This window comes from Microtus oregoni, unplaced genomic scaffold, assembly GCF_018167655.1.
Source record: "Microtus oregoni isolate MIOR12 unplaced genomic scaffold, Mior012 000051F_ref0000332, whole genome shotgun sequence".
Taxonomy (NCBI): Eukaryota; Metazoa; Chordata; class Mammalia; order Rodentia; family Cricetidae; genus Microtus; species Microtus oregoni.
The window spans coordinates 12,242,823-12,308,615 of NW_024543811.1; positions in this window are offsets into that span (position 1 = coordinate 12,242,823).

Here is a 65,793-nt window from a genome sequence, read left to right on the forward strand (position 1 = left end):
GGTGCTGGGTGCTCATTCTCGGGGTACTGGGTGCTCAGTACTCAGGTTGCTCAGTACTCTGGGTGCTCGTGGCTCAGTACTCATGGTGCTGGGTGCTCAGTACTCAGGGTGCTGGGTGCTCAGAACTCAGGATGCTGGGTGCTCAGTACTCAGGGTGCTGGGTGCTCAGTGCTCAGGGTGCTCGGTGCTCAGTACTCAGGGTTCTGGGTGCTCAGAACTCAGGGTGCTTGGTGCTCAGTACTCAGGGTGCTGGGTGCTCAGTGCTCAGGGTGCTCGGTGCTCAGTACTCATGGTGCTGGGTGCTCATTCTCGGTGTACTGGGTGCTCAGTACTCAGGTTCCTCAGTACTCTGGGTGCTCGGGGCTCAGTACTCATGGTGCTGGGTGCTCAGTTCTCAGGGTGCTCGGTGCTCAGTGTTTGGGGTGCTGGGTGCTCAGTACTCAGGGTGCTTGGTGCTCAGTGCTCAGGGTGCTGGCTGCTCAGTGCTCAGGGTGCTGGGTGCTCAGTACTTAGTGCTCAGGATGCTGGGTGCTCAGTGCTCAGGGTGGTCAGTGCTCAGTGCTCAGTACTCAGGGTGCTTGGTGCTCAGTACTCAGGGTGCTGGGTGCTCAGTGCTCGGGTTACCCGGTGCTCAGTGCTCGGGTTGCTCGGTGCTCAGTACTCAAGGTGCTGAGTGCTCAGTGCTCAGGGTGCTGGGTGCTCAGTGCTCAGTGTGCTGGGTGCTCAGTGCTCAGCGTGCTTGATGCTCAGTACTCAGGGTGTTGGGTGCTCAGTGCTCAGGGTGCTGGGTGCTCAGTGCTCGGGGTGCTGGGTGCTCATTACTCAGGGTGCTGGGTGCTCAGTACTCAAGGTGCAGGGTGCTTAGTACTAGGGGTGCTGGGTGCTCAGTGCCCAGTGCTCAGGATGCTGGGTGCTCAGTGCTCGGGCTGCTGGGTGCTCAGTGCTCAGGGTGCTGGGTGCTCAGTACTCAGGGTGCTGGGTTCTCAGTACTCAGGGTGCTGGGTGCACAGTGCTAGGGGTGCTGGGTCCTCAGTGCTCGGGGTCTGGGTGCTCAGTACTCAGGGTGCTGGGTGCTCAGTACTCAGGGTGCTGGGTGCTCAGTGCTCAGGGTGCTGGGTGCTCAGTGCTCTGGGTGCTGGGTGCTCAGTGCTCAGGTGCTGGGTGCTCAGTGCTCAGGGTGCTGGGTGCTCAGTGATCGGGGTGTTGGGTGCTGAGTGCTCAGGGTGCTTGGTGCTCAGTGCTCGGGGTGCTCGGTGCTCAGTGCTCAGGGTCCTGGGTGCTCAGTACTCAGGGTGCTGGATGCTTAGTACTCAGGGTGCTCAGTGCTCAGTACACAGGGTGCTGGGTGCTCAGTGCTAGGGGTGCTGGGTGCTCAGTGCTCAGTACTCAGGGTGCTGGGTGCTCAGTGCTCAGGGTGCTGAGTGCTCAGTACTCAGCGTGCTGGGTGCTCAGTACTCAGGGTGCTGGGTGCTCAGTGCTCAGGGTGCTGGGTGCTCCGTGCTCAGTGTGCTGGGTGCTCAGTGCTCAGGGTGCTGGGTGCTCAGTACTCAGCGTGCTGGGTGCTCAGTACTCAGGGTGCTGGGTGCTCAGTGCTCAGGGTGCTGAGTGCTCAGTACTCAGCGTGCTGGGTGCTCAGTTCTCAGGGTGCTGGGTGCTCAGTGCTCAGGGTGCTGGGTGCTCAGTACTCAGGGTGCTGGGTGCTCAGTGCTCAGTGTGCTGGGTGTTCAGTGCTCAGGGTGCTGGGTGCTCAGTACTCAGTGCTCGGGGTCCTGGGTGATCCGTGCTCGGGGTGCTGGGTGCTCAGTACTCAGGGTGCTGGGTGCTCATTCTCGTGGTGCTGGGTGCTCAGTGCTCGGTGTGCCGGGTGCTCAGTGCTCAGGGTGCTGGGGGCTCAGTACTCAGGGTGCTGGGTGCTCAGTACTCAGGGTGCTCGGTTCTCAGTACTCAGGGTGCTGGGTGCTCATTCTCGGGGTGCTGGGTGCTCAGTGCTCGGGTTGCTGGGTGGTCAGTACTCAGGGTGCTGGGGGCTCAGTACTCAGGGTGCTGGGTGCTCAGTACTCAGGGTGATCTGTTCTCAGTACTCAGGGTGCTGGGTGCTCAGTGCTCGGGGTGCTGGGTGCTCAGTACTCGGGGTGCTCAGTACTCAGGGTACTGGGTGCTCAGTACTCAGGGTGCTGGGTGCTCAGTGCTCGGGGTGCTCGTTGCTCAGTACTCGGGGTGCTGGGTGCTCAGTACTCGGGGTGCTGGTTGCTCAGTGCTCAGGGTGCTGGGTGCTCAGTGCTCGGGGTGCTGGGTGCTCAGTGCTGAGGGTGCTGGCTGCTCAGTGCTCAGGGTGCTGGGTGCTCAGTACTCAGTGTGCTAGGTGCTCAGTACTCAGGGTGCTCAGTGCTCAGTACTCAGCGTGCTGGGTGCTCAGTGCTCAGGGTCCTCGGTGCTCAGTACTCAGGGTGCTCAGTGCTCAGTACTCAGCGTGCTTTGTGCTCAGTGCTCAGGGTGCTGGGTGCTCAGTACTCAGGGTGCTGGGTGCTCAGTACTCAGGGTGCTGGGTGCTCAGTACTCAGGGTGCTGGGTGCTCAGTGCTCGGGGTGCTCGGTGATCAGTACTCAGGGTGCTGGGTGCTCAGTGCTCAGGGTGCTGAGTACTCAGTACTCAGGGTGCTGGGTGCTCAGTGCTCAGGGTGCTGGGTGCTCAGTGCTCAGGGTGCTGGGTGCTCAGTGCTCGGGGTGCTGGGTGCTCAGTGCTCGGGGTGCTGGGTGCTCAGTGCTCGGGGTGCTGGGTGCTCAGTGCTCGGGGTGGTGGGTGCTCAGTACTCAGGGTGCTGGGGGCTCAGTACTCAGGGTGCTGGGTGCTCAGTGTTCAGGGTGCTGGGTGCTCAGTCCTCAGGGTGCTGGGTGCTCAGTACGCAGGGTGTTCGGTGCTCAGTACTCAGGGTGCTCAGTGCTCAGTACTCAGGGTGCTGGTTGCTCAGTGCTCGGGGTGCTCGGTGCTCAGTACTCAGAGTGCTGGGTGCTCAGTACTCAGGGTGCTGGGTGCTCAGTACTCAGGGTGCTGGGTGCTCAGTACTCAGGGTGCTGGGTGCTCAGTACTCAGGGTGCTGGGTGCTCAGTGCTCAGGGTGCTCGGTGCTCAGTACTCATGGTGCTGGGTGCTCATTCTCGGGGTACTGGGTGCTCAGTACTCAGGTTCCTCAGTACTCTGGGTGCTCGGGGCTCAGTACTCATGGTGCTGGGTGCTCAGTTCTCAGGGTGCTCGGTGCTCAGTGTTTGGGGTGCTGGGTGCTCAGTACTCAGGGTGCTTGGTGCTCAGTGCTCAGGGTGCTGGCTGCTCAGTGCTCAGGGTGCTGGGTGCTCAGTACTTAGTGCTCAGGATGCTGGGTGCTCAGTGCTCAGGGTGCTGGGTGCTCAGTGCTCAGGGTGGTCAGTGCTCAGTGCTCAGTACTCAGGGTGCTTGGTGCTCAGTACTCAGGGTGCTGGGTGCTCAGTGCTCGGGTTACCCGGTGCTCAGTGCTCGGGTTGCTCGGTGCTCAGTACTCAAGGTGCTGAGTGCTCAGTGCTCAGGGTGCTGGGTGCTCAGTGCTCAGTGTGCTGGGTGCTCAGTGCTCAGCGTGCTTGATGCTCAGTACTCAGGGTGTTGGGTGCTCAGTGCTCAGGGTGCTGGGTGCTCAGTGCTCGGGGTGCTGGGTGCTCATTACTCAGGGTGCTGGGTGCTCAGTACTCAAGGTGCAGGGTGCTTAGTACTAGGGGTGCTGGGTGCTCAGTGCCCAGTGCTCAGGATGCTGGGTGCTCAGTGCTCGGGCTGCTGGGTGCTCAGTGCTCAGGGTGCTGGGTGCTCAGTACTCAGGGTGCTGGGTTCTCAGTACTCAGGGTGCTGGGTGCACAGTGCTAGGGGTGCTGGGTCCTCAGTGCTCGGGGTCTGGGTGCTCAGTACTCAGGGTGCTGGGTGCTCAGTACTCAGGGTGCTGGGTGCTCAGTGCTCAGGGTGCTGGGTGCTCAGTGCTCTGGGTGCTGGGTGCTCAGTGCTCAGGGTGCTGGGTGCTCAGTGATCGGGGTGTTGGGTGCTGAGTGCTCAGGGTGCTGGTTGCTCAGTGCTCGGGGTGCTCGGTGCTCAGTGCTCAGGGTCCTGGGTGCTCAGTACTCAGGGTGCTGGGTGCTCAGTGCTAGGGGTGCTGGGTGCTCAGTGCTCAGGGTGCTGGGTTCTCAGTGCTCAGGGTGCTGGGTGCTCAGTACTCAGGGTGCTGGGTGCTCAGTGCTCAGGGTGATCGGTGCTCAGTACTCAGGGTGCTCAGTACTCAGGGTGCTGGGTGCTCAGTGCTCAGGGTGCTGGGTGCTCAGTACTCAGGGTGCTGGGTGCTCAGTGCTCGGGGTGCTGGGTGCTCAGTGCTCAGGGTGATCGGTGCTCAGTACTCAGGGTGCTGGGTGCTCAGTGCTCAGGGTGCTGGGTGCTCAGTCCTCAGGGTGCTCAGTGCTCAGGGTGCTGGGTGCTCAGTGCTCAGGGTGCTCGGTGCTCAGTACTCAGGGTGCTGAGTGCTCAGTACTCAGGGTGCTGGGTGCTCAGTACTCATGGTGCTGGGTGCTCAGTACTCAGGGGACTGGGTGCTCAGTGCTCAGGGTGCTGGGTGCTCAGTGCTCAAGGCGCTGGGTGCTCAGTGCTCGGGGTGCTGGGTGCTCAGTGCTCGGGGTGCTGGGTGGTCAGTGCTCAGTGCTCAAGGTGCTGGGTGCTCAGTGCTCAGTGCTCAGGGTGCTGGGTGCTCAGTACTCAGGGTGCTGGGTGCTCAGTACTCAGGGTGCTGGGTGCTCAGTTCTCAGGGTGCTGGGTGCTCAGTACTCTGTTTGTTGGGTGCTCAGTACTCAGGGTGCTGGGTGCTCAGTACTCAGGGTGCTTGTTGCTCAGCACTCAGTTTGCTCAGTGCTCAGTGCTCGGGTGCTGGGTGCTCAGTACTCAGCGTGCTCGGTGCTCAGTACTAAGGGTGCTCAGTGCTCAGTACTCAGGTTGCTCAGTGCTCAGTGCTTGGGGTGCTGGGTGCTCAGTACTCAGGGTGCTGGGTGCTCAGTACTCAGGGTGCTGGGTGCTCAGTGCTCAGTACTCAGCGTGCTGGGTCCTCAGTGCTCAGGGTGCTGGGTGCTCAGTACTCAGGGTGCTGGGTGCTCAGTGCTCGGGGTGCTGGGTCCTCAGTGCTCAGGGTGCTCAGTGCTCAGTGGTCGGGGTGCTGGGTGCTCAGTGCTCGGGGTGCTGGGTGCTCAGTGCTCACGGTGCTGGTTGCTCAGTACTCTGTGTGCTCAGTGCTCAGGGTGCTGGGTGCTCAGAACTCAGGGTGCTCGGTGCTCAGTACTCATGGTGCTGGGTGCTCATTCTCGGGGTACTGGGTGCTCAGTACTCAGGTTGCTCAGTACTCTGGGTGCTCGTGGCTCAGTACTCATGGTGCTGGGTGCTCAGTACTCAGGGTGCTGGGTGCTCAGAACTCAGGGTGCTTGGTGCTCAGTACTCAGGGTGCTGGGTGCTCAGTGCTCAGGGTGCTCGGTGCTCAGTACTCAGGGTTCTGGGTGCTCAGAACTCAGGGTGCTTGGTGCTCAGTACTCAGGGTGCTGGGTGCTCAGTGCTCAGGGTGCTCGGTGCTCAGTACTCATGGTGCTGGGTGCTCATTCTCGGTGTACTGGGTGCTCAGTACTCAGGTTCCTCAGTACTCTGGGTGCTCGGGGCTCAGTACTCATGGTGCTGGGTGCTCAGTTCTCAGGGTGCTCGGTGCTCAGTGTTTGGGGTGCTGGGTGCTCAGTACTCAGGGTGCTTGGTGCTCAGTGCTCAGGGTGCTGGCTGCTCAGTGCTCAGGGTGCTGGGTGCTCAGTACTTAGTGCTCAGGATGCTGGGTGCTCAGTGCTCAGGGTGCTGGGTGCTCAGTGCTCAGGGTGGTCAGTGCTCAGTGCTCAGTACTCAGGGTGCTTGGTGCTCAGTACTCAGGGTGCTGGGTGCTCAGTGCTCGGGTTACCCGGTGCTCAGTGCTCGGGTTGCTCGGTGCTCAGTACTCAAGGTGCTGAGTGCTCAGTGCTCAGGGTGCTGGGTGCTCAGTGCTCAGTGTGCTGGGTGCTCAGTGCTCAGCGTGCTTGATGCTCAGTACTCAGGGTGTTGGGTGCTCAGTGCTCAGGGTGCTGGGTGCTCAGTGCTCGGGGTGCTGGGTGCTCATTACTCAGGGTGCTGGGTGCTCAGTACTCAAGGTGCAGGGTGCTTAGTACTAGGGGTGCTGGGTGCTCAGTGCCCAGTGCTCAGGATGCTGGGTGCTCAGTGCTCGGGCTGCTGGGTGCTCAGTGCTCAGGGTGCTGGGTGCTCAGTACTCAGGGTGCTGGGTTCTCAGTACTCAGGGTGCTGGGTGCACAGTGCTAGGGGTGCTGGGTCCTCAGTGCTCGGGGTCTGGGTGCTCAGTACTCAGGGTGCTGGGTGCTCAGTACTCAGGGTGCTGGGTGCTCAGTGCTCAGGGTGCTGGGTGCTCAGTGCTCTGGGTGCTGGGTGCTCAGTGCTCAGGGTGCTGGGTGCTCAGTGCTCAGGGTGCTGGGTGCTCAGTGATCGGGGTGTTGGGTGCTGAGTGCTCAGGGTGCTGGGTGCTCAGTGCTCGGGGTGCTCGGTGCTCAGTGCTCAGGGTCCTGGGTGCTCAGTACTCAGGGTGCTGGGTGCTTAGTACTCAGGGTGCTCAGTGCTCAGTACACAGGGTGCTGGGTGCTCAGTGCTAGGGGTGCTGGGTGCTCAGTGCTCAGTACTCAGGGTGCTGGGTGCTCAGTGCTCAGGGTGCTGAGTGCTCAGTACTCAGCGTGCTGGGTGCTCAGTACTCAGGGTGCTGGGTGCTCAGTGCTCAGGGTGCTGGGTGCTCCGTGCTCAGTGTGCTGGGTGCTCAGTGCTCAGGGTGCTGGGTGCTCAGTACTCAGCATGCTGGGTGCTCAGTACTCAGGGTGCTGGGTGCTCAGTGCTCAGGGTGCTGAGTGCTCAGTACTCAGCGTGCTGGGTGCTCAGTTCTCAGGGTGCTGGGTGCTCAGTGCTCAGGGTGCTGGGTGCTCAGTACTCAGGGTGCTGGGTGCTCAGTGCTCAGTGTGCTGGGTGTTCAGTGCTCAGGGTGCTGGGTGCTCAGTATTCAGTGCTCGGGGTCCTGGGTGATCCGTGCTCGGGGTGCTGGGTGCTCAGTACTCAGGGTGCTGGGTGCTCATTCTCGTGGTGCTGGGTGCTCAGTGCTCGGTGTGCCGGGTGCTCAGTGCTCAGGGTGCTGGGGGCTCAGTACTCAGGGTGCTGGGTGCTCAGTACTCAGGGTGCTCGGTTCTCTGTACTCAGGGTGCTGGGTGCTCATTCTCGGGGTGCTGGGTGCTCAGTGCTCGGGTTGCTTGGTGGTCAGTACTCAGGGTGCTGGGGGCTCAGTACTCAGGGTGCTGGGTGCTCAGTACTCAGGGTGATCTGTTCTCAGTACTCAGGGTGCTGGGTGCTCAGTGCTCGGGGTGCTGGGTGCTCAGTACTCGGGGTGCTCAGTACTCAGGGTACTGGGTGCTCAGTACTCAGGGTGCTGGGTGCTCAGTGCTCGGGGTGCTCGGTGCTCAGTACTCGGGGTGCTGGGTGCTCAGTACTCGGGGTGCTGGTTGCTCAGTGCTCAGGGTGCTGGGTGCTCAGTGCTCGGGGTGCTGGGTGCTCAGTGCTGAGGGTGCTGGCTGCTCAGTGCTCAGGGTGCTGGGTGCTCAGTACTCAGTGTGCTAGGTGCTCAGTACTCAGGGTGCTCAGTGCTCAGTACTCAGCGTGCTGGGTGCTCAGTGCTCAGGGTCCTCGGTGCTCAGTACTCAGGGTGCTCAGTGCTCAGTACTCAGCGTGCTTTGTGCTCAGTGCTCAGGGTGCTGGGTGCTCAGTACTCAGGGTGCTGGGTGCTCAGTACTCAGGGTGCTGGGTGCTCAGTACTCAGGGTGCTGGGTGCTCAGTGCTCGGGGTGCTCAGTGATCAGTACTCAGGGTGCTGGGTGCTCAGTGCTCAGGGTGCTGAGTACTCAGTACTCAGGGTGCTGGGTGCTCAGTGCTCAGGGTGCTGGGTGCTCAGTGCTCAGGGTGCTGGGTGCTCAGTGCTCGGGGTGCTGGGTGCTCAGTGCTCGGGGTGCTGGGTGCTCAGTGCTCGGGGTGCTGGGTGCTCAGTGCTCGGGGTGCTGGGTGCTCAGTACTCAGGGTGCTGGGGGCTCAGTACTCAGGGTGCTGGGTGCTCAGTGTTCAGGGTGCTGGGTGCTCAGTCCTCAGGGTGCTGGGTGCTCAGTACGCAGGGTGTTCGGTGCTCAGTACTCAGGGTGCTCAGTGCTCAGTACTCAGGGTGCTGGTTGCTCAGTGCTCGGGGTGCTCGGTGCTCAGTACTCAGAGTGCTGGGTGCTCAGTACTCAGGGTGCTGGGTGCTCAGTACTCAGGGTGCTGGGTGCTCAGTACTCAGGGTGCTGGGTGCTCAGTACTCAGGGTGCTGGGTGCTCAGTTCTCAGGGTGCTGTGTGCTCAGTACTCAGGGTGCTTGGTGCTCAGTACTTAGTGTGCTCGGTGCTTAGTTCTCAGGGTGCTGGGTGCTCAGTGCTCAGGGTGCTTTGTACTCAGTACTCAGGGTTCTGGGTGCTCAGTACTCAGGGTGCTGGGTGCTCAGTGCTCAGGTTGCTGGGTGCTCAGTGCTCAGGGTGCTGGGTGCTCAGTACTCAGGGTGCTGGGTGCTCAGTGCTCAGGGTGATCGGTGCTCAGTACTCAGGGTGCTCAGTACTCAGGGTGCTGGGTGCTCAGTGCTCGGTGTGCTGGGTGCTCAGTGCTCAGGGTCCTGGGTGCTCAGTGCTCGGGGTGCTCGGTGCTCAGGGTGCTGGGTGCTCAGTCCTCAGGGTGCTCAGTGCTCAGGGTGCTGGGTGCTCAGTGCTCGGGGTGCTCGGTGCTCAGTACTCAGGGTGCTGGGTGCTCAGTACTCATGGTGCTGGGTGCTCAGTACTCAGGGGGCTGGGTGCTCAGTGCTCAGGGTGCTGGGTGCTCAGTGCTCAGGGCGCTGGGTGCTCAGTGCTCTGGGTGCTGGGTGCTCAGTGCTCGGGGTGCTGGGTGGTCAGTGCTCAGTGCTCAGGGTGCTGGGTGCTCAGTGCTCAGTGCTCAGGGTGCTGGGTGCTCAGTACTCAGGGTGCTGGGTGCTCAGTACTCAGGGTGCTGGGAGCTCAGTGATCAGGGTGCTGGGTGCTCAGTACTCAAGGTGCTGGGTGCTCAGTGCTCAGGTTGCGGGGTGCTCAGTCCTCGGGGTGCTCCGTGCTCAGTGCTCAGGGGGCTGGGTGCTCAGTACTCAGGGTGCTCGGTGCTCAGTACTCAGGGTTCTCAGTGCTCAGGGTGCTGGGTGCTCAGTACTCAGGGTGCTCAGTGCTCAGTACTCGGGGTGCTGGGTGCTCAGTACTCAGGGCGCTCAGTGCTCAGTACTCGGGGTGCTGGGTGCTCAGTGCTCAGTGTGCTCAGTGCTCAGTGCTCGGGGTGCTGGGTGCTCAGTGCTCGGGGCGCTGGGTGCTCAGTGCTCGGGGTGCTGGGTGCTCAGTACTCAGGGTGCTGTGTGCTCAGTGCTCAGTACTCAGCGTGCTGGGTGCTCAGTGCTCAGAGTGTTGGGTGCTCAGTACTCAGGGTGCTGGGTGCTCAGTGCTCAGTGCTCAGGGTGCTCAGTGCTCAGGGTGCTCAGTGCTCAGGGTGCTGGGTGCTCAGGGTGCTGGGTGCTCAGTTCTCGGGGTGCTGGGTGCTCAGTGCTCAGTGCTCAGGGTGCTGGGTGCTCAGTGCTGATTGCTCAGGGTGCTGGGTGTTCAGTACTCAGGGTGCTCGGTGCTCAGTGCTCAGGGTGCTGGGTGCTCAGTACTCAGGGTGCTGGGTGCTCAGTGCTCGGGGTGCTGGGTGCTCAGTGCTCAGGGTGATCAGTGCTCAGTACTCAGGGTGCTGGGTTCTCAGTGCTCTGGGTGCTGGGTGCTCAGTCCTCAGGGTGCTCAGTACTCAGGATGCTCTGTGCTCAGTGCTCAGTACTCAGGGTGCTCAGTACTCAGGGTGCTGGGTGCTCAGTGCTCGGGGTGCTGGGTGCTCAGTACTCAGGGTGCTGGGTGCTCAGTACTCGGGGTGCTGGGTGCTCAGTGCTCAGGGTGCTGGGTGCTCAGTGCTCGGGGTGCTGGGTGCTCACTGCTCAGAGTGATCGGTGCTAAGTGCTCAGAGTGCTGGGTGCTCAGTCCTCCGGGTGCTCAGTGCTCAGGGTGCAGGGTGCTCATTGCTCGGTGTGCTCGGTGCTCAGTACTCAGGGTGCTCAGTGCTCAGTACTCAGGATGCTGGGTGCTCAGTACTCAGGTTGCTTGTTGCTCAGTACTCAGGGTGCTGGGTGCTCAGTGCTCAGGGTGCTGGCTGCTCAGTGCTCAGGGTGCTGGGTGCTCAGTACTTAGTGCTCAGGATGCTGGGTGCTCAGTGCTCAGGGTGCTGGGTGCTCAGTGCTCAGGGTGGTCAGTGCTCAGTGCTCAGTACTCAGGGTGCTTGGTGCTCAGTACTCAGGGTGCTGGGTGCTCAGTGCTCGGGTTACCCGGTGCTCAGTGCTCGGGTTGCTCTGTGATCAGTACTCAAGGTGCTGAGTGCTCAGTGCTCAGGGTGCTGGGTGCTCAGTGCTCAGGGTGCTGGGTGCTCAGTGCTCAGCGTGCTTGATGCTCAGTACTCAGGGTGTTGGGTGCTCAGTGCTCAGGGTGCTGGGTGCTCAGTGCTCGGGGTGCTGGGTGCTCAGTGCCCAGTGCTCAGGATGCTGGGTGCTCAGTGCTCGGGCTGCTGGGTGCTCAGTGCTCAGGGTGCTGGGTGCTCAGTACTCAGGGTGCTGGGTTCTCAGTACTCAGGGTGCTGGGTGCACTGTGCTAGGGGTGCTGGGTCCTCAGTGCTCGGGGTCTGGGTGCTCAGTACTCAGGGTGCTGGGTGCTCAGTACTCAGGGTGCTGGGTGCTCAGTGCTCAGGGTGCTGGGTGCTCAGTGCTCTGGGTGCTGGGTGCTCAGTGCTCAGGGTGCTGTGTGCTCAGTGCTCAGGGTGCTGGGTGCTCAGTGATCGGGGTGTTGGGTGCTGAGTGCTCAGGGTGCTGGGTGCTCAGTGCTCGGGGTGCTCGGTGCTCAGTGCTCAGGGTCCTGGGTGCTCAGTACTCAGGGTGCTGGGTGCTTAGTACTCAGGGTGCTCAGTGCTCAGTACACAGGGTGCTGGGTGCTCAGTGCTAGGGGTGCTGGGTGCTCAGTGCTCAGTACTCAGGGTGCTGGGTGCTCAGTGCTCAGGGTGCTGAGTGCTCAGTACTCAGCGTGCTGGGTGCTCAGTACTCAGGGTGCTGGGTGCTCAGTGCTCAGGGTGCTGGGTGCTCCGTGCTCAGTGTGCTGGGTGCTCAGTGCTCAGGGTGCTGGGTGCTCAGTACTCAGCGTGCTGGGTGCTCAGTACTCAGGGTGATGGGTGCTCAGTGCTCAGGGTGCTGAGTGCTCAGTACTCAGCGTGCTGGGTGCTCAGTTCTCAGGGTGCTGGGTGCTCAGTGCTCAGGGTGCTGGGTGCTCAGTACTCAGGGTGCTGGGTGCTCAGTGCTCAGTGTGCTGGGTGTTCAGTGCTCAGGGTGCTGGGTGCTCAGTACTCAGTGCTCGGGGTCCTGGGTGATCCGTGCTCGGGGTCCTGGGTGCTCAGTACTCAGGGTGCTGGGTGCTCATTCTCGGGGTGCTGGGTGCTCAGTGCTCGGTGTGCCGGGTGCTCAGTGCTCAGGGTGCTGGAGGCTCAGTACTCAGGGTGCTGGGTGCTCAGTACTCAGGGTGCTCGTTTCTCAGTACTCAGGGTGCTGGGTGCTCATTCTCGGGGTGCTGGGTGCTCAGTGCTCGGGTTGCTGGGTGGTCAGTACTCAGGGTGCTGGGGGCTCAGTACTCAGGGTGCTGGGTGCTCAGTACTCAGGGTGATCTGTTCTCAGTACTCAGGGTGCTGGGTGCTCAGTGCTCGGGGTGCTGGGTGCTCAGTACTCGGGGTGCTCAGTACTCAGGGTACTGGGTGCTCAGTACTCAGGGTGCTGGGTGCTCAGTGCTCGGGGTGCTCGGTGCTCAGTACTCGGGGTGCTGGGTGCTCAGTACTCGGGGTTCTGGTTGCTCAGTGCTCAGGGTGCTGGGTGCTCAGTGCTCGCGGTGCTGGGTGCTCAGTGCTGAGGGTGCTGGCTGCTCAGTGCTCAGGGTGCTGGGTGCTCAGTACTCAGTGTGCTAGGTGCTCAGTACTCATGGTGCTCAGTGCTCAGTACTCAGCGTGCTGGGTGCTCAGTGCTCAGGGTCCTCGGTGCTCAGTACTCAGGGTGCTCAGTGCTCAGTACTCAGGGTGCTGGGTGCTCAGTACTCAGGGTGCTGGGTGCTCAGTGCTCGGGGTGCTCGGTGATCAGTACTCAGGGTGCTTGGTGCTCAGTGCTCAGGGTGCTGGGTGCTCAGTACTCAGGGTGCTGGGTGCTCAGTGCTCGGGGTGCTCGGTGATCAGTACTCAGGGTGCTGGGTGCTCAGTGCTCAGGGTGCTGAGTACTCAGTACTCAGGGTGCTGGGTGCTCAGTGCTCAGGGTGCTGGGTGCTCAGTGCTCAGGGTGCTGGGTGCTCAGTGCTCGGGGTGCTGGGTGCTCAGTGCTCGGGGTGCTGGGTGCTCAGTGCTCGGGGTGCTGGGTGCTCAGTGCTCGGGGTGCTGGGTGCTCAGTGCTCGGGGTGCTGGGTGCTCAGTACTCAGGGTGCTGGGGGCTCAGTACTCAGGGTGCTGGGTGCTCAGTGTTCAGGGTGCTGGGTGCTCAGTCCTCAGGGTGCTGGGTGCTCAGTACTCAGGGTGTTCGGTGCTCAGTACTCAGGGTGCTCAGTACTCAGGGTGCTGGTTGCTCAGTGCTCGGGGTGCTCGGTGCTCAGTACTCAGAGTGCTGGGTGCTCAGTACTCATGGTGCTGGGTGCTCAGTACTCAGGGTGCTGGGTGCTCAGTACTCAGGGTGCTGGGTGCTCAGTACTCAGGGTGCTGGGTGCTCAGTTCTCAGGGTGCTGTGTGCTCAGTACTCAGGGTGCTTGGTGCTCAGTACTTAGTGTGCTCGGTGCTCAGTACTCAGGGTGCTTTGTGCTCAGTGCTCAGGGTGCTTTGTACTCAGTCCTCAGGGTTCTGGGTGCTCAGTACTCAGGGTGCTGGGTGCTCAGTGCTCAGGGTGCTGGGTGCTCAGTGCTCAGGGTGCTGGGTGCTCAGTACTCAGGGTGCTGGGTGCTCAGTGCTCAGGGTGATCGGTGCTCAGTACTCAGGGTGCTCAGTACTCAGGGTGCTGGGTGCTCAGTGCTCGGTGTGCTGGGTGCTCAGTGCTCAGGGTGCTGGGTGCTCAGTGCTCGGGGTGCTCGGTGCTCAGGGTGCTGGGTGCTCAGTCCTCAGGGTGCTCAGTGCTCAGGGTGCTGGGTGCTCAGTGCTCGGGGTGCTCGGTGCTCAGTACTCAGGGTGCTGGGTGCTCAGTACTCATGGTGCTGGGTGCTCAGTACTCAGGGGGCTGGGTGCTCAGTGCTCAGGGTGCTGGGTGCTCAGTGCTCAGGGCGCTGGGTGCTCAGTGCTCGGGGTGCTGGGTGCTCAGTGCTCGGGGTGCTGGGTGGTCAGTGCTCAGTGCTCAGGGTGCTGGGTGCTCAGTGCTCAGTGCTCAGGGTGCTGGGTGCTCAGTACTCAGGGTGCTGGGTGCTCAGTACTCAGGGTGCTGGGAGCTCAGTGATCAGGGTGCTGGGTGCTCAGTACTCAAGGTGCTGGGTGCTCAGTGCTCAGGTTGCGGGGTGCTCAGTCCTCGGGGTGCTCCGTGCTCAGTGCTCAGGGGGCTGGGTGCTCAGTACTCAGGGTGCTCGGTGCTCAGTACTCAGGGTTCTCAGTGCTCAGGGTGCTGGGTGCTCAGTACTCAGGGTGCTCAGTGCTCAGTACTCGGGGTGCTGGGTGCTCAGTACTCAGGGCGCTCAGTGCTCAGTACTCGGAGTGCTGGGTGCTCAGTGCTCAGTGTGCTCAGTGCTCAGTGCTCGGGGTGCTGGGTGCTCAGTGCTCGTGGCGCTGGGTGCTCAGTGCTCGGGGTGCTGGGTGCTCAGTACTCAGTGTGCTGTGTGCTCAGTGCTCAGTACTCAGCGTGCTGGGTGCTCAGTGCTCAGAGTGTTGGGTGCTCAGTACTCAGGGTGCTGGGTGCTCAGTGCTCAGTGCTCAGGGTGCTCAGGGTGCTGGGTGCTCAGTGCTCGGGGTGCTGGGTGCTCAGTGCTCAGTGCTGAGTGTGCTGGGTGCTCAGTGCTGAGTGCTCAGGGTGCTGGGTGTTCAGTACTCAGGGTGCTCGGTGCTCAGTGCTCAGGGTGCTGGGTGCTCAGTACTCAGGGTGCTGGGTGCTCAGTGCTCGTGGTGCTTTGTGCTCAGTGCTCAGGGTGATCAGTGCTCAGTACTCAGGGTGCTGGGTTCTCAGTGCTCTGGGTGCTGGGTGCTCAGTCCTCAGGGTGCTCAGTACTCAGGATGCTCTGTGCTCAGTGCTCAGTACTCAGGGTGCTCAGTACTCAGGGTGCTGGGTGCTCAGTGCTCGGGGTGCTGGGTGCTCAGTACTCAGGGTGCTGGGTGCTCAGTACTCGGGGTGCTGGGTGCTCAGTGCTCAGGGTGCTGGGTGCTCAGTGCTCGGGGTGCTGGGTGCTCACTGCTCAGAGTGATCGGTGCTCACTGCTCAGAGTGCTGGGTGCTCAGTCCTCCGGGTGCTCAGTGCTCAGGGTGCTGGGTGCTCATTGCTCGGTGTGCTCGGTGCTCAGTACTCAGGGTGCTGAGTGCTCAGTACTCAGGGTGCTGGGTGCTCAGTACTCAGGTTGCTTGTTGCTCAGTACTCAGGGTGCTGGGTGCTCAGTGCTCAGGGTGCTGGGTGCTCAGTGCTCGGGGTGCTGGGTGCTCAGGGCTGTGGTGCTGGGTGCTCAGTGCTCAGTGCTCAGGGTGCTGGGTGCTCAGTGCTCAGGGTGCTGGGTGCTCAGTACTCAGGGTGCTGGGTGCTCAGTACTCAGGGTGCTGGGTGCTCAGTGCTCAGGGTGCTCTGTGCTCAGTACTCAGGGTGCTGGGTGCTCAGTGCTTGGGGTGCTGCGTGCTCAGTGCTCAGGGAGCTGGGTGCTCAGTGCTCAGGGTGCTGGGTGCTCAGTACTCAGGGTGCTGGGTTCTCAGTACTCAGGGTGCTGGGTGCTCAGTCCTCGGGGTGCTCCGTGCTCAGTGATCAGGGTGCTGGGTGCTCAGTACTCAGGGTGCTCGGTGCTCAGTACTCAGGGTTTTCAGTGCTCAGTACTCAGGGTGCTGGGTGCTCAGTGCTCAGGGTGCTGGGTGCTCAGTACTCAGGGTGCTCAGTGCTCAGTACTCGGGGTACTTGGTGCTCAGTACTCAGGGTGCTCAGTGCTCAGTACTCGGGGTGCTGGGTGCTCAGTGCTCAATGTGCTCAGTGCTCAGTGCTCGGGGTGCTGGGTGCTCAGTGCTCGGGGCGCTGGGTGCTCAGTGCTCGGGGTGCTGGGTGCTCAGTACTCGGGGTGCTGGGTGCTCAGTGCTCAGTGTGCTCAATGCTGAGTACTCAGTGCTCAGGGTGCTCAGTGCTCAGTGCTCAGGGTGCTGGGTGTTCAGTACTCAGGGTGCTGGGTGCTCAGTACTCAGGGTGCTGGGTGCTCAGTGCTCAGGGTGCTGGGAGCTCAGTAGTCTGGGTGTTGGGTGCTCAGTACTCAGGGTGCTGGGTGCTCCGTGCTCAGGGTGCTGGGTGCTCAGTGCTCAGGGTTCTGGGTGCTCAGTGCTCAGGGTGCTGGGTGCTCAGTACTCAGGGTGCTGGGTGCTTAGTGCTCGAGGTGCTCGGTGCTCAGTACTCAAGGTGCTGGGTGCTCAGTGCTCAGGGTGCTGGGTGCTCAGTACTCGGGGTGCTCCGTGCTCATGGTGCTGGGTGCTCAGTGCTCAGGGTGCTGGGTGCTCAGTGCTCGGGGTGCTGGGTGCTGAGTGCTCAGGGTGCTGGGTGCTCAGTGCTCGGGGTGCTCGGTGCTCAGTGCTCAGGGTGCTGGATGCTCAGTGTTCAGGGTGCTGGGTGCTTAGTACTCAGGGTGCTCATTGCTCAGTACACAGGGTGCTGGGTGCTCAGTGCTCGGGGTGCTGGGTGCTCAGTGCTCAGTACTCAGGGTGCTGGGTGCTCAGTGCTCAGGGTGCTGGGTGCTCAGTACTCAGCGTGCTGGGTGCTCAGTACTCAGGGTGCTGGGTGCTCAGTGCTCAGGGTGCTGGTTGTTCAGTGCTCAGGGTGCTGGGTGCTCAGTGATCGGGGTGCTGGGTGCTCAGTACTCAGGGTGCTCAGTGCTCGGTTAGCTCGGTGCTCAGTACTCAGGGTGCTGGGTGCTCAGTACTCAGTGCTCGGGGTCCTGGGTGCTCCGTGCTCGGGGTGCTGGGTGCTCAGTGCTCTGGGTGCTGGGTGCTCAGTACTCAGGGTGCTGGGTGCTCAGTACTCTGGGTGCTGGGTGCTCAGTGCTCAGGGTGCTGTGTGCTCAGTACTCAGGGTGCTGGGTGCTCAGTACTCAGTGTGCTCGGTGCTCAGTACTCAGGGTGCTGGGTGCTCAGTGCTCAGGGTGATCGGTGCTCAGTACTCAGGGTGCTCAGTACTCAGGGTGCTGGGTGCTCAGTGCTCAGGGTGCTGGGTGATCAGTACTCAGGGTGCTGGGTGCTCAGTGCTCGGGGTGCTGGGTGCTCAGTGCTCAGGGTGATCGGTGCTCAGTACTCAGTGTGCTGGGTGCTCAGTGCTCAGGGTGCTGGGTGCTCAGACCTCAGGGTGCTCAGTGCTCAGGGTGCTGGGTGCTCAGTACTCATGGTGCTGGGTGCTCAGTACTCAGGGGGCTGGGTGCTCAGTGCTCAGTGTGCTGGGTGCTCAGTGCTCAGGGCGCTGGGTGCTCAGTGCTCGGTGTCCTGGGTGCACAGTGCTCGGGGTGCTGGGTGGTCAGTGCTCAGTGCTCAAGGTGCTGGGTGCTCAGTGCTCAGTGCTCAGGGTGCTGGGTGCTCAGTACTCAGGGTGCTGGGTGCTCAGTACTCAGGGTGCTGGTTGCTCAGTTCTCAGGGTGCTGGGTGATCAGTACTCTGGGTGTTGGGTGCTCAGTACTCAGGGTGCTCAGTGCTCAGTACTCGGGGTGCTGGGTGCTCAGTGCTCAGTGTGCTCAGTGCTCAGTGCTCAGGGTGCTGGGTGCTCAGTGCTCGGGGCGCTGGGTGCTCAGTGCTCGGGGTGCTGGGTGCTCAGTACTCAGGGTTCTGTGTGCTCAGTGCTCAGTACTCAGCGTGCTGGGTGCTCAGTGCTCAGAGTGTTGGGTGCTCAGTACTCAGGGTGCTGGGTGCTCAGTGCTCAGTGCTCAGGGTGCTCAGTGCTCATGGTGCTCAGTGCTCAGGGTGCTGGGTGCTCAGGGTGCTGGGTGCTCAGTGCTCAGGGTGCTGGGTGCTCAGTGCTCTGGGTGCTGCGTGCTCAGTGCTCAGGGTGCTGGGTGCTCAGTGCTCAGGGTGCTGGGTGCTCAGTGATCGGGGTGATGGGTGCTGAGTGCTCAGGGTGCTGAGTGCTCAGTGCTCGGGGTGTTCGGTGCTCAGTGCTCAGGGTCCTTGGTGCTCAGTACTCAGTGTGCTGGGTGCTTAGTAATCAGGGTGCTCAGTGCTCAGTACACAGGGTGCTGGGTGCTCAGTGCTCGGGGTGCTGGGTGCTCAGTGCTCAGTACTCAGGGTGCTGGGTGCTCAGTGCTCAGGGTGCTGAGTGCTCAGTACTCAGCGTGCTGGGTGCTCAGTACTCAGGGTGCTGGGTGTTCAGTGCTCAGGGTGCTGGGTGCTCAGTGCTCAGGGTGCTGGGTGCTCAGTGCTCGGGGAGCTCGGTGCTCAGTACTCAGGGTGCTGGGTGCTCAGTACTCAGTGCTCGGGGTCCTGGGTGCTCCGTGCTCGGGGTGATCTGTTCTCAGTACTCAGGGTGCTGGGTGCTCAGTGCTCGGGGTGCTCGGTGCTCAGTACTCGGGGTGCTCAGTACTCAGGGTACTGGGTGCTCAGTACTCAGGGTGCTGGGTGCTCAGAGCTCGGGGTGCTCGGTGCTCAGTACTCGGGGTGCTGGGTGCTCAGTGCTCAGGGTGCTGGGTGCTCAGTGCTCGGGGTGCTGGGTGCTCAGTGCTGAGGGTGCTGGCTGCTCAGTTCTCAGGGTGCTGGGTGCTCAGTACTCAGGGTGCTAGGTGCTCAGTACTCAGGGTGCTCAGTGCTCAGTACTCAGCGTGCTGGGTGCTCAGTGCTCAGGGTCCTCGGTGCTCAGTACTCAGGGTGTTCAGTGCTCAGTACTCAGCGTGCTTTGTGCTCAGTGCTCAGTGTGCTCGGTGCTCAGTACTCAGGGTGCTGGGTGCTCAGTATTCAGGGTGCTGGGTGCTCAGTACTCAGGGTGCTGGGTGCTTAGTGCTCGGGGTGCTCGGTGATCAGTACTCAGGGTGCTGGGTGCTCAGTGCTCAGGGTGCTGAGTACTCAGTACTCAGGGTGCTGGGTGCTCAGTGCTCAAGGTGCTGGGTGCTCAGTGCTCAGGGTGCTGGGTGCTCAGTGCTCGGGGTGCTGGGTGCTCAGTGCTCGGGGTGCTGGGTGCTCAGTGCTCGGGGTGCTGGGTGCTCAGTACTCAGGGTGCTGGGTGCTCATTACTCAGGGTGCTGGGTGCTCAGTGCTCAGGGTGCTGGGTGCTCAGTCCTCAGGGTGCTGGGTGCTCAGTACTCAGGGTGTTCGGTGCTTAGTACTCAGGGTGCTCAATGCTCAGTACTCAGGGTGCTGGTTGCTCAGTGCTCGGGGTGCTCGGTGCTCAGTACTCAGGGTGCTGGGTGCTCAGTACTCAGGGTGCTGGGTGCTCCGTACTCAGGGTGCTGGGTGCTCAGTACTCAGGGTGCTGGGTGCTCAGTACTCAGGGTGCTGGGTGCTCAGTGCTCAGGGTGCTGGGTGCTCAGTACTCAGGGTGCTGGGTGCTCAGTACTCAGGGTGCTCGGTGCTCAGTACTCAGGGTGCTGGGTGCTCAGTGCTCAGGGTGCTTTGTACTCAGTACTCAGGGTTCTGGGTGCTCAGTACTCAGGGTGCTGGGTGCTCAGTGCTCAGGGTGCTGGGTGCTCAGTGCTCAGGGTGTTGTGTGCTCAGTACTCAGGGTGCTGGGTGCTCAGTGCTCAGGGTGATCGGTGCTCAGTACTCAGGGTGCTCAGTACTCAGGGTGCTGTGTGCTCAGTGCTCAGGGTGCTGGGTGCTCAGTACTCAGGGTGTTCAGTGCTCAGGGTGCTGGGTGCTCAGGGTGCTGGGTGCTCAGTGCTCGGGGTGCTGGGTGCTCAGTGCTCAGTTCTCAGGGTGCTGGGTGCTCAGTGCTCAGGGTGCTGTGTGCTCAGTGCTCAGTACTCAGCGTGCTGGGTGCTCAGTGCTCAGAGTGTTGGGTGCTCAGTACTCAGGGTGCTGGGTGCTCAGTGCTCAGTGCTCAGGGTGCTCAGTGCTCAGGGTGCTCAGTGCTCAGGGTGCTGGGTGCTCAGGGTGCTGGGTGATCAGTGCTCGGGGTGCTGGGTGCTCAGTGCTCAGTGCTCAGGGTGCTGGGTGCTCAGTGCTCAGTGCTCAGGGTGCTGGGTGTTCAGTACTCAGGGTGCTCGGTGCTCAGTGCTCAGGGTGCTAGGTGCTCAGTACTCAGGGTGCTGGGTGCTCAGTGCTCGGGGTGCTGGGTGCTCAGTGCTCAGGGTGATCAGTGCTCAGTACTCAGGGTGCTGGGTGCTCAGTACTCAGGGTGCTGGGTGCTCAGTGCTCAGGGTGCTGGGTGCTCAGTACTCAGGGTGCTGGGTGCTCAGTACTCAGGGTTCTCCGTGCTCAGTACTCAGGGTGCTGGGTGCTCAGTGCTCAGGGTGCTTTGTACTCAGTACTCAGGGTTCTGGGTGCTCAGTACTCAGGGTGCTGGGTGCTCAGTGCTCAGGGTGCTGGGAGCTCAGTAGTCTGGGTGTTGGGTGCTCAGTACTCAGGGTGCTGGGTGCTCCGTGCTCAGGGTGCTGGGTGCTCAGTGCTCAGGGTTCTGGGTGCTCAGTGCTCAGGGTGCTGGGTGCTAAGTACTCAGGGTGCTGGGTGCTTAGTGCTCGAGGTGCTCGGTGCTCAGTGCTCAGGGTGCTCAGTGCTCAGTGCTCGGGGTGCTGGGTGCTCAGTGCTCGGGGCGCTGGGTGCTCAGTGCTCGGGGTGCTGGGTGCTCAGTACTCGGGGTGCTCAGTGCTCAGGGTGCTGGGTGCTCATTGCTCGGTGTGCTCAGTGCTCAGTACTCAGGGTGCTGAGTGCTCAGTACTCAGGGTGCTGGGTGCTCAGTACTCAGGTTGCTGGTTGCTCAGTACTCAGGGTGCTGGGTGCTCAGTGCTCAGGGTGCTGGGTGCTCAGTGCTCGGGGTGTTGGGTGCTCAGGGCTGTGGTGCTGGGTGCTCAGTGCTCAGTGCTCAGGGTGCTGGGTGCTCAGTGCTAAGTGCTCAGGGTGCTGGTTGCTCAGTACTCAGGGTGCTGGGTGCTCAGTACTCAGGGTGCTGGGTGCTCAGTGCTCAGGGTGCTCTGTGCTCAGTACTCAGGGTGCTGGGTGCTCAGTGCTTGGGGTGCTGCGTGCTCAGTGCTCAGGGAGCTGGGTGCTCAGTGCTCAGGGTGCTGGGTGCTTAGTACTCAGGGTGCTGGGTGCTCAGTGCTCGTTGTGCTCGGTGCTCAGTACTCAAGGTGCTGGGTGCTCAGTGCTCAGGGTGCTGGGTGCTCAGTCCTCGGTGTGCTCCTTGCTCAGTGATCAGGGTGCTGGGTGCTCAGTACTCAGGGTGCTCGGTGCTCAGTACTCAGGGTTTTCAGTGCTCAGTACTCAGGGTGCTGTGTGCTCAGTGCTCAGGGTGCTGGGTGCTCAGTACTCAGGGTGCTCAGTGCACAGTACTCGGGGTGCTTGGTGCTCAGTACTCAGGGTGCTCAGTGCTCAGTACTCGGGGTGCTGGGTGCTCAGTGCTCAGGGTGCTCAGTGCTCAGTGCTCGGGGTGCTGGGTGCTCAGTGCTCGGGGCGCTGGGTGCTCAGTGCTCGGGGTGCTGGGTGCTCAGTACTCGGGGTGCTGGGTGCTCAGTGCTAGGGTGCTCAGTGCTCAGTACTCAGTGCTCAGGGTGCTCAGTGCTCAGTGCTCAGGGTGCTGGGTGTTCAGTACTCAGGGTGCTGGGTGCTCAGTACTCAGGGTGCTGGGTGCTCAGTGCTCAGGGTGCGGGGAGCTCAGTAGTCTGGGTGTTGGTTGCTCAGTACTCAGGGTGCTGGGTGCTCCGTGCTCAGGTTGCTGGGTGCTCAGTGCTCAGGGTTCTGGGTGCTCAGTGCTCAGGGTGCTGGGTGCTAAGTACTCAGGGTGCTGGGTGCTCATTCTCGGGGTGCTGGGTGCTCAGTGCTCGCTGTGCTGGGTGCTCAGTGCTCAGGGTGCTGGGGGCTCAGTACTCAGGGTGCTGGGTGCTCAGTACTCAGGGTGCTCGGTTCTCCGTACTCAGGGTGCTGGGTGCTCATTCTCGGGGTGCTGGGTGCTCAGTGCTCGGGTTGCTGGGTGCTCAGTACTCAGGGTGCTGGGGGCTCAGTACTCAGGGTGCTGGGTGCTCAGTACTCAGGGTGATCTTTTCTCAGTACTCAAGGTGCTGGGTGCTCAGTGCTCGGGGTGCTGGGTGCTCAGTACTCGGGGTGCTCAGTACTCAGGGTACTGGGTGCTCAGTACTCAGGGTGCTGGGTGCTCAGTGCTCGGGGTGCTCGGTGCTCAGTACTCGGGGTGCTGGGTGCTCAGTACTCGGGGTGCTGTGTGCTCAGTGCTCAGGGTGCTGGGTGCTCAGTGCTCGGGGTGCTGGGTGCTCAGTGCTCAGGGTGCTCAGTGCTCAGGGTGCTGGGTGCTCAGTGCTCGGGGTGCTCGGTGCTCAGGGTGCTGGGTGCTCAGTCCTCAGGGTGCTCAGTGCTCAGGGTGCTGGGTGCTCAGTGCTCGGGGTGCTCGGTGCTCAGTACACAGGGTGCTGGGTGCTCAGTACTCATGGTGCTGGGTGCCCAGTACTCAGGGGGCTGGGTGCTCAGTGCTCAGGGTGCTGGGTGCTCAGTGCTCAGGGCGCTGGGTGCTCAGTGCTCGGGGTGCTGGGTGCTCAGTGCTCGGGGTGCTGGGTGGTCAGTGCTCAGTGCTCAGGGTGCTGGGTGCTCAGTGCTCAGTGCTCAGGGTGCTGGGTGCTCAGTACTCAGGGTGCTGGGTGCTCAGTACTCAGGGTGCTGGGTGCTCAGTGATCAGGGTGCTGGGTGCTCAGTACTCTGGGTGTTGGGTGCTCAGTACTCAGGGTGCTGGGTGCTCAGTGCTCGGGGTGCTCGGTGCTCAGTACTCAAGGTGCTGGGTGCTCAGTGCTCAGGGTGCTGGGTGCTCAGTGCTCGGGGTGCTCGGTGCTCAGTACTCAAGGTGCTGGGTGCTCAGTGCTCAGGGTGCGGGGTGCTCAGTCCTCGGGGTGCTCCGTGCTCAGTGCTCAGGGGGCTGGGTGCTCAGTACTCAGGGAGCTCGGTGCTCAGTACTCAGGGTTCTCAGTGCTCAGGGTGCTGGGTGCTCAGTACTCAGGGTGCTCAGTGCTCAGTACTCGGGGTGCTGGGTGCTCAGTACTCAGGGCGCTCAGTGCTCAGTACTCGGGGTGCTGGGTGCTCAGTGCTCAGTGTGCTCAGTGCTCAGTGCTCGGGGTGCTGGGTGCTCAGTGCTCGGGGCGCTGGGTGCTCAGTGCTCGGGGTGCTGGGTGCTCAGTACTCAGGGTGCTGTGTGCTCAGTGCTCAGTACTCAGCGTGCTGGGTGCTCAGTGCTCAGAGTGTTGGGTGCTCAGTACTCAGGGTGCTGGGTGCTCAGTGCTCAGTGCTCAGGGTGTTCAGTGCTCAGGGTGCTCAGTGCTCAGGGTGCTGGGTGCTCAGGGTGCTGGGTGCTCAGTGCTCGGGGTGCTGGGTGCTCAGTGCTCAGGGTGCTGGGTGCTCAGTGCTGAGTGCTCAGGGTGCTGGGTGTTCAGTACTCAGGGTGCTCGGTGCTCAGTGCTCAGGGTGCTGGGTGCTCAGTACTCAGGGTGCTGGGTGCTCAGTGCTCGGGGTGCTGGGTGCTCAGGGTGTTCAGTGCTCAGTACTCAGGGTGCTGGGTTCTCAGTGCTCTGGGTGCTGGGTGCTCAGTCCTCAGGGTGCTCAGTACTCAGGATGCTCTGTGCTCAGTGCTCAGTACTCAGGGTGCTCAGTACTCAGGGTGCTGGGTGCTCAGTGCTCGGGGTGCTGGGTGCTCAGTACTCAGGGTGCTGGGTGCTCAGTACTCGGGGTGCTGGGTGCTCAGTACTCAGGGTGCTGGGTGCTCAGTGCTCGGGGTGCTGGGTGCTCACTGCTCAGAGTGATCGGTGCTCAGTGCTCAGGGTGCTGTTTGCTCAGTCCTCCGGGTGCTCAGTGCTCAGGGTGCTGGGTGCTCATTGCTCGGTGTGCTCAGTGCTCAGTACTCAGGGTGCTGAGTGCTCAGTACTCAGGGTGCTGGGTGCTCAGTACTCAGGTTGCTGGTTGCTCAGTACTCAGGGTGCTGGGTGCTCAGTGCTCAGGGTGCTGGGTGCTCAGTGCTCGGGGTGTTGGGTGCTCAGGGCTGTGGTGCTGGGTGCTCAGTGCTCAGTGCTCAGGGTGCTGGGTGCTCAGTGCTCAGTGCTCAGGGTGCTGGTTGCTCAGTACTCAGGGTGCTGGGTGCTCAGTACTCAGGGTGCTGGGTGCTCAGTGCTCAGGGTGCTCTGTGCTCAGTACTCAGGGTGCTGGGTGCTCAGTGCTTGGGGTGCTGCGTGCTCAGTGCTCAGGGAGCTGGGTGCTCAGTGCTCAGGGTGCTGGGTGCTCAGTACTCAGGGTGCTGGGTGCTCAGTGCTCGTTGTGCTCGGTGCTCAGTACTCAAGGTGCTGGGTGCTCAGTGCTCAGGGTGCTGGGTGCTCAGTCCTCGGGGTGCTCCGTGCTCAGTGATCAGGGTGCTGGGTGCTCAGTACTCAGGGTGCTCGGTGCTCAGTACTCAGGGTTTTCAGTGCTCAGTACTCAGGGTGCTGGGTGCTCAGTGCTCAGGGTGCTGGGTGCTCAGTACTCAGGGTGCTCAGTGCTCAGTACTCGGGGTGCTTGGTGCTCAGTACTCAGGGTGCTCAGTGCTCAGTACTCGGGGTGCTGGGTGCTCAGTGCTCAGGGTGCTCAGTGCTCAGTGCTCGGGGTGCTGGGTACTCAGTGCTCGGGGCGCTGGGTGCTCAGTGCTCGGGGTGCTGGGTGCTCAGTACTCGGGGTGCTGGGTGCTCAGTGCTCAGGGTGCTCAGTGCTCAGTACTCAGTCCTCAGGGTGCTCAGTGCTCAGTGCTCAGGGTGCTGGGTGCTCAGTGCTCGGGGTGTTGGGTGCTCAGGGCTGTGGTGCTGGGTGCTCAGTGCTCAGTGCTCAGGGTGCTGGGTGCTCAGTGCTCAGTGCTCAGGGTGCTGGTTGCTCAGTACTCAGGGTGCTGGGTGCTCAGTACTCAGGGTGCTGGGTGCTCAGTGCTCAGGGTGCTCTGTGCTCAGTACTCAGGGTGCTGGGTGCTCAGTGCTTGGGGTTTTGCGTGCTCAGTGCTCAGGGAGCTGGGTGCTCAGTGCTCAGGGTGCTGGGTGCTCAGTACTCAGGGTGCTGGGTGCTCAGTGGTCGTTGTGCTCGGTGCTCAGTACTCAAGGTGCTGGGTGCTCAGTGCTCAGGGTGCTGGGTGCTCAGTCCTCGGGGTGCTCCGTGCTCAGTGATCAGGGTGCTGGGTGCTCAGTACTCAGGGTGCTCGGTGCTCAGTACTCAGGGTTTTCAGTGCTCAGTACTCAGGGTGCTGGGTGCTCAGTGCTCAGGGTGCTGGGTGCTCAGTACTCAGGGTGCTCTGTGCTCAGTACTCGGGGTGCTTGGTGCTCAGTACTCAGGGTGCTCAGTGCTCAGTACTCCGGGTGCTGGGTGCTCAGTGCTCAGGGTGCTGGGTGCTCAGTGCTCGGGGTGCTGGGTGCTCAGTGCTCGGGGCGCTGGGTGCTCAGTGCTCGGGGTGCTGGGTGCTCAGTACTCGGGGTGCTGGGTGCTCAGTGCTCAGGGTGCTCAGTGCTCATTACTCAGTGCTCAGGGTGCTCAGTGCTCAGTGCTCAGGGTGCTGGGTGTTCAGTACTCAGGGTGCTGGGTGCTCAGTACTCAGGGTGCTGGGTGCTCAGTGCTCAGGGTGCTGGGAGCTCAGTAGTCTGGGTGTTGGGTGCTCAGTACTCAGGGTGCTGGGTGCTCCGTGCTCAGGGTGCTGGGTGCTCAGTGCTCAGGGTTCTGGGTGCTCAGTGCTCAGGGTGCGGGGTGCTAAGTACTCAGGGTGCTGGGTGCTTAGTGCTCGAGGTGCTCGGTGCTCAGTACTCAAGGTGCTGGGTGCTCAGTGCTCAGGGTGCTGGGTGCTCAGTACTCGGGGTTCTCCGTGCTCATGGTGCTGGGTGCTCAGTGCTCAGGGTGCTGGGTGCTCAGTGCTCGGGGTGCTGGGTGCTGAGTGCTCAGGGTGCTGGGTGCTCAGTGCTCGGGGTGCTCGGTGCTCAGTGCTCAGGGTGCTGGGTGCTCAGTACTCAGGGTGCTGGGTGCTTAGTACTCAGGGTGCTCAGTGCTCAGTACACAGGGTGCTGGGTGCTCAGTGCTCGGGGTGCTGGGTGCTCAGTGCTCAGTACTCAGGGTGCTGGGTGCTCAGTGCTCAGGGTGCTGGGTGCTCAGTACTCAGTGTGCTGGGTGCTCAGTACTCAGTGTGCTGGGTGCTCAGTGCTCAGGGTGCTGGGTGCTCAGTGCTCAGGGTGCTGGGTGCTCAGTGATCGGGGTGCTGGGTGCTCAGTACTCAGGGTGCTCAGTGCTCGGTTAGCTCGGTGCTCAGTACTCAGGGTGCTGGGTGCTCAGTACTCAGTGCTCGGGGTCCTGGGTGCTCCGTGCTCGGGGTGCTGGGTGCTCAGTGCTCTGGGTGCTGGGTGCTCAGTACTCAGGGTGCTGGGTGCTCAGTACTCAGGGTGCTGGGTGCTCAGTGCTCAGGGTGCTGTGTGCTCAGTACTCAGGGTGCTGGGTGCTCAGTACTCAGGGTGCTCGGTGCTCAGTACTCAGGGTGCTGGGTCCTCAGTGCTCAGGGTGCTGGGTACTCAGTACTCAGGGTGCTGGGTGCTCAGTACTCAGGGTGCTGGGTGCTCAGTGCTCAGGGTGCTGGGTGCTCAGTGCTCAGGGTGCTGGGAGCTCAGTACGGAGGGTGCTGGGTGCTCAGTGCTCAGGGTGATCGGTGCTCAGTACTCAGGGTGCTCAGTACTCAGGGTGCTGGGTGCTCAGTGCTCAGGGTGCTGGGTGCTCAGTACTCAGGGTGCTGGGTGCTCAGTGCTCGGGGTGCTGGGTGCTCAGTCCTCAGGGTGCTCAGTGCTCAGGGTGCTGGTTGCTCAGTACTCATGGTGCTGGGTGCTCAGTACTCAGGGGGCTGGGTGCTCAGTGCTCAGTGTGCTGGGTGCTCAGTGCTCAGGGCGCTGGGTGCTCAGTGCTCGGGGTGCTGGGTGCTCAGTGCTCGGGGTGCTGGGTGGTCAGTGCTCAGTGCTCAAGGTGCTGGGTGCTCAGTGCTCAGTGCTCAGGCTGCTGGGTGATCAGTACTCAGGGTGCTGGGTGCTCAGTACTCAGGGTGCTGGGTGCTCAGTTCTCAGGGTGCTGGGTGATCAGTACTCTGGGTGTTGGGTGCTCAGTACTCAGGGTGCTCAGTGCTCAGTACTCGGGGTGCTGGGTGCTCAGTGCTCAGTGTGCTCAGTGCTCAGTGCTCAGGGTGCTGGGTGCTCAGTGCTCGGGGCGCTGGGTGCTCAGTGCTCGGGGTGCTGGGTGCTCAGTACGCAGGGTGCTGTGTGCTCAGTGCTCAGTACTCAGCGTGCTGGGTGCTCAGTGCTCAGAGTGTTGGGTGCTCAGTACTCAGGGTGCTGGGTGCTCAGTGCTCAGTGCTGAGGGTGCTCAGTGCTCAGGGTGCTCAGTGCTCAGGGTGCTGGGTGCTCAGGGTGCTGGGTGCTCAGTGTTCGGGGTGCTGGGTGCTCAGTTCTCAGTGCTCAGGGTGCTGGGTGCTCAGTGCTCAGTGCTCAGGGTGCTGGGTGTTCAGTACTCAGGGTGCTCGGTGCTCAGTGCTCAGGGTGCTAGGTGCTCAGTACTCAGGGTGCTGGGTGCTCAGTGCTCGGTGTGCTGGGTGCTCAGTACTCAGTTTGCTGGGTGCTCAGTACTCAGGGTGCTGGGTGCTCAGTGCTCAGGGTGCTGGGTGCTCAGTACTCAGGGTGCTCGGTGCTCAGTACTCAGGGTGCTCGGTGCTCAGTACTCAGGGTGCTGGGTGCTCAGTACTCAGGGTGCTGGGTGCTCAGTACTCAGGGTGCTGGGTGCTCAGTGCTCAGGGTGCTGGGTGCTCAGTGCTCTGTGTGCTGGGTGCTCAGTGCTCAGGGTGCTGGGTGCTCAGTGCTCAGGGTGCTGGGTGCTCAGTGATCGGGGTGATGGGTGCTGAGTGCTCAGGGTGCTGAGTGCTCAGTGCTCGGGGTGCTCGGTGCTCAGTGCTCAGTACTCAGGGTGCTCAGTACTCAGGGTGCTGGGTGCTCAGTGCTCGGGGTGCTGGGTGCTCAGTACTCAGGGTGCTGGGTGCTCAGTACTCGGGGTGCTGGGTGCTCAGTACTCAGGGTGCTGGGTGCTCAGTGCTCGGGGTGCTGGGTGCTCACTGCTCAGAGTGATCGGTGCTCAGTGCTCAGGGTGCTGTTTGCTCAGTCCTCCGGGTGCTCAGTGCTCAGGGTGCTGGGTGCTCATTGCTCGGTGTGCTCAGTGCTCAGTACTCAGGGTGCTGAGTGCTCAGTACTCAGGGTGCTGGGTGCTCAGTGCTCAGGGTGCTGGGTGCTCAGTACTCAGGGTGCTGGGTGCTCAGTGCTCAGGGTGCTCTGTGCTCAGTACTCAGGGTGCTGGGTGCTCAGTGCTTGGGGTGCTGCGTGCTCAGTGCTCAGGGAGCTGGGTGCTCAGTGCTCAGGGTGCTGGGTGCTCAGTACTCAGGGTGCTGGGTGCTCAGTGCTCGTTGTGCTCGGTGCTCAGTACTCAAGGTGCTGGGTGCTCAGTGCTCAGGGTGCTGGGTGCTCAGTCCTCGGGGTGCTCCGTGCTCAGTGATCAGGGTGCTGGGTGCTCAGTACTCAGGGTGCTCGGTGCTCAGTACTCAGGGTTTTCAGTGCTCAGTACTCAGGGTGCTGGGTGCTCAGTGCTCAGGGTGCTGGGTGCTCAGTACTCAGGGTGCTCAGTGCTCAGTACTCGGGGTGCTTGGTGCTCAGTACTCAGGGTGCTCAGTGCTCAGTACTCGGGGTGCTGGGTGCTCAGTGCTCAGGGTGCTCAGTGCTCAGTGCTCGGGGTGCTGGGTACTCAGTGCTCGGGGCGCTGGGTGCTCAGTGCTCGGGGTGCTGGGTGCTCAGTACTCAGGGTGCTGGGTGCTCAGTGCTCAGGGTGCTCAGTGCTCAGTACTCAGTCCTCAGGGTGCTCAGTGCTCAGTGCTCAGGGTGCTGGGTGCTCAGTGCTCGGGGTGTTGGGTGCTCAGGGCTGTGGTGCTGGGTGCTCAGTGCTCAGTGCTCAGGGTGCTGGGTGCTCAGTGCTCAGTGCTCAGGGTGCTGGTTGCTCAGTACTCAGGGTGCTGGGTGCTCAGTACTCAGGGTGCTGGGTGCTCAGTGCTCAGGGTGCTCTGTGCTCAGTACTCAGGGTGCTGGGTGCTCAGTGCTTGGGGTGCTGCGTGCTCAGTGCTCAGGGAGCTGGGTGCTCAGTGCTCAGGGTGCTGGGTGCTCAGTACTCAGGGTGCTGGGTGCTCAGTGGTCGTTGTGCTCGCTGCTCAGTACTCAAGGTGCTGGGTGCTCAGTGCTCAGGGTGCTGGGTGCTCAGTCCTCGGGGTGCTCCGTGCTCAGTGATCAGGGTGCTGGGTGCTCAGTACTCAGGGTGCTCGGTGCTCAGTACTCAGGGTTTTCAGTGCTCAGTACTCAGGGTGCTGGGTGCTCAGTGCTCAGGGTGCTGGGTGCTCAGTACTCAGGGTGCTCTGTGCTCAGTACTCGGGGTGCTTGGTGCTCAGTACTCAGGGTGCTCAGTGCTCAGTACTCAGGGTGCTGGGTGCTCAGTGCTCAGGGTGCTGGGTGCTCAGTGCTCGGGGTGCTGGGTGCTCAGTGCTCGGGGCGCTGGGTGCTCAGTGCTCGGGGTGCTGGGTGCTCAGTACTCGGGGTGCTGGGTGCTCAGTGCTCAGGGTGCTCAGTGCTCAGTACTCAGTGCTCAGGGTGCTCAGTGCTCAGTGCTCAGGGTGCTGGGTGTTCAGTACTCAGGGTGCTGGGTGCTCAGTACTCAGGGTGCTGGGTGCTCAGTGCTCAGGGTGCTGGGAGCTCAGTAGTCTGGGTGTTGGGTGCTCAGTACTCAGGGTGCTGGGTGCTCCGTGCTCAGGGTGCTGGGTGCTCAGTGCTCAGGGTTCTGGGTGCTCAGTGCTCAGGGTGCGGGGTGCTAAGTACTCAGGGTGCTGGGTGCTTAGTGCTCGAGGTGCTCGGTGCTCAGTACTCAAGGTGCTGGGTGCTCAGTGCTCAGGGTGCTGGGTGCTCAGTACTCGGGGTTCTCCGTGCTCATGGTGCTGGGTGCTCAGTGCTCAGGGTGCTGGGTGCTCAGTGCTCGGGGTGCTGGGTGCTGAGTGCTCAGGGTGCTGGGTGCTCAGTGCTCGGGGTGCTCGGTGCTCAGTGCTCAGGGTGCTGGGTGCTCAGTACTCAGGGTGCTGGGTGCTTAGTACTCAGGGTGCTCAGTGCTCAGTACACAGGGTGCTGGGTGCTCAGTGCTCGGGGTGCTGGGTGCTCAGTGCTCAGTACTCAGGGTGCTGGGTGCTCAGTGCTCAGGGTGCTGGGTGCTCAGTACTCAGTGTGCTGGGTGCTCAGTACTCAGGGTGCTGGGTGCTCAGTGCTCAGGGTGCTGGGTGCTCAGTGCTCAGGGTGCTGGGTGCTCAGTGATCGGGGTGCTGGGTGCTCAGTACTCAGGGTGCTCAGTGCTCGGTTAGCTCGGTGCTCAGTACTCAGGGTGCTGGGTGCTCAGTACTCAGTGCTCGGGGTCCTGGGTGCTCCGTGCTCGGGGTGCTGGGTGCTCAGTGCTCTGGGTGCTGGGTGCTCAGTACTCAGGGTGCTGGGTGCTCAGTACTCAGGGTGCTGGGTGCTCAGTGCTCAGGGTGCTGTGTGCTCAGTACTCAGGGTGCTGGGTGCTCAGTACTCAGGGTGCTCGGTGCTCAGTACTCAGGGTGCTGGGTCCTCAGTGCTCAGGGTGCTGGGTACTCAGTACTCAGGGTGCTGGGTGCTCAGTACTCAGGGTGCTGGGTGCTCAGTGCTCAGGGTGCTGGGTGCTCAGTGCTCAGGGTGCTGGGTGCTCAGTACTCAGGGTGCTGGGTGCTCAGTGCTCAGGGTGATCGGTGCTCAGTACACAGGGTGCTCAGTACTCAGGGTGCTGGGTGCTCAGTGCTCAGGGTGCTGGGTGCTCAGTACTCAGGGTGCTGGGTGCTCAGTGCTCGGGGTGCTGGGTGCTCAGTCCTCAGGGTGCTCAGTGCTCAGGGTGCTGGGTGCTCAGTACTCATGGTGCTGGGTGCTCAGTACTCAGGGGGCTGGGTGCTCAGTGCTCAGTGTGCTGGGTGCTCAGTGCTCAGGGCGCTGGGTGCTCAGTGCTCGGGGTGCTGGGTGCTCAGTGCTCGGGGTGCTGGGTGGTCAGTGCTCAGTGCTCAAGGTGCTGGGTGCTCAGTGCTCAGTGCTCAGGGTGCTGGGTGATCAGTACTCAGGGTGCTGGGTGCTCAGTACTCAGGGTGCTGGGTGCTCAGTTCTCAGGGTGCTGGGTGATCAGTACTCTGGGTGTTGGGTGCTCAGTACTCAGGGTGATCAGTGCTCAGTACTCGGGGTGCTGGGTGCTCAGTGCTCAGTGTGCTCAGTGCTCAGTGCTCAGGGTGCTGGGTGCTCAGTGCTCGGGGCGCTGGGTGCTCAGTGCTCGGGGTGCTGGGTGCTCAGTACGCAGGGTGCTGTGTGCTCAGTGCTCAGTACTCAGCGTGCTGGGTGCTCAGTGCTCAGAGTGTTGGGTGCTCAGTACTCAGGGTGCTGGGTGCTCAGTGCTCAGTGCTCAGGGTGCTCAGTGCTCAGGGTGCTCAGTGCTCAGGGTGCTGGGTGCTCAGGGTGCTGGGTGCTCAGTGCTCGGGGTGCTGGGTGCTCAGTTCTCAGTGCTCAGGGTGCTGGGTGCTCAGTGCTCAGTGCTCAGGGTGCTGGGTGTTCAGTACTCAGGGTGCTCGGTGCTCAGTGCTCAGGGTGCTAGGTGCTCAGTACTCAGGGTGCTGGGTGCTCAGTGCTCGGGGTGCTGGGTGCTCAGTACTCAGTTTGCTGGGTGCTCAGTACTCAGGGTGCTGGGTGCTCAGTGCTCAGGGTGCTGGGTGCTCAGTACTCAGGGTGCTCGGTGCTCAGTACTCAGGGTGCTCGGTGCTCAGTACTCAGGGTGCTGGGTGCTCAGTACTCAGGGTGCTGGGTGCTCAGTACTCAGGGTGCTGGGTGCTCAGTGCTCAGGGTGCTGGGTGCTCAGTGCTCTGTGTGCTGGGTGCTCAGTGCTCAGGGTGCTGGGTGCTCAGTGCTCAGGGTGCTGGGTGCTCAGTGCTCGGGGTGCTGGGTGCTCAGTGCTCGGGGTGCTGGGTGCTCAGTGCTCGGGGTGCTGGGTGCTCAGTGCTCGGGGCGCTGGGTGCTCAGTGCTCGGGGTGCTGGGTGCTCAGTACTCGGGGTGCTGGGTGCTCAGTGCTCAGGGTGCTCAGTGCTCAGTACTCAGTGCTCAGGGTGCTCAGTGCTCAGTGCTCAGGGTGCTGGGTGTTCAGTACTCAGGGTGCTGGGTGCTCAGTACTCAGGGTGCTGGGTGCTCATTGCTCAGGGTGCTGGGAGCTCATTAGTCTGGGTGTTGGGTGCTCAGTACTCAGGGTGCTGGGTGCTCCGTGCTCAGGGTGCTGGGTGCTCAGTGCTCAGGGTTCTGGGTGCTCAGTGCTCAGGGTCCGGGGTGCTAAGTACTCAGGGTGCTGGGTGCTTAGTGCTCGAGGTGCTCGGTGCTCAGTACTCAAGGTGCTGGGTGCTCAGTGCTCAGGGTGCTGGGTGCTCAGTACTCGGGGTTCTCCATGCTCATGGTGCTGGGTGCTCAGTGCTCAGGGTGCTGGGTGCTCAGTGCTCGGGGTGCTGGGTGCTGAGTGCTCAGGGTGCTGGGTGCTCAGTGCTCGGGGTGCTCGGTGCTCAGTGCTCAGGGTGCTGGGTGCTCAGTACTCAGGGTGCTGGGTGCTTAGTACTCAGGGTGCTCAGTGCTCAGTACACAGGGTGCTGGGTGCTCAGTGCTCGGGGTGCTGGATGCTCAGTGCTCAGTACTCAGGGTGCTGGGTGCTCAGTGCTCAGGGTGCTGGGTGCTCAGTACTCAGTGTCCTGGGTGCTCAGTACTCAGGGTGCTGGGTGCTCAGTGCTCAGGGTGCTGGGTGCTCAGTGCTCAGGGTGCTGGGTGCTCAGTGATCGGGGTGCTGGGTGCTCAGTACTCAGGGTGCTCAGTGCTCGGTTAGCTCGGTGCTCAGTACTCAGGGTGCTGGGTGCTCAGTACTCAGTGCTCGGGGTCCTGGGTGCTCCGTGCTCGGGGTGCTGGGTGCTCAGTGCTCTGGGTGCTGAGTGCTCAGTCCTCAGGGTGCTGAGTGCTCAGTACTCAGGGTGCTGGGTGCTCAGTGCTCAGGGTGCTGTGTGCTCAGTACTCAGGGTGCTGGGTGCTCAGTACTCAGGGTGCTCGGTGCTCAGTACTCAGGGTGCTGGGTCCTCAGTGCTCAGGGTGCTGGGTACTCAGTACTCAGGGTGCTGTGTGCTCAGTACTCAGGGTGCTGGGTGCTCAGTGCTCAGGGTGCTGGGTGCTCAGTGCTCAGGGTGCTGGGTGCTCAGTACTCAGGGTGCTGGGTGCTCAGTGCTCAGGGTGATCGGTGCTCAGTACTCAGGGTGCTCAGTACTCAGGGTGCTGGGTGCTCAGTGCTCAGGGTGCTGGGTGCTCAGTACTCAGGGTGCTGGGTGCTCAGTGCTCGGGGTGCTGGGTGCTCAGTCCTCAGGGTGCTCAGTGCTCAGGGTGCTGGGTGCTCAGTACTCATGGTGCTGGGTGCTCAGTACTCAGGGGGCTGGGTGCTCAGTGCTCAGTGTGCTGGGTGCTCAGTGCTCAGGGCGCTGGGTGCTCAGTGCTCGGGGTGCTGGGTGCTCAGTGCTTTGGGTGCTTGGTGGTCAGTGCTCAGTGCTCAAGGTGCTGGGTGCTCAGTGCTCAGTGCTCAGGGTGCTGGGTGATCAGTACTCAGGGTGCTGGGTGCTCAGTACTCAGGGTGCTGGGTGCTCAGTTCTCAGGGTGCTGGGTGATCAGTACTCTGGGTGTTGGGTGCTCAGTACTCAGGGTGCTCAGTGCTCAGTACTCGGGGTGCTGGGTGCTCAGTGCTCAGTGTGCTCAGTGCTCAGTGCTCAGGGTGCTGGGTGCTCAGTGCTCGGGGCGCTGGGTGCTCAGTGCTCGGGGTGCTGGTTGCTCAGTACGCAGGGTGCTGTGTGCTCAGTGCTCAGTACTCAGCGTGCTGGGTGCTCAGTGCTCAGAGTGTTGGGTGCTCAGTACTCAGGGTGCTGGGTGCTCAGTGCTCAGTGATGAGGGTTCTCAGCGCTCAGGGTGCTCAGTGCTCAGGGTGCTGGGTGCTCAGGGTGCTGGGTGCTCAGTGCTCGGGGTGCTGGGTGCTCAGTTCTCAGTGCTCAGGGTGCTGGGTGCTCAGTGCTCAGTGCTCAGGGTGCTGGGTGTTCAGTACTCAGGGTGCTCGGTGCTCAGTGCTCAGGGTGCTAGGTGCTCAGTACTCAGGGTGCTGGGTGCTCAGTGCTCGGGGTGCTGGGTGCTCAGTACTCAGGGTGCTGGGTGCTCAGTACTCAGGGTGCTGGGTGCTCAGTACTCAGGGTGCTCGGTGCTCAGTACTCAGGGTGCTCGGTGCTCAGTACTCAGGGTGCTGGGTGCTCAGTACTCAGGGTGCTGGGTGCTCAGTGCTCAGGGTGCTGGGTGCTCATTGCTCTGGGTGCTGGGTGCTCAGTGCTCAGGGTGCTGGGTGCTCAGTGCTCAGGGTGCTGGGTGCTCAGTGATCGGGGTGATGGGTGCTGAGTGCTCAGGGTGCTGAGTGCTCAGTGCTCGGGGTGCTCGGTGCTCAGTGCTCAGGGTCCTGGGTGCTCAGTACTCAGGGTGCTGGGTGCTTAGTAATCAGGGTGCTCAGTGCTCAGTACACAGGGTGCTGGGTGCTCAGTGCTCGGGGTGCTGGGTGCTCAGTGCTCAGTACTCAGGGTGCTGGGTGCTCAGTGCTCAGGGTGCTGAGTGCTCAGTACTCAGCGTGCTGTGTGCTCAGTACTCAGGGTGCTGGGTGTTCAGTGCTCAGGGTGCTGGGTGCTCAGTACTCAGTGTGCTGGGTGCTCAGTACTCAGGGTGCTGGGTGCTCAGTGCTCAGGGTGCTGGGTGCTCAGTGCTCAGGGTGCTGGGTGCTCAGTGATCGGGGTGCTTGGTGCTCAGTACTCAGGGTGCTCAGTGCTCGGTTAGCTCGGTGCTCAGTACTCAGGGTGCTGGGTGCTCAGTACTCAGTGCTCGGGGTCCTGGGTGCTCCGTGCTCGGGGTGCTGGGTGCTCAGTGCTCTGGGTGCTGGGTGCTCAGTACTCAGGGTGCTGGGTGCTCAGTACTCAGGGTGCTGGGTGCTCAGTGCTCAGGGTGCTGTGTGCTCTGTACTCAGGGTGCTGGGTGCTCAGTACTCAGGGTGCTCGGTGCTCAGTACTCAGGGTGCTGGGTCCTCAGTGCTCAGGGTGCTGGGTACTCAGTACTCAGGGTGCTGGGTGCTCAGTACTCAGGGTGCTGGGTGCTCAGTGCTCAGGGTGCTGGGTGCTCAGTGCTCAGGGTGCTGGGTGCTCAGTACTCAGGGTGCTGGGTGCTCAGTGCTCAGGGTGATCGGTGCTCAGTACTCAGGGTGCTCAGTACTCAGGGTGCTGGGTGCTCAGTGCTCAGGGTGCTGGGTGCTCAGTACTCAGGGTGCTGGGTGCTCAGTGCTCGGGGTGCTGGGTGCTCAGTCCTCAGGGTGCTCAGTGCTCAGGGTGCTGGGTGCTCAGTACTCATGATGCTGGGTGCTCAGTACTCAGGGGGCTGGGTGCTCAGTGCTCAGTGTGCTGGGTGCTCAGTGCTCAGGGCGCTGGGTGCTCAGTGCTCGGGGTGCTGGGTGCTCAGTGCTCGGGGTGCTGGGTGGTCAGTGCTCAGTGCTCAAGGTGCTGGGTGCTCAGTGCTCAGTGCTCAGGGTGCTGGGTGATCAGTACTCAGGGTGCTGGGTGCTCAGTACTCAGGGTGCTGGGTGCTCAGTTCTCAGTGTGCTGGGTGATCAGTACTCTGGGTGTTGGGTGCTCAGTACTCAGGGTGCTCAGTGCTCAGTACTCGGGGTGCTGGGTGCTCAGTGCTCAGTGTGCTCAGTGCTCAGTGCTCAGGGTGCTGGGTGCTCAGTGCTCGGGGCGCTGGGTGCTCAGTGCTCGGGGTGCTGGGTGCTCAGTACGCAGGGTGCTGTGTGCTCAGTGCTCAGTACTCAGCGTGCTGGGTGCTCAGTGCTCAGAGTGTTGGGTGCTCAGTACTCAGGGTGCTGGGTGCTCAGTGCTCAGTGCTGAGGGTGCTCAGTGCTCAGGGTGCTCAGTGCTCAGGGTGCTGGGTGCTCAGGGTGCTGGGTGCTCAGTGCTCGGGGTGCTGGGTGCTCAGTTCTCAGTGCTCAGGGTGCTGGGTGCTCAGTGCTCAGTGCTCAGGGTGCTGGGTGTTCAGTACTCAGGGTGCTCGGTGCTCAGTGCTCAGGGTGCTAGGTGCTCAGTACTCAGGGTGCTGGGTGCTCAGTGCTCGGGGTGCTGGGTGCTCAGTACTCACTGTGCTGGGTGCTCAGTACTCAGGGTGCTGGGTGCTCAGTGCTCAGGGTGCTGGGTGCTCAGTACTCAGGGTGCTCGGTGCTCAGTACTCAGGGTGCTCGGTGCTCAGTACTCAGGGTGCTGGGTGCTCAGTACTCAGGGTGCTGGGTGCTCAGTACTCAGGGTGCTGGGTGCTCAGAGCTCAGGGTGCTGGGTGCTCAGTGCTCTGGGTGCTGGGTGCTCAGTGCTCAGGGTGCTGGGTGCTCAGTGCTCAGGGTGCTGGGTGCTCAGTGATCGGGGTGATGGGTGCTGAGTGCTCAGGGTGCTGAGTGCTCAGTGCTCGGGGAGCTCGGTGCTCAGTGCTCAGGGTCCTGGGTGCTCAGTACTCAGGGTGCTGGGTGCTTAGTAATCAGGGTGCTCAGTGCTCAGTACACAGGGTGCTGGGTGCTCAGTGCTCGGGGTGGTGGGTGCTCAGTGCTCAGTACTCAGGGTGCTGGGTGCTCAGTGCTCAGGGTGCTGAGTGCTCAGTACTCAGCGTGCTGGGTGCTCAGTACTCAGGGTGCTGGGTGTTCAGTGCTCAGGGTGCTGGGTGCTCAGTGCTCAGTGTGCTGGGTGATCAGTGCTCGGGGAGCTCGGTGCTCAGTACTCAGGGTGCTGGGTGCTCAGTACTCAGTGCTCGGGGTCCTGGGTGCTCCGTGCTCGGGGTGATCTGTTCTCAGTACTCAGGGTGCTGGGTGCTCAGTGCTCGGGGTGCTGGGTGCTCAGTACTCGGGGTGCTCAGTACTCAGGGTACTGGGTGCTCAGTACTCAGGGTGCTGGGTGCTCAGAGCTCGGGGTGCTCGGTGCTCAGTACTCGGGGTGCTGGGTGCTCAGTGCTCAGGGTGCTGGGTGCTCAGTGCTCGGGGTGCTGGGTGCTCAGTGCTGACGATGCTGGCTGCTCAGTGCTCAGGGTGCTGGGTGCTCAGTACTCAGGGTGCTAGGTGCTCAGTACTCAGGGTGCTCAGTGCTCAGTGCTCAGCGTGCTGGGTGCTCAGTGCTCAGGGTCCTCGGTGCTCAGTACTCAGGGTGTTCAGTGCTCAGTATTCAGCGTGCTTTGTGCTCAGTGCTCAGGGTGCTGGGTGCTCAGTACTCAGGGTGCTGGGTGCTCAGTATTCAGGGTGCTGGGTGCTCAGTACTCAGGGTGCTGGGTGCTCAGTGCTCGGGGTGCTCGGTGATCAGTACTCAGGGTGCTGGGTGCTCATTACTCAGGGTGCTGTGTACTCAGTACTCAGGGTTCTGGGTGCTCAGTACTCAGGGTGCTGGGTGCTCAGTGCTCAGGGTGCTGGGTGCTCAGTGCTCAGTGTGCTGTGTGCTCAGTACTCAGGGTGCTGGGTGCTCAGTGCTCAGGGTGATCGGTGCTCAGTACTCAGGGTGCTCAGTACTCAGGGTGCTGTGTGCTCAGTGCTCAGGGTGCTGGGTGCTCAGTACTCTGGGTGCTCAGTGCTCAGGGTGCTGGGTGCTCAGGGTGCTGGGTGCTCAGTGCTCGGGGTGCTGGGTGCTCAGTGCTCAGGGTGCTGGGTGCTCAGTGCTCAGGGTGCTGTGTGCTCAGTGCTCAGTACTCAGCGTGCTGCGTGCTCAGTGCTCAGAGTGTTGGGTGCTCAGTACTCAGGGTGCTGGGTGCTCAGTGCTCAGTGCTCAGGGTGCTCAGTGCTCAGGGTGCTCAGTGCTCAGGGTGCTGGGTGCTCAGGGTGCTGGGTGCTCAGTGCTCGGGGTGCTGGGTGCTCAGTGCTCAGTGCTCAGGGTGCTGGGTGCTCAGTGCTCAGTGCTCAGGGTGCTGGGTGTTCAGTACTCAGGGTGCTCGGTGCTCAGTGCTCAGGGTGCTAGGTGCTCAGTACTCAGGGTGCTGGGTGCTCAGTGCTCGGGGTGCTGGGTGCTCAGTGCTCAGGGTGATCAGTGCTCAGTACTCAGGGTGCTGGGTGCTCAGTACTCAGGGTGCTGGGTGCTCAGTGCTCAGGGTGCTGGGTGCTAAGTGCTCAGGGTGCTGGGTGCTCAGTACTCAGGGTGCTCAGTACTCAGGGTGCTGGGTGCTCAGTACTCAGGGTGCTGGGTGCTCAGTGCTCAGGGTGCTGGGTGCTCAGTGCTCTGGGTGCTGGGTGCACAGTGCTCAGGGTGCTGGGTGCTCAGTGCTCAGGGTGCTGGGTGCTCAGTGATCGGGGTGATGGGTGCTGAGTGCTCAGGGTGCTGGGTCCTCAGTGCTCGGGGTGCTCGGTGCTCAGTGCTCAGTGTCCTGGGTGCTCAGTACTCAGGGTGCTGGGTGCTTAGTAATCAGGGTGCTCAGTGCTCAGTACACAGGGTGCTGGGTGCTCAGTGCTCGGGGTGCTGGGTGCTCAGTGCTCAGTACTCAGGGTGCTGGGTGCTCAGTGCTCAGGGTGCTGAGTGCTCAGTACTCAGCGTGCTGGGTGCTCAGTACTCAGGGTGCTGGGTGCTCAGTGCTCAGGGTGCTGGGTGCTCAGTGCTCAGGGTGCTGGGTGCTTGGTACTCAGTGCTCGGGGTCCTGGGTGCTCCGTGCTCGGGGTGCTGGGTGCTCAGTATTCAGGGTGCTTGGTGCTCATTCTCGGGGTGCTGGGTTCTCAGTGCTCGGGGTGCTGGGTGCTCAGTACTCAGGGTGCTGGGGGCTCAGTACTCAGGGTGCTGGGTGCTCAGTACTCAGGGTGCTGGGTGCTCAGTGCTCGGGGTGCTCGGTGCTCAGTACTCGGGGTGCTGTGTGCTCAGTACTCGGGGTGCTGGGTGCTCAGTGCTCAGGGTGCTGGGTGCTCAGTGCTCGGGGTGGTGGGTGCTCAGTGCTGAGGGTGCTGGCTGCTCAGTGCTCAGGGTGCTGGGTGCTCAGTACTCAGGGTGCTAGGTGCTCAGGACTCAGGGTGCTCAGTGCTCAGTACTCAGCGTGCTGGGTGCTCAGTGCTCAGGGTACTCGGTGCTCAGTACTCAGGGTGCTCAGTGCTCAGTACTCAGCGTGCTTTGTGCTCAGTGCTCAGGGTGCTGGGTACTCAGTACTCAGGGTGCTGCCTGCTCAGTACTCAGGGTGCTGGGTGCTCAGTACTCAGGGTGCTGGGTGCTCAGTGCTCGGGGTGCTCGGTGATCAGTACTCAGGGTGCTGGGTGCTCAGTGCTCAGGGTGCTGAGTACTCAGTACTCAGGGTGCTGGGTGCTCAGTCCTCAGGGTGCTGGGTGCCCAGTGCTCAGGGTGCTGGGTGCTCAGTGCTCGGGGTGCTGGGTGCTCAGTGCTCGGGGTGCTGGGTGCTCAGTGCTCGGGGTGCTGGGTGCTCAGTGCTCGGGGTGCTGGGTGCTCAGTGCTCGGGGTGCTGGGTGCTCAGTGCTCGGGGTGCTGGGTGCTCAGTGCTCGGGGTGCTGGGTGCTCAGTGCTCAGGGTGCTGGGTGCTCAGTACTCGGGGTGCTGGGTGCTCATTACTCAGGGTGCTGGGTGCTCAGTGCTCAGGGTGCTGGGTGCTCAGTCCTCAGTGTGCTGGGTGCTCAGTACTCAGGGTGTTCGGTGCTTAGTACTCAGGGTGCTCAGTGCTCAGTACTCAGGGTGCTGGTTGCTCAGTGCTCGGGGTGCTCGGTGCTCAGTACTCAGGGTGCTTTGTGCTCAGTGCTCAGGGTGCTGCGTGCTCAGTACTCAGCGTGCTCAGTGCTCAGTACTCAGGGTGCTGGTTGCTCAGTGCTCGGGTTGCTCGGTGCTCAGTACTCAGGGTGCTTTGTGCTCAGTGCTCAGGGTGCTGCGTGCTCAGTACTCAGCGTGCTGGGTGCTCAGTACTCAGGGTGCTGGGTGCTCAGTACTCAGGGTGCTGGGTGCTCAGTACTCAGGGTGCTGGGTGCTCAGTGCTCAGGGTGCTGGGTGCTCAGTACTCAGGGTGCTGGGTGCTCAGTACTCAGGGTGCTGGGTGCTCAGTACTCAGGGTGCTGGGTGCTCAGTACTCAGGGTGCTGGGTGCTCAGTGCTCAGGGTGCTGGGTGCTCAGTACTCAGGGTGCTGGGTGCTCAGTGCTCAGGGTGATCGTTGCTCAGTACTCAGGGTGCTCAGTACTCAGGGTGCTGTGTGCTCAGTGCTCAGGGTGCTGGGTGCTCAGTACTCAGGGTGCTGGGTGCTCAGTGCTCGGGGTGCTGGGTGCTCAGTTCTCAGGGTGATCGGTGCTCAGTACTCAGGGTGCTGGGTGCTCAGTGCTCAGGTTGCTGGGTGCTCAGTCCTCAGCGTGCTCAGTGCTCAGGGTGCAGGGAGCTCAGTGCTCGGGGTGCTCGGTGCTCAGTACTCAGGGTGCTGAGTGCTCAGTACTCAGGGTGCTGGGTGCTCAGTACTCATGGTGCTGGGTGCTCAGTACTCAGGGGGCTGGGTGCTCAGTGCTCAGGGTGCTGGGTGCTCAGTGCTCAGGGTGCTGGGTGCTCAGTGCTCGGGGTGCTGGGTGCTCAGTTCTCGGGGTGCTGGGTGGTCAGTGCTCAGTGCTCAGGGTGCTGGGTGCTCAGTGCTCAGTGCTCAGGGTGCTGGGTGCTCAGTACTCAGGGTGCTGGGTGCTCAGTACTCAGGGTGCTGGGTGCTCAGTTCTCAGGCTGCTGGGTGCTCAGTACTCTGGGTGTTGGGTGCTCAGTACTCAGGGTGCTGGGTGCTCAGTGCTCGGGGTGCTGGGTGCTCAGTGCTCAGGGTGCTGGGTGCTCAGTGCTCAGGGTGCTGGGTGCTCAGTACTCAGGGTGCTGGGTGCTCAGTGCTCGGGGTGCTCGGTGCTCAGTACTCAAGGAGCTGGGTGCTCAGTGCTCAGGGTGCGGGGTGCTCAGTCCTCGGGGTGCTCCATGCTCAGTGCTCAGGGTGCGGGGTGCTCAATCCTCGGGGTGCTCCATGCTCAGTGCTCGGGGTGCTGGGTGCTCAGTGCTCGGGGTGCTGGGTGCTCAGTGCTCAGTACTCAGGGTGCTGGGTGCTCAGTGCTCAGGGTGCTGAGTGCTCAGTACTCAGCGTGCTGGGTGCTCAGTGCTCGGGGTGGTGGGTGCTCAGTGCTGAGGGTGCTGTCTGCTCAGTGCTCAGGGTGCTGGGTGCTCAGTACTCAGGGTGCTAGGTGCTCAGTACTCAGGGTGCTCAGTGCTCAGTACTCAGCGTGCTGGTTTCTCAGTGCTCAGGGTCCTCGGTGCTCAGTACTCAGGGTGCTAGGTGCTCAGTACTCAGGGTGCTCAGTGCTCAGTACTCAGCGTGCTGGGTGCTCAGTGCTCAGGGTCCTCGGTGCTCAGTACTCAGGGTGCTCAGTGCTCAGTACTCAGCGTGCTTTGTGCTCAGTGCTCAGGGTGCTGGGTGCTCAGTACTCAGGGTGCTGGGTGCTCAGTACTCAGGGTGCTGGGTGCTCAGTACTCAGGGTGCTGGGTGCTCAGTGCTCGGGGTGCTCGGTGATCAGTACTCAGGGTGCTGGGTGCTCAGTGCTCAGGGTGCTGAGTACTCAGTACTCAGGGTGCTGGGTGCTCAGTGCTCAGGGTGCTGGGTGCTCAGTGCTCAGGGTGCTGGGTGCTCAGTGCTCCTGGTGCTGGGTGCTCAGTGCTCGGGGTGCTGGGTGCTCAGTGCTCGGGGTGCTGGGTGCTCAGTGCTCGGGGTGCTGGGTGCTCAGTGCTCAGGGTGCTGGGTGCTCAGTACTCAGGGTGCTGGGTGCTCATTACTCAGGGTGCTGGGTGCTCAGTGCTCAGGGTGCTGGGTGCTCAGTCCTCAGTGTGCTGGGTGCTCAGTACTCAGGGTGTTCGGTGCTTAGTACTCAGGGTGCTCAGTGCTCAGTACTCAGGGTGCTGGTTGCTCAGTGCTCGGGGTGCTCGGTGCTCAGTACTCAGGGTGCTGGGTGCTCAGTGCTCAGGGTGCTGGGTGCTCAGTACTCAGGGTGCTCAGTACTCAGGGTGCTGGGTGCTCAGTGCTCAGGGTGCTGGGTGCTCAGTACTCAGGGTGCTGGGTGCTCAGTGCTCGGGGTGCTGGGTGCTCAGTGCTCAGGGTGATCGGTGCTCAGTACTCAGGGTGCTGGGTGCTCAGTGCTCAGGTTGCTGGGTGCTCAGTCCTCAGGGTGCTCAGTGCTCAGGGTGCAGGGAGCTCAGTGCTCGGGGTGCTCGGTGCTCAGTACTCAGGGTGCTGAGTGCTCAGTACTCAGGGTGCTGGGTGCTCAGTACTCATGGTGCTGGGTGCTCAGTACTCAGGGGGCTGGGTGCTCATAACTCAGGGTGCTGGGTGCTCAGTGCTCAGGGTGCTGGGTGCTCAGTGCTCAGGGTGCTGGGTGCTCAGTGCTCCTGGTGCTGGGTGCTCAGTGCTCGGGGTGCTGGGTGCTCAGTGCTCGGGGTGCTGGGTGCTCAGTGCTCGGGGTGCTGGGTGCTCAGTGCTCAGGGTGCTGGGTGCTCAGTACTCAGGGTGCTGGGTGCTCATTACTCAGGGTGCTGGGTGCTCAGTGCTCAGGGTGCTGGGTGCTCAGTCCTCAGGGTGCTGGGTGCTCAGTACTCAGGGTGTTCGGTGCTTAGTACTCAGGGTGCTCAGTGCTCAGTACTCAGGGTGCTGGTTGCTCAGTGCTCGGGGTGCTCGGTGCTCAGTACTCAGGGTGCTGGGTGCTCAGTGTTCAGGGTGCTGGGTGCTCAGTACTCAGGGTGCTCAGTACTCAGGGTGCTGGGTGCTCAGTGCTCAGGGTGCTGGGTGCTCAGTACTCAGGGTGCTGGGTGCTCAGTGCTCGGGGTGCTGGGTGCTCAGTGCTCAGGGTGATCGGTGCTCAGTACTCAGGGTGCTGGGTGCTCAGTGCTCAAGTTGCTGGGTGCTCAGTCCTCAGGGTGCTGGGTGCTCAGTACTCAGGGTGTTCGGTGCTTAGTACTCAGGGTGCTCAGTGCTCAGTACTCAGGGTGCTGGTTGCTCAGTGCTCGGGGTGCTCGGTGCTCAGTACTCAGGGTGCTGGGTGTTCAGTGCTCAGGGTGCTGCGTGCTCAGTACTCAGCGTGCTGGGTGCTCAGTACTCAGTGTGCTGGGTGCTCAGTACTCAGGGTGCTGGGTGCTCAGTGCTCAGGGTGCTGGGTGCTCAGTACTCAGGGTGCTGGGTGCTCAGTACTCAGGGTGCTCGGTGCTCAGTACTCAGGGTGCTGGGTGCTCAGTGCTCAGGGTGCTTTGTACTCAGTACTCAGGGTTCTGGGTGCTCATAACTCAGGGTGCTGGGTGCTCAGTGCTCAGGGTGCTGGGTGCTCAGTGCTCAGGTTGCTGGGTGCTCAGTACTCAGGGTGCTGGGTGCTCAGTGCTCGGGGTGCTGGGTGCTCAGTTCTCAGGGTTAACGGTGCTCAGTACTCAGGGTGCTGGGTGCTCAGTGCTCAGGTTGCTGGGTGCTCAGTCCTCAGGGTGCTCAGTGCTCAGGGTGCAGGGAGCTCAGTGCTCGGGGTGCTCGGTGCTCAGTACTCAGGGTGCTGAGTGCTCAGTACTCAGGGTGCTGGGTGCTCAGTACTCATGGTGCTGGGTGCTCAGTACTCAGGGGGCTGGGTGCTCAGTGCTCAGGGTGCTGGGTGCTCAGTGCTCAGGGTGCTGGGTGCTCAGTGCTCGGGGTGCTGGGTGCCCAGTTCTCGGGGTGTTGGGTGGTCAGTGCTCAGTGCTCAGGGTGCTGTGTGCTCAGTGCTCAGTGCTCGGGGTGCTGGGTGCTCAGTGCTCGGGGTGCTGGGTGCTCAGTGCTCAGGGTGCTGGGTGCTCAGTACTCAGGGTGCTGGGTGCTCATTACTCAGGGTGCTGGGTGCTCAGTGCTCAGGGTGCTGGGTGCTCAGTCCTCAGGGTGCTGGGTGCTCAGTACTCAGGGTGTTCGGTGCTTAGTACTCAGGGTGCTCAGTGCTCAGTACTCAGGGTGCTGGTTGCTCAGTGCTCGGGGTGCTCGGTGCTCAGTACTCAGGGTGCTGGGTGCTCAGTGTTCAGGGTGCTGGGTGCTCAGTACTCAGGGTGCTCAGTACTCAGGGTGCTGGGTGCTCAGTGCTCAGGGTGCTGGGTGCTCAGTACTCAGGGTGCTGGGGGCTCAGTGCTCGGGGTGCTGGGTGCTCAGTGCTCAGGGTGATCGGTGCTCAGTACTCAGGGTGCTGGGTGCTCAGTGCTCAGGTTGCTGGGTGCTCAGTCCTCAGGGTGCTGGGTGCTCAGTACTCAGGGTGTTCGGTGCTTAGTACTCAGGGTGCTCAGTGCTCAGTACTCAGGGTGCTGGTTGCTCAGTGCTCGGGGTGCTCGGTGCTCAGTACTCAGGGTGCTGGGTGCTCAGTGCTCAGGGTGCTGCGTGCTCAGTACTCAGCGTGCTGGGTGCTCAGTACTCAGGGTGCTGGGTGCTCAGTACTCAGGGTGCTGGGTGCTCAGTGCTCAGGGTGCTGGGTGCTCAGTACTCAGGGTGCTGGGTGCTCAGTACTCAGGGTGCTCGGTGCTCAGTACTCAGGGTGCTGGGTGCTCAGTGCTCAGGGTGCTTTGTACTCAGTACTCAGGGTTCTGGGTGCTCATAACTCAGGGTGCTGGGTGCTCAGTGCTCAGGGTGCTGGGTGCTCAGTGCTCAGGGTGCTGGGTGCTCAGTACTCAGGGTGCTGGGTGCTCAGTGCTCGGGGTGCTGGGTGCTCAGTTCTCAGGGTGATCGGTGCTCAGTACTCAGGGTGCTGGGTGCTCAGTGCTCAGGTTGCTGGGTGCTCAGTCCTCAGGGTGCTCAGTGCTCAGGGTGCAGGGAGCTCAGTGCTCGGGGTGCTCGGTGCTCAGTACTCAGGGTGCTGAGTGCTCAGTACTCAGGGTGCTGGGTGCTCAGTACTCATGGTGCTGGGTGCTCAGTACTCAGGGGGCTGGGTGCTCAGTGCTCAGGGTGCTGGGTGCTCAGTGCTCAGGGTGCTGGGTGCTCAGTGCTCGGGGTGCTGGGTGCTCAGTTCTCGGGGTGCTGGGTGGTCAGTGCTCAGTGCTCAGGGTGCTGGGTGCTCAGTGCTCAGTGCTCAGGGTGCTGGGTGCTCAGTACTCAGGGTGCTGGGTGCTCAGTACTCAGGGTGCTGGGTGCTCAGTTCTCAGGCTGCTGGGTGCTCAGTACTCTGGGTGTTGGGTGCTCAGTACTCAGGGTGCTGGGTGCTCAGTGCTCGGGGTGCTGGGTGCTCAGTGCTAAGGGTGCTGGGTGCTCAGTGCTCAGGGTGCTGGGTGCTCAGTACTCAGGGTGCTGGGTGCTCAGTGCTCGGGGTGCTCGGTGCTCAGTACTCAAGGTGCTGGGTGCTCAGTGCTCAGGGTGCGGGGTGCTCAGTCCTCGGGGTGCTCCATGCTCAGTGCTCGGGGTCCTGGGTGCTCATTGCTCGGGGTGCTCCATGCTCAGTGCTCAGGGTGCGGGGTGCTCAGTCCTCGGGGTGCTCCATGCTCAGTGCTCGGGGTGCTGGGTGCTCAGTGCTCGGGGTGCTGGGTGCTCAGTGCTCAGTACTCAGGGTGCTGGGTGCTCAGTGCTCAGGGTGCTGAGTGCTCAGTACTCAGCGTGCTGGGTGCTCAGTGCTCGGGGTGGTGGGTGCTCAGTGCTGAGGGTGCTGGCTGCTCAGTGCTCAGGGTGCTGGGTGCTCAGTACTCAGGGTGCTAGGTGCTCAGTACTCAGGGTGCTCAGTGCTCAGTACTCAGCGTGCTGGGTGCTCAGTGCTCAGGGTCCTCGGTGCTCAGTACTCAGGGTGCTAGGTGCTCAGTACTCAGGGTGCTCAGTGCTCAGTACTCAGCGTGCTGGGTGCTCAGTGCTCAGGGTCCTCGGTGCTCAGTACTCAGGGTGCTCAGTGCTCAGTACTCAGCGTGCTTTGTGCTCAGTGCTCAGGGTGCTGGGTGCTCAGTACTCAGGGTGCTGGGTGCTCAGTACTCAGGGTGCTGGGTGCTCAGTACTCAGGGTGCTGGGTGCTCAGTGCTCGGGGTGCTCGGTGATCAGTACTCAGGGTGCTGGGTGCTCAGTGCTCAGGGTGCTGAGTACTCAGTACTCAGGGTGCTGGGTGCTCAGTGCTCAGGGTGCTGGGTGCTCAGTGCTCAGAGTGCTGGGTGCTCAGTGCTCCTGGTGCTGGGTGCTCAGTGCTCGGGGTGCTGGGTGCTCAGTGCTCGGGGTGCTGGGTGCTCAGTGCTCGGGGTGCTGGGTGCTCAGTGCTCAGGGTGCTGGGTGCTCAGTGCTCAGGGTGCTGGGTGCTAATTACTCAGGGTGCTGGGTGCTCAGTGCTCAGGGTGCTGGGTGCTCAGTACTCAGGGTGCTGGTTGCTCAGTGCTCGGGGTGCTCGGTGCTCAGTACTCAGGGTGCTGGGTGCTCAGTGCTCAGGGTGCTGGGTGCTCAGTACTCAGGGTGCTCAGTACTCAGGGTGCTGGGTGCTCAGTGCTCAGGGTGCTGGGTGCTCAGTACTCAGGGTGCTGGGTGCTCAGTGCTCGGGGTGCTGGGTGCTCAGTGCTCAGGGTGATCGGTGCTCAGTACTCAGGGTGCTGGGTGCTCAGTGCTCAGGTTGCTGGGTGCTCAGTCCTCAGGGTGCTCAGTGCTCAGGGTGCAGGGAGCTCAGTGCTCGGGGTGCTCGGTTCTCAGTACTCAGGGTGCTGAGTGCTCAGTACTCAGGGTGCTGGGTGCTCAGTACTCATGGTGCTGGGTGCTCAGTACTCAGGGGGCTGGGTGCTCATAACTCAGGGTGCTGGGTGGTCAGTGCTCAGGGTGCTGGGTGCTCAGTGCTCAGGGTGCTGGGTGCTCAGTGCTCCTGGTGCTGGGTGCTCAGTGCTCGGGGTGCTGGGTGCTCAGTGCTCGGGGTGCTGGGTGCTCAGTGCTCGGGGTGCTGGGTGCTCAGTGCTCAGGGTGCTGGGTGCTCAGTACTCCGGGTGCTGGGTGCTCAGTCCTCAGGGTGCTCAGTGCTCAGGGTGCAGGGAGCTCAGTGCTCGGGGTGCTGGGTGCTCAGTACTCAGGGTGCTGGGTGCTCAGTGCTCGGGGTGCTCGGTGATCAGTACTCAGGGTGCTGGGTGCTCAGTGCTCAGGGTGCTGGGTGCTCAGTACTCAGGGTGCTGGGTGCTCAGTGCTCGGGGTGCTGGGTGCTCAGTTCTCAGGGTGATCGGTGCTCAGTACTCAGGGTGCTGGGTGCTCAGTGCTCAGGTTGCTGGGTGCTCAGTCCTCAGGGTGCTCAGTGCTCAGGGTGCAGGGAGCTCAGTGCTCGGGGTGCTCGGTGCTCAGTACTCAGGGTGCTGAGTGCTCAGTACTCAGGGTGCTGGGTGCTCAGTACTCATGGTGCTGGGTGCTCAGTACTCAGGGGGCTGGGTGCTCAGTGCTCAGGGTGCTGGGTGCTCAGTGCTCAGGGTGCTGGGTGCTCAGTGCTCGGGGTGCTGGGTGCTCAGTTCTCGGGGTGCTGGGTGGTCAGTGCTCAGTGCTCAGGGTGCTGGGTGCTCAGTGCTCAGTGCTCAGGGTGCTGGGTGCTCAGTACTCAGGGTGCTGGGTGCTCAGTACTCAGGGTGCTGGGTGCTCAGTTCTCAGGCTGCTGGGTGCTCAGTACTCTGGGTGTTGGGTGCTCAGTACTCAGGGTGCTGGGTGCTCAGTGCTCGGGGTGCTGGGTGCTCAGTGCTCAGGGTGCTGGGTGCTCAGTGCTCAGGGTGCTGGGTGCTCAGTACTCAGGGTGCTGGGTGCTCAGTGCTCGGGGTGCTCGGTGCTCAGTACTCAAGGTGCTGGGTGCTCAGTGCTCAGGGTGCGGGGTGCTCAGTCCTCGGGGTGCTCCAAGCTCAGTGCTCGGGGTCCTGGGTGCTCATTGCTCGGGGTGCTCCATGCTCAGTGCTCAGGGTGCGGGGTGCTCAGTCCTCGGGGTGCTCCATGCTCAGTGCTCGGGGTGCTGGGTGCTCAGTGCTCGGGGTGCTGGGTGCTCAGTGCTCAGTACTCAGGGTGCTGGGTGCTCAGTGCTCAGGGTGCTGAGTGCTCAGTACTCAGCGTGCTGGGTGCTCAGTGCTCGGGGTGGTGGGTGCTCAGTGCTGAGGGTGGTGGGTGCTCAGTGCTGAGGGTGCTGGGTGCTCAGTACTCAGGGTGCTAGGTGCTCAGTACTCAGGGTGCTCAGTGCTCAGTACTCAGCGTGCTGGGTGCTCAGTGCTCAGGGTCCTCGGTGCTCAGTACTCAGGGTGCTAGGTGCTCAGTACTCAGGGTGCTCAGTGCTCAGTACTCAGCGTGCTGGGTGCTCAGTGCTCAGGGTCCTCGGTGCTCAGTACTCAGGGTGCTCAGTGCTCAGTACTCAGCGTGCTTTGTGCTCAGTGCTCAGGGTGCTGGGTGCTCAGTACTCAGGGTGCTGGGTGCTGAGTACTCAGGGTGCTGGGTGCTCAGTACTCAGGGTGCTGGGTGCTCAGTGCTCGGGGTGCTCGGTGATCAGTACTCAGGGTGCTGGGTGCTCAGTGCTCAGGGTGCTGAGTACTCAGTACTCAGGGTGCTGGGTGCTCAGTGCTCAGGGTGCTGGGTGCTCAGTGCTCAGAGTGCTAGGTGCTCAGTGCTCCTGGTGCTGGGTGCTCAGTGCTCGGGGTGCTGGGTGCTCAGTGCTCGGGGTGCTGGGTGCTCAGTGCTCGGGGTGCTGGGTGCTCAGTGCTCAGGGTGCTGGGTGCTCAGTGCTCAGGGTGCTGGGTGCTAATTACTCAGGGTGCTGGGTGCTCAGTGCTCAGGGTGCTGGGTGCTCAGTACTCAGGGTGCTGGTTGCTCAGTGCTCGGGGTGCTCGGTGCTCAGTACTCAGGGTGCTGGGTGCTCAGTGCTCAGGGTGCTGGGTGCTCAGTACTCAGGGTGCTCAGTACTCAGGGTGCTGGGTGCTCAGTGCTCAGGGTGCTGGGTGCTCAGTACTCAGGGTGCTGGGTGCTCAGTGCTCGGGGTGCTGGGTGCTCAGTGCTCAGGGTGATCGGTGCTCAGTACTCAGGGTGCTGGGTGCTCAGTGCTCAGGTTGCTGGGTGCTCAGTCCTCAGGGTGCTCAGTGCTCAGGGTGCAGGGAGCTCAGTGCTCGGGGTGCTCGGTGCTCAGTACTCAGGGTGCTGAGTGCTCAGTACTCAGGGTGCTGGGTGCTCAGTACTCATGGTGCTGGGTGCTCAGTACTCAGGGGGCTGGGTGCTCATAACTCAGGGTGCTGGGTGGTCAGTGCTCAGGGTGCTGGGTGCTCAGTGCTCAGGGTGCTGGGTGCTCAGTGCTCCTGGTGCTGGGTGCTCAGTGCTCGGGGTGCTGGGTGCTCAGTGCTCGGGGTGCTGGGTGCTCAGTGCTCGGGGTGCTGGGTGCTCAGTGCTCAGGGTGCTGGGTGCTCAGTACTCAGGGTGCTGGGTGCTCATTACTCAGGGTGCTGGGTGCTCAGTGCTCAGGGTGCTGGGTGCTCAGTCCTCAGGGTGCTGGGTGCTCAGTACTCAGGGTGTTCGGTGCTTAGTACTCAGGGTGCTCAGTGCTCAGTACTCAGGGTGCTGGTTGCTCAGTGCTCGGGGTGCTCGGTGCTCAGTACTCAGGGTGCTGGGTGCTCAGTGTTCAGGGTGCTGGGTGCTCAGTACTCAGGGTGCTCAGTACTCAGGGTGCTGGGTGCTCAGTGCTCAGGGTGCTGGGTGCTCAGTACTCAGGGTGCTGGGTGCTCAGTGCTCGGGGTGCTGGGTGCTCAGTGCTCAGGGTGATCGGTGCTCAGTACTCAGTGTGCTGGGTGCTCAGTGCTCAGGTTGCTGGGTGCTCAGTCCTCAGGGTGCTGGGTGCTCAGTACTCAGGGTGTTCGGTGCTTAGTACTCAGGGTGCTCAGTGCTCAGTACTCAGGGTGCTGGTTGCTCAGTGCTCGGGGTGCTCGGTGCTCAGTACTCAGGGTGCTGGGTGCTCAGTGCTCAGGGTGCTGCGTGCTCAGTACTCAGCGTGCTGGGTGCTCAGTACTCAGGGTGCTGGGTGCTCAGTACTCAGGGTGCTGGGTGCTCAGTGCTCAGGGTGCTGGGTGCTCAGTACTCAGGGTGCTGGGTGCTCAGTACTCAGGGTGCTCGGTGCTCAGTACTCAGGGTGCTGGGTGCTCAGTGCTCAGGGTGCTTTGTACTCAGTACTCAGGGTTCTGGGTGCTCATAACTCAGGGTGCTGGGTGCTCAGTGCTCAGGGTGCTGGGTGCTCAGTGCTCAGGGTGCTGGGTGCTCAGTACTCAGGGTGCTGGGTGCTCAGTGCTCGGGGTGCTGGGTGCTCAGTTCTCAGGGTGATCGGTGCTCAGTACTCAGGGTGCTGGGTGCTCAGTGCTCAGGTTGCTGGGTGCTCAGTCCTCAGGGTGCTCAGTGCTCAGGGTGCAGGGAGCTCAGTGCTCGGGGTGCTCGGTGCTCAGTACTCAGGGTGCTGAGTGCTCAGTACTCAGGGTGCTGGGTGCTCAGTACTCATGGTGCTGGGTGCTCAGTACTCAGGGGGCTGGGTGCTCAGTGCTCAGGGTGCTGGGTGCTCAGTGCTCAGGTTGCTGGTTGCTCAGTGCTCGGGGTGCTGGGTGCTCAGTTCTCGGGGTGCTGGGTGGTCAGTGCTCAGTGCTCAGGGTGCTGGGTGCTCAGTGCTCAGTGCTCAGGGTGCTGGGTGCTCAGTACTCAGGGTGCTGGGTGCTCAGTACTCAGGGTGCTGGGTGCTCAGTTCTCAGGCTGCTGGGTGCTCAGTACTCTGGGTGTTGGGTGCTCAGTACTCAGGGTGCTGGGTGCTCAGTGCTCGGGGTGCTGGGTGCTCAGTGCTCAGGGTGCTGGGTGCTCAGTGCTCAGGGTGCTGGGTGCTCAGTACTCAGGATGCTGGGTGCTCAGTGCTCGGGGTGCTCGGTGCTCAGTACTCAAGGTGCTGGGTGCTCAGTGCTCAGGGTACGGGGTGCTCAGTCCTCGGGGTGCTCCATGCTCAGTGCTCAGGGTGCGGGGTGCTCAGTCCTCGGGGTGCTCCATGCTCAGTGCTCGGGGTGCTGGGTGCTCAGTGCTCGGGGTGCTGGGTGCTCAGTGCTCAGTACTCAGGGTGCTGGGTGCTCAGTGCTCAGGGTGCTGAGTGCTCAGTACTCAGCGTGCTGGGTGCTCAGTGCTCGGGGTGGTGGGTGCTCAGTGCTGAGGGTGCTGGCTGCTCAGTGCTCAGGGTGCTGGGTGCTCAGTACTCAGGGTGCTAGGTGCTCAGTACTCAGGGTGCTCAGTGCTCAGTACTCAGCGTGCTGGGTGCTCAGTGCTCAGGGTCCTCGGTGCTCAGTACTCAGGGTGCTAGGTGCTCAGTACTCAGGGTGCTCAGTGCTCAGTACTCAGCGTGCTGGGTGCTCAGTGCTCAGGGTCCTCGGTGCTCAGTACTCAGGGTGCTGGGTGCTCAGTACTCAGGGTGCTGGGTGCTCAGTGCTCGGGGTGCTCGGTGATCAGTACTCAGGGTGCTGGGTGCTCAGTGCTCAGGGTGCTGAGTACTCAGTACTCAGGGTGCTGGGTGCTCAGTGCTCAGGGTGCTGGGTGCTCAGTGCTCGGGGTGCTGGGTGCTCAGTGCTCCTGGTGCTGGGTGCTCAGTGCTCGGGGTGCTGGGTGCTCAGTGCTCGGGGTGCTGGGTGCTCAGTGCTCGGGGTGCTGGGTGCTCAGTGCTCAGGGTGCTGGGTGCTCAGTACTCAGGGTGCTGGGTGCTCAGTACTCAGGGTGCTCAGTACTCAGGGTGCTGGGTGCTCAGTGCTCAGGGTGCTGGGTGCTCAGTACTCAGGGTGCTGGGTGCTCAGTGCTCGGGGTGCTGGGTGCTCAGTGCTCAGGGTGATCGGTGCTCAGTACTCAGTGTGCTGGGTGCTCAGTGCTCAGGTTGCTGGGTGCTCAGTCCTCAGGGTGCTGGGTGCTCAGTACTCAGGGTGTTCGGTGCTTAGTACTCAGGGTGCTCAGTGCTCAGTACTCAGGGTGCTGGTTGCTCAGTGCTCGGGGTGCTCGGTGCTCAGTACTCAGGGTGCTGGGTGCTCAGTGCTCAGGGTGCTGCGTGCTCAGTACTCAGCGTGCTGGGTGCTCAGTACTCAGGGTGCTGGGTGCTCAGTACTCAGGGTGCTGGGTGCTCAGTGCTCAGGGTGCTGGGTGCTCAGTACTCAGGGTGCTGGGTGCTCAGTACTCAGGGTGCTCGGTGCTCAGTACTCAGGGTGCTGGGTGCTCAGTGCTCAGGGTGCTTTGTACTCAGTACTCAGGGTTCTGGGTGCTCATAACTCAGGGTGCTGGGTGCTCAGTGCTCAGGGTGCTGGGTGCTCAGTGCTCAGGGTGCTGGGTGCTCAGTACTCAGGGTGCTGGGTGCTCAGTGCTCGGGGTGCTGGGTGCTCAGTTCTCAGGGTGATCGGTGCTCAGTACTCAGGGTGCTGGGTGCTCAGTGCTCAGGTTGCTGGGTGCTCAGTCCTCAGGGTGCTCAGTGCTCAGGGTGCAGGGAGCTCAGTGCTCGGGGTGCTCGGTGCTCAGTACTCAGTGTGCTGAGTGCTCAGTACTCAGGGTGCTGGGTGCTCAGTACTCATGGTGCTGGGTGCTCAGTACTCAGGGGGCTGGGTGCTCAGTGCTCAGGGTGCTGGGTGCTCAGTGCTCAGGTTGCTGGGTGCTCAGTGCTCGGGGTGCTGGGTGCTCAGTTCTCGGGGTGCTGGGTGGTCAGTGCTCAGTGCTCAGGGTGCTGGGTGCTCAGTGCTCAGTGCTCAGGGTGCTGGGTGCTCAGTACTCAGGGTGCTGGGTGCTCAGTACTCAGGGTGCTGGGTGCTCAGTTCTCAGGCTGCTGGGTGCTCAGTACTCTGGGTGTTGGGTGCTCAGTACTCAGGGTGCTGGGTGCTCAGTGCTCGGGGTGCTGGGTGCTCAGTGCTCAGGGTGCTGGGTGCTCAGTGCTCAGGGTGCTGGGTGCTCAGTACTCAGGATGCTGGGTGCTCAGTGCTCGGGGTGCTCGGTGCTCAGTACTCAAGGTGCTGGGTGCTCAGTGCTCAGGGTACGGGGTGCTCAGTCCTCGGGGTGCTCCATGCTCAGTGCTCAGGGTGCGGGGTGCTCAGTCCTCGGGGTGCTCCATGCTCAGTGCTCGGGGTGCTGGGTGCTCAGTGCTCGGGGTGCTGGGTGCTCAGTGCTCAGTACTCAGGGTGCTGGGTGCTCAGTGCTCAGGGTGCTGAGTGCTCAGTACTCAGCGTGCTGGGTGCTCAGTGCTCGGGGTGGTGGGTGCTCAGTGCTGAGGGTGCTGGCTGCTCAGTGCTCAGGGTGCTGGGTGCTCAGTACTCAGGGTGCTAGGTGCTCAGTACTCAGGGTGCTCAGTGCTCAGTACTCAGCGTGCTGGGTGCTCAGTGCTCAGGGTCCTCGGTGCTCAGTACTCAGGGTGCTAGGTGCTCAGTACTCAGGGTGCTCAGTGCTCAGTACTCAGCGTGCTGGGTGCTCAGTGCTCAGGGTCCTCGGTGCTCAGTACTCAGGGTGCTGGGTGCTCAGTACTCAGGGTGCTGGGTGCTCAGTGCTCGGGGTGCTCGGTGATCAGTACTCAGGGTGCTGGGTGCTCAGTGCTCAGGGTGCTGAGTACTCAGTACTCAGGGTGCTGGGTGCTCAGTGCTCAGGGTGCTGGGTGCTCAGTGCTCGGGGTGCTGGGTGCTCAGTGCTCCTGGTGCTGGGTGCTCAGTGCTCGGGGTGCTGGGTGCTCAGTGCTCGGGGTGCTGGGTGCTCAGTGCTCGGGGTGCTGGGTGCTCAGTGCTCAGGGTGCTGGGTGCTCAGTACTCAGGGTGCTGGGTGCTCATTACTCAGGGTGCTGGGTGCTCAGTGCTCAGGGTGCTGGGTGCTCAGTCCTCAGGGTGCTGGGTGCTCAGTACTCAGGGTGTTCGGTGCTTAGTACTCAGGGTGCTCAGTGCTCAGTACTCAGGGTGCTGGTTGCTCAGTGCTCGGGGTGCTCGGTGCTCAGTACTCAGGGTGCTGGGTGCTCAGTGCTCAGGGTGCTGGGTGCTCAGTACTCAGGGTGCTCAGTACTCAGGGTGCTGGGTGCTCAGTGCTCAGGGTGCTGGGTGCTCAGTACTCAGGGTGCTGGGTGCTCAGTGCTCGGGGTGCTGGGTGCTCAGTGCTCAGGCTGATCGGTGCTCAGTACTCAGGGTGCTGGGTGCTCAGTGCTCAGGTTGCTGGGTGCTCAGTCCTCAGGGTGCTCAGTGCTCAGGGTGCAGGGAGCTCAGTGCTCGGGGTGCTCGGTGCTCAGTACTCAGGGTGCTGAGTGCTCAGTACTCAGGGTGCTGGGTGCTCAGTACTCATGGTGCTGGGTGCTCAGTACTCAGGGGGCTGGGTGCTCATAACTCAGGGTGCTGGGTGCTCAGTGCTCAGGGTGCTGGGTGCTCAGTGCTCAGGGTGCTGGGTGCTCAGTGCTCCTGGTGCTGGGTGCTCAGTGCTCGGGGTGCTGGGTGCTCAGTGCTCGGGGTGCTGGGTGCTCAGTGCTCGGGGTGCTGGGTGCTCAGTGCTCAGGGTGCTTGGTGCTCAGTACTCAGGGTGCTGGGTGCTCATTACTCAGGGTGCTGGGTGCTCAGTGCTCAGGGTGCTGGGTGCTCAGTCCTCAGGGTGCTGGGTGCTCAGTACTCAGGGTGTTCGGTGCTTAGTACTCAGGGTGCTCAGTGCTCAGTACGCAGGGTGCTGGTTGCTCAGTGCTCGGGGTGCTCGGTGCTCAGTACTCAGGGTGCTGGGTGCTCAGTGCTCAGGGTGCTGGGTGCTCAGTACTCAGTGTGCTCAGTACTCAGGGTGCTGGGTGCTCAGTGCTCAGGGTGCTGGGTGCTCAGTACTCAGGGTGCTGGATGCTCAGTGCTCGGGGTGCTGGGTGGTCAGTGCTCAGGGTGCTGGGTGCTCAGTGCTCAGGTTGCTGGGTGCTCAGTCCTCAGGGTGCTGGGTGCTCAGTACTCAGGGTGTTCAGTGCTTAGTACTCAGGGTGCTCAGTGCTCAGTACTCAGGGTGCTGGTTGCTCAGTGCTCGGGGTGCTCGGTGCTCAGTACTCAGGGTGCTGGGAGCTCAGTGCTCAGGGTGCTGCGTGCTCAGTACTCAGCGTGCTGGGTGCTCAGTACTCAGGGTGCTGGGTGCTCAGTACTCAGGGTGCTGGGTGCTCAGTGCTCAGGGTGCTGGGTGCTCAGTACTCAGGGTGCTGGGTGCTCAGTACTCAGTGTGCTCGGTGCTCAGTACTCAGGGTGCTGGGTGCTCAGTGCTCAGGGTGCTTTGTACTCAGTACTCAGGTTTCTGGGTGCTCATAACTCAGGGTGCTGGGTGCTCAGTGCTCAGGGTGCTGGGTGCTCAGTGCTCAGGGTGCTGGGTGCTCAGTACTCAGGGTGCTGGGTGCTCAGTGCTCAGGGTGATCGTTGCTCAGTACTCAGGGTGCTCAGTACTCAGGGTGCTGTGTGCTCAGTGCTCAGGGTGCTGGGTGCTCCGTACTCAGGGTGCTGGGTGCTCAGTGCTCGGGGTGCTGGGTGCTCAGTGCTCAGGGTGATCGGTGCTCAGTACTCAGGGTGCTGGGTGCTCAGTGCTCAGGTTGCTGGGTGCTCAGTCCTCAGGGTGCTCAGTGCTCAGGGTGCAGGGAGCTCAGTGCTCGGGATGCTCGGTGCTCAGTACTCAGGGTGCTGAGTGCTCAGTACTCAGGGTGCTGGGTGCTCAGTACTCATGGTGCTGGGTGCTCAGTACTCAGGGGGCTGGGTGCTCAGTGCTCAGGGTGCTGGGTGCTCAGTGCTCAGGGTGCTGGGTGCTCAGTGCTCGGGGTTCTGGGTGCTCAGTTCTCGGGGTGCTGGGTGGTCAGTGCTCAGTGCTCAGGGTGCTGGGTGCTCACTGCTCAGTGCTCAGGGAGCTGGGTGCTCAGTACTCAGGGAGCTGGGTGCTCAGTACTCAGGGTGCTGGGTGCTCAGTTCTCAGGCTGCTGGGTGCTCAGTACTCTGGGTGTTGGGTGCTCAGTACTCAGGGTGCTGGGTTCTCAGTGCTCGGGGTGCTGGGTGCTCAGTGCTCAGGGTGCTGGGTGCTCAGTGCTCAGGGTGCTGGGTGCTCAGTACTCAGGGTGCTGGTTGCTCAGTGCTCGGGGTGCTCGGTGCTCAGTACTCAAGGTGCTGGGTGCTCAGTGCTCAGGGTGCGGGGTGCTCAGTCCTCGGGGTGCTCCATGGTCAGTGCTCAGGGTGCTGGGTGCTCAGTGCTCGGGGTGCTGGGTGCTCAGTGCTCAGTACTCAGGGTGCTGGGTGCTCAGTGCTCAGGGTGCTGAGTGCTCAGTACTCAGCGTGCGGGGTGCTCAGTGCTCGGGGTGGTGGGTGCTCAGTGCTGAGGGTGCTGGCTGCTCAGTGCTCAGGGTGCTGGGTGCTCAGTACTCAGGGTGCTAGGTGCTCAGTACTCAGGGTGCTCAGTGCTCAGTACTCAGCGTGCTGGGTGCTCAGTGCTCAGGGTCCTCGGTCCTCAGTACTCAGGGTGCTAGGTGCTCAGTACTCAGGGTGCTCAGTGCTCAGTACTCAGCGTGCTGGGTGCTCAGTGCTCAGGGTCCTCGGTGCTCAGTACTCAGGGTGCTCAGTGCTCAGTACTCAGCGTGCTTTGTGCTCAGTGCTCAGGGTGCTGGGTGCTCAGTACTCAGGGTGCTGGGTGCTCAGTACTCAGGGTGCTGGGTGCTCAGTACTCAGGGTGCTGGGTGCTCAGTGCTCGGGGTGCTCGGTGATCAGTACTCAGGGTGCTGGGTGCTCAGTGCTCAGGGTGCTGAGTACTCAGTACTCAGGGTGCTGGGTGCTCAGTGCTCAGGGTGCTGGGTGCTCAGTGCTCGGGGTGCTGGGTGCTCAGTGCTCGGGGTGCTGGGTGCTCAGTGCTCGGGGTGCTGGGTGCTCAGTGCTCAGGGTGCTGGGTGCTCAGTACTCAGGGTGCTGGTTGCTCATTACTCAGGGTGCTGGGTGCTCAGTGCTCAGGGTGCTGGGTGCTCAGTCCTCAGGGTGCTGGGTGCTCAGTACTCAGGGTGTTCGGTGCTTAGTACTCAGGGTGCTCAGTGCTCAGTACTCAGGGTGCTGGTTGCTCAGTGTTCGGGGTGCTCGGTGCTCAGTACTCAGGGTGCTGGGTGCTCAGTGCTCAGGGTGCTGGGTGCTCAGTACTCAGGGTGCTCAGTACTCAGGGTGTTGGGTGCTCAGTGCTCTGGGTGCTGGGTGCTCAGTACTCAGGGTGCTGGGTGATCAGTGCTCGGCGTGCTGGGTGCTCAGTGCTCAGGGTGATCGGTGCTCAGTACTCAGGGTGCTGGGTGCTCAGTGCTCAGGTTGCTGGGTGCTCAGTCCTCAGGGTGCTCAGTGCTCAGGGTGCAGGGAGCTCAGTGCTCGGGGTGCTCGGTGCTCAGTACTCAGGGTGCTGAGTGCTCAGTACTCAGGGTGCTGGGTGCTCAGTACTCATGGTGCTGGGTGCTCAGTGCTCAGGGTGCTGGGTGCTCAGTGCTCAGTGCTCAGGGTGCTGGGTGCTCAGTACTCTGGGTGCTGGGTGCTCAGTACTCAGGGTGCTGGGTGCTCAGTTCTCAGGCTGCTGGGTGCTCAGTACTCTGGGTGTTGGGTGCTCAGTACTCAGGGTGCTGGGTGCTCAGTGCTCGGGGTGCTGGGTGCTCAGTGCTCAGGGTGCTGGGTGCTCAGTGCTCAGGGTGCTGGGTGCTCAGTGCTCAGGGTGCTGGGTGCTCAGTGCTCGGGGTGCTGGGTGCTCAGTGCTCGGGGTGCTGGGTGCTCAGTGCTCAGGGTGCTGGGTGCTCAGTACTCAGGGTGCTGGGTGCTCATTACTCAGGGTGCTGGGTGCTCAGTGCTCAGGGTGCTGGGTGCTCAGTCCTCAGGGTGCTGGGTGCTCAGTACTCAGGGTGTTCGGTGCTTAGTACTCAGGGTGCTCAGTGCTCAGTACTCAGGGTGCTGGTTGCTCAGTGCTCGGGGTGCTCGGTGCTCAGTACTCAGGGTGCTGGGTGCTCAGTGCTCAGGGTGCTGGGTGCTCAGTACTCAGGGTGCTCAGTACTCAGGGTGCTGGGTGCTCAGTGCTCAGGGTGCTGGGTGCTCAGTACTCAGGGTGCTGGGTGCTCACTGCTCGGGGTGCTGGGTGCTCATTGCTCATGGTGATCGGTGCTCAGTACACAGGGTGCTGGGTGCTCAGTGCTCAGGTTGCTGGGTGCTCAGTCCTCAGGGTGCTCAGTGCTCAGGGTGCAGGGAGCTCAGTGCTCGGGGTGCTCGGTGCTCAGTACTCAGGGTGCTGAGTGCTCAGTACTCAGGGTGCTGGGTGCTCAGTACTCATGGTGCTGGGTGCTCAGTACTGAGGGGGCTGGGTGCTCAGTGCTCAGGGTGCTGGGTGCTCAGTGCTCAGGGTGCTGGGTGCTCAGTGCTCAGGGTGCTGGGTGCTCAGTTCTCGGGGTGCTGGGTGGTCAGTGCTCAGTGCTCAGGGTGCTGGGTGCTCAGTGCTCAGTGCTCAGGGTGCTGGGTGCTCAGTACTCAGGGTGCTGGGTGCTCAGTACTCAGGGTGCTGGGTGCTCAGTTCTCAGGCTGCTGGGTGCTCAGTACTCTGGGTGTTGGGTGCTCAGTACTCAGGGTGCTGGGTGCTCAGTGCTCGGGGTGCTGGGTGCTCAGTGCTCAGGGTGCTGGGTGCTCAGTGCTCAGGGTGCTGGGTGCTCAGTACTCAGGGTGCTGGGTGCTCAGTGCTCGGGGTGCTCGGTGCTCAGTACTCAAGGTGCTGGGTGCTCAGTGCTCGGGGTGCTCGGTGCTCAGTACTCAAGGTGCTGGGTGCTCAGTGCTCAGGGTGCGGGGTGCTCAGTCCTCGGGGTTCTCCATGCTCAGTGCTCAGGTTGCGGGGTGCTCAGTCCTCGGGGTGCTCCATGCTCATTGCTCGGGGTGCTGGGTGCTCAGTGCTCGGGGTGCTGGGTGCTCAGTGCTCAGTACTCAGGGTGCTGGGTGCTCAGTGCTCAGGGTGCTGAGTGCTCAGTACTCAGCGTGCTGGGTGCTCAGTGCTCGGGGTGGTGGGTGCTCAGTGCTGAGGGTGCTGGCTGCTCAGTGCTCAGGGTGCTGGGTGCTCAGTACTCAGGGTGCTAGGTGCTCAGTACTCAGGGTGCTCAGTGCTCAGTACTCAGCGTGCTGGGTGCTCAGTGCTCAGGGTCCTCGGTGCTCAGTACTCAGGGTGCTAGGTGCTCAGTACTCAGGGTGCTCAGTGCTCAGTACTCAGCGTGCTGGGTGCTCAGTGCTCAGGGTCCTCGGTGCTCAGTACTCAGGGTGCTCAGTGCTCAGTACTCAGCGTGCTTTGTGCTCAGTGCTCAGGGTGCTGGTTGCTCAGTACTCAGGGTGCTGCTTGCTCAGTACTCAGGGTGCTGGGTGCTCAGTACTCTGGGTGCTGGGTGCTCAGTGCTCGGGGTGCTCGGTGATCAGTACTCAGGGTGCTGGGTGCTCAGTGCTCAGGGTGCTGAGTACTCAGTACTCAGGGTGCTGGGTGCTCAGTGCTCAGGGTGCTGGGTGCTCAGTGCTCAGGGTGCTGGGTGCTCAGTGCTCGGGGTGCTGGGTGCTCAGTGCTCGGGGTGCTGGGTGCTCAGTGCTCGGGGTGCTGGGTGCTCAGTGCTCGGGGTGCTGGGTGCTCAGTGCTCAGGGTGCTGGGTGCTCAGTATTCAGGGTGCTGGGTGCTCATTACTCAGGGTGCTGGGTGCTCAGTGCTCAGGGTGCTGGGTGCTCAGTCCTCAGGGTGCTGGGTGCTCAGTACTCAGGGTGTTCGGTGCTTAGTACTCAGGGTGCTCAGTGCTCAGTACTCAGGGTGCTGGTTGCTCAGTGCTCGGGGTGCTCGGTGCTCAGTACTCAGGGTGCTGGGTGCTCAGTGCTAAGGGTGCTGGGGGCTCAGTACTCAGGGTGCTTGGTGCTCAGTACTCAGGGTGCTGGGTGCTCAGTACTCAGGGTGCTGGGTGCTCAGTGCTCAGGGTGCTGGGTGCTCAGTACTCAGGGTGCTGGGTGCTCAGTACTCAGGGTGTTCGGTGCTCAGTACTCAGGGTGCTGGGTGCTCAGTGCTCAGGGTGCTTTGTACTCAGTACTCAGGGTGCTGGGTGCTCAGTGCTCGGGGTGCTCGGTGCTCAGTACTCAAGGTGCTGGGTGCTCAGTGCTCAGGGTGCGGGGTGCTCAGTCCTCGGGGTGCTCCATGGTCAGTGCTCAGGGTGCTGGGTGCTCAGTGCTCGGGGTGCTGGGTGCTCAGTGCTCAGTACTCAGGGTGCTGGGTGCTCAGTGCTCAGGGTGCTGAGTGCTCAGTACTCAGCGTGCGGGGTGCTCAGTGCTCGGGGTGGTGGGTGCTCAGTGCTGAGGGTGCTGGCTGCTCAGTGCTCAGGGTGCTGGGTGCTCAGTACTCAGGGTGCTAGGTGCTCAGTACTCAGGGTGCTCAGTGCTCAGTACTCAGCGTGCTGGGTGCTCAGTGCTCAGGGTCCTCGGTCCTCAGTACTCAGGGTGCTAGGTGCTCAGTACTCAGGGTGCTCAGTGCTCAGTACTCAGCGTGCTGGGTGCTCAGTGCTCAGGGTCCTCGGTGCTCAGTACTCAGGGTGCTCAGTGCTCAGTACTCAGCGTGCTTTGTGCTCAGTGCTCAGGGTGCTGGGTGCTCAGTACTCAGGGTGCTGGGTGCTCAGTACTCAGGGTGCTGGGTGCTCAGTGCTCGGGGTGCTCGGTGATCAGTACTCAGGGTGCTGGGTGCTCAGTGCTCAGGGTGCTGAGTACTCAGTACTCAGGGTGCTGGGTGCTCAGTGCTCAGGGTGCTGGGTGCTCAGTGCTCGGGGTGCTGGGTGCTCAGTGCTCGGGGTGCTGGGTGCTCAGTGCTCGGGGTGCTGGGTGCTCAGTGCTCAGGGTGCTGGGTGCTCAGTACTCAGGGTGCTGGTTGCTCATTACTCAGGGTGCTGGGTGCTCAGTGCTCAGGGTGCTGGGTGCTCAGTCCTCAGGGTGCTGGGTGCTCAGTACTCAGGGTGTTCGGTGCTTAGTACTCAGGGTGCTCAGTGCTCAGTACTCAGGGTGCTGGTTGCTCAGTGTTCGGGGTGCTCGGTGCTCAGTACTCAGGGTGCTGGGTGCTCAGTGCTCAGGGTGCTGGGTGCTCAGTACTCAGGGTGCTCAGTACTCAGGGTGCTGGGTGCTCAGTGCTCTGGGTGCTGGGTGCTCAGTACTCAGGGTGCTGGGTGATCAGTGCTCGGCGTGCTGGGTGCTCAGTGCTCAGGGTGATCGGTGCTCAGTACTCAGGGTGCTGGGTGCTCAGTGCTCAGTATGCTGGGTGCTCAGTCCTCAGGGTGCTCAGTGCTCAGGGTGCAGGGAGCTCAGTGCTCGGGGTGCTCGGTGCTCAGTACTCAGGGTGCTGAGTGCTCAGTACTCAGGGTGCTGGGTGCTCAGTACTCATGGTGCTGGGTGCTCAGTGCTCAGGGTGCTGGGTGCTCAGTGCTCAGTGCTCAGGGTGCTGGGTGCTCAGTACTCTGGGTGCTGGGTGCTCAGTACTCAGGGTGCTGGGTGCTCAGTTCTCAGGCTGCTGGGTGCTCAGTACTCTGGGTGTTGGGTGCTCAGTACTCAGGGTGCTGGGTGCTCAGTGCTCGGGGTGCTGGGTGCTCAGTGCTCAGGGTGCTGGGTGCTCAGTGCTCAGGGTGCTGGGTGCTCAGTGCTCAGGGTGCTGGGTGCTCAGTGCTCGGGGTGCTGGGTGCTCAGTGCTCGGGGTGCTGGGTGCTCAGTGCTCAGGGTGCTGGGTGCTCAGTACTCAGGGTGCTGGGTGCTCATTACTCAGGGTGCTGGGTGCTCAGTGCTCAGGGTGCTGGGTGCTCAGTCCTCAGGGTGCTGGGTGCTCAGTACTCAGGGTGTTCGGTGCTTAGTACTCAGGGTGCTCAGTGCTCAGTACTCAGGGTGCTGGTTGCTCAGTGCTCGGGGTGCTCGGTGCTCAGTACTCAGGGTGCTGGGTGCTCAGTGCTCAGGGTGCTGGGTGCTCAGTACTCAGGGTGCTCAGTACTCAGGGTGCTGGGTGCTCAGTGCTCAGGGTGCTGGGTGCTCAGTACTCAGGGTGCTGGGTGCTCACTGCTCGGGGTGCTGGGTGCTCATTGCTCATGGTGATCGGTGCTCAGTACACAGGGTGCTGGGTGCTCAGTGCTCAGGTTGCTGGGTGCTCAGTCCTCAGGGTGCTCAGTGCTCAGGGTGCAGGGAGCTCAGTGCTCGGGGTGCTCGGTGCTCAGTACTCAGGGTGCTGAGTGCTCAGTACTCAGGGTGCTGGGTGCTCAGTACTCATGGTGCTGGGTGCTCAGTACTGAGGGGGCTGGGTGCTCAGTGCTCAGGGTGCTGGGTGCTCAGTGCTCAGGGTGCTGGGTGCTCAGTGCTCAGGGTGCTGGGTGCTCAGTTCTCGGGGTGCTGGGTGGTCAGTGCTCAGTGCTCAGGGTGCTGGGTGCTCAGTGCTCAGTGCTCAGGGTGCTGGGTGCTCAGTACTCAGGGTGCTGGGTGCTCAGTACTCAGGGTGCTGGGTGCTCAGTTCTCAGGCTGCTGGGTGCTCAGTACTCTGGGTGTTGGGTGCTCAGTACTCAGGGTGCTGGGTGCTCAGTGCTCGGGGTGCTGGGTGCTCAGTGCTCAGGGTGCTGGGTGCTCAGTGCTCAGGGTGCTGGGTGCTCAGTACTCAGGGTGCTGGGTGCTCAGTGCTCGGGGTGCTCGGTGCTCAGTACTCAAGGTGCTGGGTGCTCAGTGCTCAGGGTGCGGGGTGCTCAGTCCTCGGGGTTCTCCATGCTCAGTGCTCAGGTTGCGGGGTGCTCAGTCCTCGGGGTGCTCCATGCTCATTGCTCGGGGTGCTGGGTGCTCAGTGCTCGGGGTGCTGGGTGCTCAGTGCTCAGTACTCAGGGTGCTGGGTGCTCAGTGCTCAGGGTGCTGAGTGCTCAGTACTCAGCGTGCTGGGTGCTCAGTGCTCGGGGTGGTGGGTGCTCAGTGCTGAGGGTGTTGGCTGCTCAGTGCTCAGGGTGCTGGGTGCTCAGTACTCAGGGTGCTAGGTGCTCAGTACTCAGGGTGCTCAGTGCTCAGTACTCAGCGTGCTGGGTGCTCAGTGCTCAGGGTCCTCGGTGCTCAGTACTCAGGGTGCTAGGTGCTCAGTACTCAGGGTGCTCAGTGCTCAGTACTCAGCGTGCTGGGTGCTCAGTGCTCAGGGTCCTCGGTGCTCAGTACTCAGGGTGCTCAGTGCTCAGTACTCAGCGTGCTTTGTGCTCAGTGCTCAGGGTGCTGGTTGCTCAGTACTCAGGGTGCTGCTTGCTCAGTACTCAGGGTGCTGGGTGCTCAGTACTCTGGGTGCTGGGTGCTCAGTGCTCGGGGTGCTCGGTGATCAGTACTCAGGGTGCTGGGTGCTCAGTGCTCAGGGTGCTGAGTACTCAGTACTCAGGGTGCTGGGTGCTCAGTGCTCAGGGTGCTGGGTGCTCAGTGCTCAGGGTGCTGGGTGCTCAGTGCTCGGGGTGCTGGGTGCTCAGTGCTCGGGGTGCTGGGTGCTCAGTGCTCGGGGTGCTGGGTGCTCAGTGCTCGGGGTGCTGGGTGCTCAGTGCTCAGGGTGCTGGGTGCTCAGTACTCAGGGTGCTGGGTGCTCATTACTCAGGGTGCTGGGTGCTCAGTGCTCAGGGTGCTGGGTGCTCAGTCCTCAGGGTGCTGGGTGCTCAGTACTCAGGGTGTTCGGTGCTTAGTACTCAGGGTGCTCAGTGCTCAGTACTCAGGGTGCTGGTTGCTCAGTGCTCGGGGTGCTCGGTGCTCAGTACTCAGGGTGCTGGGTGCTCAGTGCTAAGGGTGCTGGGGGCTCAGTACTCAGGGTGCTTGGTGCTCAGTACTCAGGGTGCTGGGTGCTCAGTACTCAGGGTGCTGGGTGCTCAGTGCTCAGGGTGCTGGGTGCTCAGTACTCAGGGTGCTGGGTGCTCAGTACTCAGGGTGTTCGGTGCTCAGTACTCAGGGTGCTGGGTGCTCAGTGCTCAGGGTGCTTTGTACTCAGTACTCAGGGTTCTGGGTGCTCATAACTCAGGGTGCTGGGTGCTCAGTGCTCAGGGTGCTGGGTGCTCAGTGCTCTGGGTGTTGTGTGCTCAGTACTCAGGGTGCTGGGTGCTCAGTGCTCAGGGTGATCGTTGCTCAGTACTCAGGGTGCTCAGTACTCAGGGTGCTGGGTGCTCAGTGCTCAGGGTGCTGGGTGCTCAGTACTCAGGGTGCTGGGTGCTCAGCGCTCGGGGTGCTGGGTGCTCAGTGCTCAGAGTGATCGGTGCTCAGTACCCAGGGTGCTGGGTGCTTAGTGCTCAGGTTGCTGGGTGATCAGTCCTCAGGGTGCTCAGTGCTCAGGGTGCAGGGAGCTCAGTGCTCGGGGTGCTCGGTGCTCAGTACTCAGGGTGCTGAGTGCTCAGTACTCAGGGTGCTGGGTGCTCAGTACTCATGGTGCTGGGTGCTCAGTACTCAGGGGGCTGGGTGCTCAGTGCTCAGGGTGCTGGGTGCTCAGTGCTCAGGGGGCTGGGTGCTCAGTGCTCGGGGTGCTGGGTGCTCAGTTCTCGGGGTGCTGGGTGGTCAGTGCTCAGTGATCAGGGTGCTGGGTGCTCAGTGCTCAGTGCTCAGGGTGCTGGGTGCTCAGTACTCAGGATGCTGGGTGCTCAGTACTCAGGGTGCTGGGTGCTCAGTGCTCGGGGTGCTGGGTGCTCAGTGCTCAGGGTGCTGGTTGCTCATTGCTCAGGGTGCTGGGTGCTCAGTACTCAGGGTGCTGGGTGCTCAGTGCTCGGGGTGCTCGGTGCTCAGTACTCAAGGTGCTGGTTGCTCAGTGCTCAGGGTGCGGGGTGCTCAGTCCTCGGGGTGCTCCATGCTCAGTGCTCAGGGTGCGGGGTGCTCAGTCCTCGGGGTGCTCCATGCTCAGTGCTCGGGGTGCTGGGTGCTCAGTGCACGGGGTGCTGGGTGCTCAGTTCTCAGTACTCAGGGTGCTGGGTGCTCAGTTCTCAGGGTGCTGAGTGCTCAGTACTCAGGGTGCTGGGTGCTCAGTACTCAGGGTGCTGGGTGCTCAGTGCTCAGGGTGCTGGGTGCTCAGTGCTCAGGGTGCTGGGTGCTCAGTGCTCGGGGAGCTCGGTGCTCAGTACTCAGGGTGCTGGGTGCTCAGTACTCAGTGCTCGGGGTCCTGGGTACTCCGTGCTCAGGGTGCTGGGTGCTCAGTACTCAGGGTGCTGGGTGCTCAGTGCTCAGCGTGCTGGGTGCTCAGTGCTCAGGGTGCTGGGTGCTCAGTACTCAGGGTGCTGCGTGCTCAGTGCTCAGGGTGATCGGTGCTCAGTACTCAGGGTGCTCAGTACTCAGGGTGCTGGGTGCTCAGTGCTCAGGGTGCTGGGTGCTCAGTACTCAGGGTGCTAGGTGCTCAGTGCTCGGGGTGCTGGGTGCTCAGTGCTCAGGGTGATCGGTGCTCAGTACTCAGGGTGCTGGGTGCTCAGTGCTCAGGGTGCTGGGTGCTCAGTCCTCAGGGTGCTCAGTGCTCAGGGTGCTTGGTGCTCAGTGCTCGGGGTGCTCGGTGCTCAGTACTCAGGGTGCTGAGTGCTCAGTACTCAGGGTACTGGGTGCTCAGTACTCATGGTGCTGGGTGCTCAGTACTCAGGGGGCTGGGTGCTCAGTGCTCAGTGTGCTGGGTGCTCAGTGCTCAGGGCGCTGGGTGCTCAGTGCTCGGTGTGCTGGATGCTCAGTGCTCGATGTGCTGGGTGGTCAGTGCACAGTGCTCAAGGTGCTGGGTGCTCAGTGCTCAGTGCTCAGGCAGCTGGGTGCTCAGTACTCAGGGTGCTGGGTGCTCAGTACTCAGGGTGCTGGGTGCTCAGTTCTCAGGGTGCTGGGTGATCAGTACTCTGGGTGTTGTGTGCTCAGTACTCAGGGTGCTCAGTGCTCAGTACTCGGGGTGCTGGGTGCTCAGTGCTCAGTGTGCTCAGTGCTCAGTGCTCAGGGTGCTGGGTGCTCAGTGCTCGGGGCGCTGGGAACTCAGTGCTCGGGGTGCTGGGTGCTCAGTACTCAGGGTGCTGTGTGCTCAGTGCTCAGTAATCAGCGTTCTGGGTGCTCAGTGCTCAGAGTGTTGGGTGCTCAGTACTCAGGGTGCTGGGTGCTCAGTGCTCAGTGCTCAGGGTGCTCAGTGCTCAGGGTGCTCAGTGC